At 41.5% G+C, this 70,000-nt stretch overlaps 1 protein-coding gene across 1 annotated transcript; it reads right to left on the bottom strand.

The window, feature by feature from the left end:
- Positions 1–44,726: 44,726 nt before the first annotated feature.
- nicn1 (nicolin 1) lies at positions 44,727–53,104 on the bottom strand. The gene is made up of 7 exons (XM_084062505.1): positions 52,974–53,104; positions 50,221–50,374; positions 49,620–49,799; positions 48,384–48,497; positions 47,964–48,032; positions 46,958–47,062; positions 44,727–44,967 (listed from the first exon to the last, which is right to left on the bottom strand). The coding sequence occupies exons 2-7, from the start codon at positions 50,365–50,367 to the stop codon at positions 44,926–44,928; spliced, it is 657 nt and encodes a 218-aa protein (XP_083918631.1). The 5' UTR covers positions 50,368–50,374; positions 52,974–53,104; the 3' UTR covers positions 44,727–44,925.
- Between the last annotated feature and the right edge of the window lie 16,896 nt (positions 53,105–70,000).

Genomic DNA, 70,000 nt, shown 5'->3' with positions numbered 1-70,000 from the left:
GAATAATTAGAACGAAGAATTGACTCCAGTAATGAAAGGGGTAGATACATATAGGTAGATAGAGAGATAGAGAGGCGGGAGGGAGATGGAACGAGAGAGAGAAAGAGCGGGTAAGAGAGAGATTTCCTCCAGCCCTCTGGCCTTTGATAAGTGAATTGTCTTTGACTCATTGACTGCACCCTGTGACACTCTTCGCCAACAACACTTCAGTACCAGATCATTACCTGGAGTGTCCTACAACATTAAATTAAGAGTATGAGCGGTTTTCACTACCGCTCATACTCTTTAATACATTACCCGACCGGAGGCCGATTCTATACAAATGCCTTCTAAATGAGTAGTTCTCAAACTTGTTTGTGCCAAGGAGTCAGGACCCCCAATATCATATGTATTTGGCCACGCGGACCCCCATCTGAAAATGTTTTGTGCCATGCAGGGACCCCCCCCCCCCCCTCCTCCCAGAAGAGACGATTTGTGTTAAAATAAATCTAAATTCTTCAAAATTTCAGTAAGAAAACACTTTAAAGATTTTTCCAAAAATATAAAAAAAATAGCAGATGTACTGTACAAGCTCCCAGCGCGGCACGAAGCGACGCGCTGTGAGCTTGTAAATCTGCTATTTTTGAGAACCACTGTTCTAAATCTGTTCTAATTTCCGGGTTTTAATGGGTTAAAGAACCCCCCCCCCCCTTTTTGTAAGTATTTTTGAAGCTTCCCAGTAGTTTCTTGCACTCTGCATCTCTCAAAAGTATAGTGTTTTATAACTAAATTGGGTATTTAGACACAGCCCTCACCGAATCCAGGGACAGAGGCCAAATGACAATCAGAGCCTGACTTATGTGAACAAATGTCCATAGTGTGGAGTCTGTGGAGTGTGGAAATTCGCAAAAATGGGCGTGTCCAAGGTATGACAACCTCCAAATAAGCGAGTTGTGGTCCAGTGAGAGATTTCTTTTCATACAGAAAATACGTTTTTATGACCTTATTGGAGGCTACAATTGTAAGTGTTTCATAAACTTTCAGTGCACATTACACAGTGAAGTGCAACAGAGCCATATGAATATTTGTTTTAACATTTAAAAGCAATTAATCCATTAACTACATGACTGCAGACTGCTTATTTTACGTAAGTGACAACAATCCTGTGTAAGACTACAGTTCGGAGCACAATGCTACTGTATCAAAGAGCTATGTTGCAGATCCAGTAGTCTCTGGTGCAAGATGAAATAAATAACAGTAAAGAGAAAAGACCGAGATGTACCTGATAATTGCAGTCAACCTTTTATCAGAGCTACAGCTGTGTGTCTCTTTACCACAGCACTACTTTAGCCAGCATGAGATAATTAACACCACTCACCTAATTCTGCGGAGGTTCAAAGAGTTTAACACACTTCCAAATGGTGTACATTGTTTAACCCTTGCATTGTGTTAGAAACCTCCTGACACTTTTGGTATTGGCGGGTCAAATTTGACCCTTGATTTAACTCATCCCAAAATACTAAATACTAAAAAAATTATACTTTTTTTTTTTTTTTTTTTTTCCTCCTCATAGCTGACTTGTTATGCATTCATATCCATGTAAACACTTTTTAAAATATTATTTTGGGTTAGGGTTAGGCTTTCTTTCAATATAGCATGTTTTCAATTATAAAAATGATAAAATCCACACATTACATCTGTACTCTATAGCCTACATGTTAGGTATAATAGGCTCAGTCTTGATACATTTCACATATACAGTACAACTGCTATAAATATGAATTTATTCCATAGAGTTGTCTGTTTCTATTCATCTTAAATGGTGTAAGTGTACGCCTAGTTCAAACCTACTTCAGAACAATGAGTGCTTCTGTTTGGATGATAGTCTGATAGTTGGCTCGCCACATTGCGGCAGTGACAATGTTTAACTTTTCTCAACTTTGCTGCTTTGCTCCAACTGCAGTGGACAAAGTTCCATAAACAATGCATTGAACCATGTCTCTTTTCTCAGAATGCACAAGTAAAATACAGCTGCTGGTATGAATTCAGCGCGAGTAAACTCACAACCTCGCTGTCAGCGCACCTGCCTTGTTTTGAAATGATGTAAAATGTAATGCATCTAAAACCATTCTTTATTCAGTTGAGAGTGAAAGAAAACAAGCACTTCCCCTCGCTCGACTCAGAGCATTCTGATGGGCCGCTCTCTTGGGGGGTGTCAGTACGCTTATTTGCTTTTTTATTTTATTTTTTCAAATTCCATGGTCTGCTGGAAGTTTTACAATGTCCTGTTCTCAAGTTTTAAAACTCCTTAGTGAGCTTTAAAACACAAATTCAATGTGACATATACCTGTATATTTGAGACTGATATATTATGGGAATCAGTAGGCTGTAAAAATAGACTAGGTGCATAGCTTTAGTGGTGCAGAGCAAACAGCCACTTCTGGGCCCCCTCTGAAACGAGCAGCAGCACATCTGGTGGAATTACAAGCATTGTCTCGAGTGGCCGCGATCAGTTCTAGTGGCCGTGTTTCAGAGAATCCAGGGGTTACGCTGTGTTTCAGACCCACAACAAACACCCACTCAGTATTCGCCCCTTCTCCATCTCACTCACTCACTCTCACACACACACACACACACACACACACACACACACACACACACACACACACACACACACCAGAGGAGAGCCTTAAATATGTGTTTGCTTGTGACCGCTGCGGTGACAATCCTTCTACATGTTAATTCCGCCCCTTCCCCCAGGAGTCCATTAAGGCACTGGAGGGCAGCAATGCAATTGGGGTTTCTGTGTGTGTGTGTGTGTGTGTGTGTGTGTGTGTGTGTGTGTGTGTGTGTGTGTGTGTGTGTGTGTGTGTGTGTGTGTGTGTGTGTGTGTGTGTGTGTGTGTGTGTGTGTGTGTGTGTGTGTGTGTGTGTGTGTGTGTGTGTGTGTGAGAGAGGGTTGAGGTCTCACACACAGAGAATGGAATTCTTATTCTAATGCTGTAATAACAAGAGGACAGAAGACACTCATCATCTGGAGAGGCTCTCTGCATCCTCTGTGGGATCTCTCTCTCTATCTCGCTCTCGCACACACACGCACGCACGCACGCACGCACGCATGCACGTACGCACGCACGCACGCACGCACGCACGCACAGGTGCCATACATATGCCAGTTTAATACACCAGGCTGACAATTACCAGACATAATCTGGTCCCCATTGTATGCACAGTAGCCACACCCACCCTATCAGTTTGTAATTAGGCAATACAGAGAGCTCATTCAGAATGAGTACCAGGCTATTACACAACGTGTCCCCTGGGTGTCTCTCTACAGATGTGCACAATTTATAATGCAAAAACATTACTGTATGCCAATAAGGTACATAGCCTTATGAAACATCCCATGAGGCAGGATGCACACCAGTGCAGATTTCAGTGTTTCCATGTTTGGACTGAATCTGTAGGAGTAATATTTTTTTTCGTTTCTTAAAAAAATTGCCTCCTGGTGGCGCAGGCAGATGCGAAAAATCAGGCCTGAGTCCTGATTTAACAAGTCACTTTTGAGGTTGTTAAAGCTACATGAAGTGTGTGTGTGTGTGTGTGTGTGTGTGTGTGTGTGTGTGTGTGTCTGTGTGTGTGTGTGTGTGTGTGTGTGTGTGTGTGTGTGTGTGTGTGTGTGTGTGTGTGTGTGTGTGTGTGTGTGTGTGTGTGTGTGTGTGTGTGTGTGTGTGTGTGTGTGTGTGTTGTGTCTTGAGCATAGATGAGTGTTTGTGTGCATGTCTGTGAAATGTGATGTAGTTGGACCTCTACAGTGACCATTACTGTGGAGAATCTGGCTACGTTTTGTGAACCAAACGACATGATGCAGTCAATAGACAGTATAGGACATAGCAATAACCTAATAGCAACGAGGCGGAGTTACATCCCAAATTACCAATGAGGTGCTTCTGCAATCAACAGCCAAAATTAATTGTGATTTGGTAGACACTGGTTTTATACAGAACATGAAAACAGGTAGACACCCACACACTCATGCACGCACACACACACGCACGCACGAAAAAGGCGTTTAAACATGAGTGCCCATGCACCAAACTAATTTGTAACCAATCGACAGTATAGTATATAATGTGTGTATAACCCAATGAACATATTCACACACACACGCACACACGCACACACACACACGCACACACACACACACACACACACACACACACACACACATTTTTGTCTCCGCCAGGCCGAAGGCATGGCGAGAGAGTATGTTTTACCCTCCGTCCGTCCGTCCGTCCGTCCGTGTGTCCGTCCTTCTGTCTGTGACCAGCTAATTTCCGCCACCGTTGGCCCGGTCGCTGTGAAACTGCTCACACACACTCCCTGGATGCCACAGCAGAACCTCTGACCCACATTTTTCAGATCAGCCTGTCATAGCGCCACCATGAGGCCGACTTTTGCAAAACACATTTTTTTGCTATTACTCCTACAGATTTTGTCCAAAAAACACGCAAATCGGTACACAGTATCTCTATAGTCATGTGATCAACACGGATCTGTCTGATTTTCCATATTCCATCCTGATTGGCTAAAATTGGCTTCCAAAGTTTGCAGGATTGGTTCATTTTGAACAAAATGCCTCAAATCATGAACGCAGTGTGCGATGAAATTTTCCACAGACATTCCCACTTGGCCCAGGAAGAAATGCCACCCTTTTCACATTGGCCTGTTATAGCGCCACCAGCAGGTCTAATTTAGCAAACCACATTTTTGGAACAAAATGCCTCAAATCATGAATGCAGTGTCTGATTGTCGTGCAAGGCCTAAGAAGAAATGCCACCCTTTTCACATTGGCCTATTATAGCGCCACCAGGAGGCCACAATAATCTACCTGACCTGGCGGAGACTTGTTTAATTTAGCAACCAAAGCACTTGGATTTTGCCATCTCAGGTATTACTGAAGAGCACAAACTAACTTTGAGAACGCTTATTGTGTATATCTATTGTCATTAAACGGAAATGTGTCTTTCAGATTTTTCATATTCCATCCTGATTGGCTAAAAATGGCTTCCAGCGTTTGCAGGAGTGTCCTGTTTTGAACAAAATGCCTCAAATCATGAACACAGCATGCAGTTTCCATGAGATTTTGCACGCACATTCCCACTAGGCCGAGGAAGAAATGCCATTTGAATTTTCAAATCAGCCTCATGGTGGCGCTAAAACAGGCCGATTCGTGTTTTTATCTATAAATGCACCGATCTGTGTAAAACTTTGTATGCGCACTCCCTAAAGGTCATTGGCCTGCATTTTTCCTTTTATAGCGCCACCAGGAGGCCGACTTATGTAAAACTATTTTTTTTATATGACTCCGATTTTATCCAAATTTCACGCAAATCGGTACACATGATCTCTAAAGTCATGTGATCAAGACGGATCTGTTTGATTTTTCTGATTACATCCTGATTGGCTGAGATTCACATCCAAAGTTTGCAGTAGTGGCTTGTTTTGAACAAAATGCCGCAAATCATGAACAAAGCGTCCGATTGAGGATAAACTTTGCATGCACATTCACACTATGTTGATGAACAAATGCCACCCTTTTAACATTGACCTGTTATAGTGCCACCAGCAGGTCTAATTTAGCAAAACATATTTTTGGAACAAAATGCCTCAAATCATTAATGCAGAGTACGATTGCCATGCAAGGCCTAAGAAGAAATGGCACCCTTTTCACATTTAGCGTCACCAGGAGGCCACAATAACCTACCTGACCTGGCGGAAAGCACTTTTTCTAGTTTGTTCTGTGTTTTGTTTTTGGCCTAAAACTATTTCCCAGACATCATGATAAGTGATGTCCAGCGTTGTCAAATCAATCATCTTCTCACTGAAGACTGAAGAAATCATTCAAAATGTGCTTTTCGTTGACTCATTTCAGGTATGTTGGAACACATCGACATGTTCTTGATCTTCTTCGGGCAAGAAATTAAACTTTTAAATGAAAAATGTGGCTCGTCATTGATTAAAATGTAGCAGCGTCATGTGATTAGTGTAAACGCCCGCCTGCCACCCCCCCCAAATTACCAGGTTCATGCCCGGATTTACAGAGGCCTATGTCTAAAAACATATTGAATGCAAATTATCTCTCTTACACACACCAACTAACAGCCACAAAATAACAGCCACAACACTACACTACCAACATAGTCGTAGATTCAACGTCGGCGTTTGATTCCACAACCTGAAAAAAAATACCTGGGAAAAAAGCAGCAGAGCAACATCTTTAACCACATCAGCACGCATACGACACAATCAGCATCCAACACCAACACCACAAGCAGCATCCAACAAACTGCAGCATGAAGCAGCTGCAGCATCCAGCAAAGGAAAAGGAAAAGAGGTTCCTACTTAGAGTCGTCTTCAGAGGAAACCCCCGGCTGGCCGAGGTCTTCGGTGGAGGCCGACGGCGGAGACCACCGAAGACACATACACACTGTCGTGGAATTCTGCATCAATGAAGACACATCATACACACTGTCGTGGAATTTTGCGTCAATCAGCAATCAATCCACGGTGGAGACCACCGAAGACCAGGGCCGTTGGCGCGGAGGAATCCCCCATGCAAACAAATCCATGGATAGAGAGAGATCCCATCTCTAAGGGCATCCTCGGGTTGAGCCTTTCAACGGCACAGTCTGTCTCCACTCTAAGAAAGAAAGAAAGAAAGAAAGAAAGAAAGAAAGAAAGAAAGAAAGAAAGAAGGACAAACAAACATTAATCAAAGTGAGCAAATCTATAAGCTCGGCACATGAGCTTGTAGATCTGCTATTTCTTGAAATATCATTGAAAAATCATTCTGAAATGTACAGGGAGCCAGTGAATTGAGGCAATATGTTTACTGTATACGTATACTGTATCCTGTCACAACTGTCACAATAATCGTATCGCAGAGATTTTAATTTATCGTGAAATTGTCCTCCGTCATACACTAGGATGAATAAGCTTTTGTTAGGATGCAAATTCAGGACCACTTAAACGCTCTATACTTGATAAAAACTGACCTGTAAAGAGCGCATTTGGTATGCTCTTTTTTCACCCTACACAAATTGATTCGCCAAAAATAGCAAATCTACAAGCTCACAACGCGCTGTGAGCTTGTAGATCGGCTATTTTTGCTGAACGTTCCCCCCAGAATAGGGATGCTGGGGGTTCAAGTGGACAACTTTGTTTTTTTACAACCAAGGTTTATGTTTTAGATTGTAATTAAAGTAAATAAAAGATGAGTGTTATTTTTTTTCCATTTACTGCTTTCTATAGTTTTAGCAATTTTCGCCATCTTTTTTACAGTGGGCGGGGGCATTCTGTCCAGTGGCTAAATATGCCTTTTTCTACACAATAACCCTGCGTTTTATTTATTATTATTTACAGTAGCTCTTCTAGCCCCCAATAATTCACATCTGGCCATCAAAGACCACAGGACCTTTTTTATTGTGTAAAAAAGGCATATTTAGCCACCGGACAGAATGCCCCCGCCCACTGTAAAAAATATCACAAAAATTGCTATAACTATAGAAAGCAGTAAATGAAAAAAAAAGAACACTCACCTTTTATTTGCTTTAATTACAAGCTAAAATATAAACCTTGGTTGTAAAAAAACAAAGTTGTCCTTTAACAAAAGTGGCATTAAGTCTTAAGCTTTTGATCGGGGGGCATCAACAAAGTATAGGCTACGCAACATCATTTGTATTTTCAATTGCTTCTAAAAGCAGATGAGATATTGACTAACAAAACGCCATTTAGATTCATCAAAATATTTTCAACATTGCATTTTTACATTTTCTTAAAGGTAGGGTAAGTGATATTTTTGGGTTGAAAAAGTGTTTTGTTAAAAGGCTAAAGCACTATATTCTGATAGTGTGTTTGTTCAGTAACAGGAGTCTCCCAGTCTCTCCAGCTCTTTAATAAACAGAACATACATTTTATTTCAGGTAGGTGACAAAGTTTCAGCCAATCAGGAGATAGTGCCCATTTATTTAATTTGTTTAGTGTTCCAGTTCCAATTGTGTCTGCTCATTTCTTTGTGTCATCACTTCCAATTTCACTTGTTTAATCTGTATCCTGTCTGAGTTCTCTATCCTGATTGGATAAAATTGGTATCTTGACCTGAAAATGCATTTTCTGTAGAGCTGGAGAGACATGGAGACTCCTGTTACTGAACAAACACTCTAAAGCAATGATTACTATCAGAATATAGAGCTATCTAACACTTATTTTAACCAAAGAAAATCACTTACCCCACCTGTAAACGTTTGTATTACTGTAAATTATGCCATACTACTGCCATAAAAGTAGAACAGCAGTTACACAATACAATGATAATGCCTAGATTGAGCATTGAGTAGTAGAACAATGGTTCCCAAACTGGGGGTCGGGACGCAAATTATTTTGGGGGTCCCCAGATGATTAGCTTATTGTGTAACATTATTTTCTCACTCAACAGTAAACAAACCAACATACAGTGTAAGTGAATACAGGATATTTGAACATTTTCTAAAGTTACAATTTAAGGACTTTTAAGACCTTTTTAATACCTCTAAAATGACAAATAAAAATAAAATAATAAACCATTACTGCGTCAGAAGTAGCCAACTATACTATAAAAAATGGTCAAACATTGGCTAAATTGTCAAATATTACAAGAAAGGCAAATTTTTTTTAAATAGCCGATCTACAAGCTCACAACACCTTGCAGTGCGAAGCGTTGTGAGCTTGTAGTTGGGGCCTTGTAGCATGTGTTGGGGCCCCGAACCTAAGCTTTTCTTGGAGCCTAATCTTTTAGACCCCAAACCCAAACTTTTAATATACATATATGTTTTAAACCGAACATTTTTAACTCAAATCTTTTGCTTCTGGGGGATCCTACAAATGTATTCTAAATCCTAACATTTTTTTTTTTAAACGTATCCTGCTATAATATCAGTGGTTCTCAAACTTTTCTCATGTCAAAGGACCCCCACAATGATATGTACTTGCCACCTGGCCATCAGCGCCCCATTATAACTTTCTGATTTTACTGTGTGTGCTGCTACTGTACCTCCAGCTGCTTGTCCAGCAGTAGTTGCATCACCAGCGTGCGGATGCGGCAGCACTTCGGCGGGCAGACTGAGGAGGGTGTGAACACGTTGAAGAACACCATGATCTGCACGTAGGTCAGCACGGGGTAGCGGGCGTGCCACGGCCTGTTGCTCGCCATCTAGAGAGAGCAGAGAGGGGGTTTTATGTGTTATTGCACCTTTATTTAACCCATTAAAACCGGGAACGCATCTGTGTAACCACTTAAACCATCAAATATTGTACTACAATTATTTGAAATCTTTAGTTACTTGTAACTTTGTAGATATACATCATTACATTATAAAACATGCATTAACCACTTTAGCCCCATTTTATACCTAGGCTATTTGAAAATAGCAGATCTACAAGCTCGCGACGCGTTGTGAGCTTGTAGATCTGCTATTTTCTAACATTTTAGTACTTTTATTTGTGGTACTTTAAGTACATTTTGATACCAAATACGTTTTTATTTTTACTTAAGTACATTTGGAATTCCAGACTTTGAGTACTTTTTCCACTATTATGTGTCAATTTTGGGGTCCTAGACATGAAAAAGTTTCAGAACCACTGAGCTAAGCCATTGGTTCTCATAGTGGGGTCCGTTGACCACCAGGGGTCCTTGAGGGAGTTCTAGGGGGTCCCCAGCTACATGATGGATAGTTAGGAACCAAATGGGACCCTTATGGGTCTGCAACTCTGAGGGTGTACAAATGGAACCGGGTCCATTTGGTTCCATTTTGTACACTCTCAAATTAACATTGATTTTACAATATAAATTACGGACCCAGAGATAGAAATTTCATTAAATGGGCGTCCGTAGCCTAAATGCATGTCAAACTAGGGGGGTCCTTGAAATTAAAATGGTTGAGAATCACTGCTAGAGCTGTAAACAATCTTCTCTTATGGGCAGGCGAGCTCGCTGTCTCTCCTTATGGGGGTCCTGGCATATCTTTTCAAATGTGTCCGCGGGCTAATAAGTGTCAATTTGGGGGTCCTTGACATGGGAAAGGTTGACACTAAGCTAACACACACCTGCAGTAAAACTCACCTGTTTGATGGATGGAGAGATAATTGGGAGGCATGCGTTAATCCGACAGACCTTTTCTCCGACTATGTGGCATCCGCGTGCGGTTAGGGTTAGGGTGCGGGTTTGGTTCTTTCCACAATCTGCTCACATAGTGTGTTTTAGCAGCTTTTTTTTCACCAGCCACTGACACTCGACGTCTATGTCGAGTAAAGTTATATTATGAGTTGTTTATTCCACTACAAGAGTCTTTTATGACTTCCAAACAAGCAGCGCTTGTTAACAAACCGTCGTCGTGTTTGCTGGTATGTGTGTGTGTGTGTGGGGGGGGGGGGGGGGGGGAGGAGAGCGCTAGCGCGGCAATTGGAGTACTCAAATCAGAGTGGAGAACAGCAACGTCACGCTCTGATGTCACCGCAAACCCGTGTTGCCATGTCTGCTTATAAATGAGCATTTTATCTATTTATTTTTGGACGGCGAGCCCCTGGCGTGGCCGTCCTGATGGACGCAGTTGAGGCATCTGAAGTATGTGGGAGTTAACCTCTCCAGGTATATAAAGAGGGGAGGTGGCTTAGGCGAAAAAGGGGCGTAACGGGGCGTGCTTTGGTCAGGGACTCTCTGTTTGCTAAAAAAGGCTCTGGAACGCGTCGTCATTGCTTCGTTGCCACCGATTGGTTGCTGCAACTTGGCTTCATGCAGGGAGACGCCCCCTCTCACGCCCCCTCTCAGGTCTGAACATGCCCCCTCTCAGATCTGAACATTCTTGGCATTCCTGCACCGCGGCCATTGCTCCCTGGCTTGATCCTGTGTCCATTTAACAGCATTGAAATGTCACCTTATAACTTCCCATCCATTACAGAATGTACCTAAAACATTTAAGTGTCCAATAAATATAAGGTACTTACGATAAACCCCAAAAAATTATCAAACATAAAGTCGGACCTTTATTTCGCATAGTATTTAGCATAGTTTTAGCTGATCTTGTGCGCACATTTTGTTCATAAAAGCAGCAGGTCCGTGAAGTGTCCACGCAGCCTAAAGCCCCGCCCACCCCTCTACACACTGAGCTTTTCATGCCGTCACACTCTGCAGAGAGGTAGACAGACTATGGAGGCATCAGAATGTTGTATTAAATTATAGAATGCACCAAAACATTAATAAGTGTCGAGTTGAATCTATTTACGCAACAATGAAGCCCCGATTTCATTTTTGGTTACAACCACATACGGAGATTTTGAAAACATGACCAATGTCAAAAAACTCCCATATCTGCTGGGCGAAGTACAACAATGTGCAAACACAGCAGCAAGATTCGTGAGTTGGTGTGATAAGAGAAGGATATCAAACGGAACACAACCACCCTAAAGACTAAGCATTGTGTATATTCCAAACACAGCAGCAAGATTCGTGAGTTGGTGTGATAAGAGAAGGATATCAAACGGAACACAACCACCCTAAAGACTAAGCATTGTGTATATTCCTGCACAGTGATCTTAGTACATAGAAATTGATCTATTGAAGATTCTGGTTGTATTGTTGTATTGTGCTTTCTGCTTTGGGCAGCAGCGTGGTTCTGAAAAATGTTTTCATAGTACCCTTTTGCGTAGTAAAAGCAGACATGAGGTGATGCTCTGTAGATACATTATCTGTTCCCTTTTTATGTACATATTAACCTGTACATGTTTTCAAATAAAATACATAGTCTTTCAACATAAAATGATTACATGCAAATAGAACCGCATTGTTTCACATGGCTAAAATGCATAGGCCATTCTATCATTATGCAGTGTGCTTTCATTCAATGCAAATATAACCGAATCCTGATGATGGCTCAGGTCACCAGTTGCCTCACATGTTAATGATCACATTACAATATGGATGGGCAGCGATCATTTTACTCCTCTTTGAGCCTGATGAGTTTCCTTTTTTTATACACATAGTAACCTGTAAATGTACCTTGTTTTTAAAAACACACATCTAAATGTGACGTTGACTTACAGTGGTTACTTTGTAGATTTTCATTACAAAACATACAGTAACCACTTCAGCCCATACATTTCGGCCATTTGAAAATAGCCGATCTACAAGCATTGTGAGCTTGTAGATCTGCTATTTTCAAATGATTATACATTTGGAAGTTTGTTTTTGCAGTTGCCTTTTAACATTGTTGATGTAATTCATTCATTTATTTTAAACATTGCCACACATAATTAATCTAAATAAAACAGATACATGTTTGTTAGCTAGTTGTACTAATTTAGTCATTGGTCATGGCAGCGTTAGGAGAACTCCTAAACGCGATAGATCAGAGCTTGTAAATTGGCTTTAGGATATGGAATGTGGGCAATGAAAACAGTCATAATACGAATCAAATGTACATGGAGCAAAACATATGACAAACATAACAATGTCATCTAATGACTCAAACCAACGACGCAGTACCCCCACGCAACTGCTGTATAGCGTGTAGCCATGCTATAAGAGCTGAGCTAATTTGTACATTTCAGTGTGAGCCCCGCACTCTTATGAAATCATGGTCAATATTGCTAAATTTATGCCCAATGTTGAACTGAAGTGAAGGTCTGGGGCGCAGGTCGTGGGTAGTGGGCCACGAGATGTGGTTCCTGTAGATCACTGGGCCGATTTGCAGACTGGAGTTGAAGGCTGTATACAGCTCGAGCATGGTAAATAACCTTCGTGTGAGTGAATCACTCTGTCTTAGCACAATTACAATTACATACAAGCTGACATTCTTCAATGTAAATGTACAATATTTGAGCGCCATCTTGTTCACACATTACAACAACAATAAGGCATCAATGAAGTCAATAATATGCTATTCAATCTGTCGCATCATACACATGGACATAGTTAATGCATCTGTATGCTTAAACATGTAGGCTACATTTGTTGTTTTATAGCAATAGTAAATACATTCATTTCTTGTCCTATGTATTCCTTTTTACGTTACTGTATATGTGTTGTTTAACTTGTTTAGCATAGCATAAGCATAGGACAACCACAACGTTCAGGTCAGCTGCTTGTAACATCGCATCTGGGGTACTAGAGTCAACGTCATTGTCAAGACAACATAGAGAGTGTGTGAATGGCCCCTGCTGGACTGGCTGCTTTCCCAGTTAGCAGTACAATAGTTAGCAGTACTCTATAAAACGTCACACAGGTTTATACACCTTTAGCTAAGAATTGCATTGCAAACTGAGGTGATTCAAATAGAAATTAAATGGCATGGTGTGGGCTGACTGCTTTCCCAGTTAGCAGTACTCTATAGTTAGAAGTACTCTATAACATCACTATATCACACAGGTTTATACATCTTTAGCTATGAATTGCATTGCAAACTGACGTGATTCAAATATAAATGAAATGGCATGGTGGAAAGAAGTGATCGAATGTTTTACTTAAGTAAAAGTATCAATACTGCGATGTAGAAGTACTGTATTATGAGGAAGGATCCGGAATTAATGTGCTTCAGTAAAACTATTAGTATTAAAATGTGCTTACAGTACCCAAAGTACAATTTTTTTTGCAAATAGCAGACGTGCAGCTCACAACGCAAATCTAAACTACGACAAACGAAGCGTTATTCTCTGCCAGGCCTTGAAATACCAGTACACACATTAGCTTAGCTTTGGGTCTCCACATTAGATGTAGATGAACTGCATAATACACAGAAACACTCGAAAAGAAAATAACGTCAATCATACGACAACATACATAGATATATAAGCAACATATACGAATACAATGAAAGAGTTTATCCCATTGAGTAATAACCATTATTCATGCATATTCATCATACCAAGCATCTACGCTAACTGTTGCGTTGTCTGTCGTTGACGAAAACAACTATGTACGCACGCGCAAGATCAAATGTGACGTAAAGTGTTCTGGCTTGAGGACCACAGCAATCGATCACAGACTCACCAAATGACACTAGTCAATCCAAGACCTATACATGACTATATCGTGTAAACGTATATTGTAACATTGTGTTAAACGGACTGACAATAAGGAACTGACAAAAACATATTCATGGCCAAATGAATGTCGCAGTTACAACTACACCGGAACTAAACCGGAAGTCGTCACACAGACGCATGCGCAGTCCACATCGTTACTGCTGTATATATTGTCAAACTACAAACTTATCCCTCTGAAAATTACACAGTAAACATATAAATCACTCAGTCACTTAGGCAACACGTTCCTCATACAGATGCACACGCTAATCCGCCTAAATACAGAAAGTAAATAAAATAAAACTCGCAAACCGGAAGTGACGTCGCATTAACCATAAATCACACAGTCCTGCGCTCAATACGAACACCCACTGGGTGGCGCTAGAAGCCCTACATAAGCAGGTAATAGTCATACAACAATTGTAATAATGACAATAATACTTTTACTTACAGATCTAGTATTTATATGTTGTGGACTGGTGTTGATACTACTCCCTATTGTCTTGAGGTGATACTGACCACTGGCCATTAGTTTCAAAGTAATTCACACATTAACTACTTAACAATAGAGCCGTTATTTCATTCGACGCCCCTGCATAATAAGCAGAGGTGGACAGAGTGGAGTCTTTCCCAGTACTTGAGTAAGAGTACAGATACTTCCTGCTTAAATTTACTCCACTACAAGTAAAAGTAGCTCAGTCAAAATGTTACTCAAGTAAGAGTAAAAAAGTACTTGCTTTTAAATATACTTAAGTAATCAAGAGTAAATACTTTTAAAAATACTTAAGTACACGTAAAAGTACATTACTTATTTTTCACACCAATGAATTGCTGTATTTTTTATATGGCTTTTTTTTTAATCACAAGTCAAATTAGTGCAGGTTTGATTCAAAACGAGTAAACTAAATGGATATCTTTATAGCCTATAGTGGTGCAGCACAAAATAACCACTAAAACACTAAAAACATGTATATATAATATATATGAGTCCTAATACAATAAAAACGTTTCCCCTTTGAGACTGTATTCATGCCATACTGTCTGAATGGGGAAACGTGGATGAAAGACATACAATTTAGGCATACTGACTATAGCAACATTGGATGCCTTTCATTCTTTTCTAGGCGAAAAACAAACCATGTCACTCTGCCTTTCATGAATATTCAAGGAAAAAGGCACCATATGTCACTGCTATAAGCTAACTAAAAGGGACCTGAAGTGTTATGTTTGCATCGACAACTAGTGTTGTCCCTATCTACAAATTACACACACACAAATTACACACAAATTACACACACACACACACACACACACACACACACACACACAATTTTTGTACTTTTACTTTTGGTACTTAAAGTACATTTTGATACCAATACTTTTGTACTTTTCATGAATTTATAATACCAGACTTTTACTAGTAACAGAGTACTTCTACCATGTAGTACTGATACTTTTACTCAAGTAAAACATGTGAGTACATTTTCCACCACTGAAGTATGCTAAAATACAGTGGTGGAATTGGAAAGTAACTAAATACATTTACTGTACAAGTACAATTTTCAGGTTGTTGTACTTTACTTGAGTATTTCCCACTTCCAATAATACTACTCCACTACAACTACTTGAAAGCTTTCTTACTAGTTACTTTTCAGATAGAAATTATGATATTATGAAACATGTATCTAATTTCCATTTTATACATAGGCTATTTGAAAATAACTGTGAGCTTGTTAATCTGATAATTGCAGAAATTGTAGTAGGCCTGTACTTTTGATACTTTAAAGGACTACTTTGTTTTTTTCACAACAAGGGTTATTTTATTAGTTTGTAATGATAATAATTAAAATATGAGTGTTAAAAAAAAATCACACCCTGTGTGAAGGAAGCGGTGCCTTTGGGGCGGGCCTTAACTCATTTCAGTTCGTCCCTATTGGTGGTCTGAGTCCACTTACCAAATTTGTACTTGGTAGCATGCTGCAAACTGGAATGATGGCTGTTTAAAGCCCAGCCAATGGGCAGACAGAGGGGGCGGGGTTTAAGTAATGACAGTTAGTCCCTATTGCTGGCTTTAGTCCATGTACAAAATTTGTACTCCATAGCATGCTGCAAACTTAAGTTATGGCTGTTTGAAGGCCAGCCAATGGGAAGACAGAGGGGGCGGGGCTTCAGCAATTCATGCTGGTCCCTATTGGTGGTCTAAGTCCACATACCAAATGTGGACTTGGTGGCATGCTGCACACTGGAGTTATAGCTGTTTAAAATCCCGTGCTCATCCCGTGCTCATACGGGCGCTGGGGGTCCCTGGACCCCTCTTTGATAACTTCATCAATTCATGCTGGTCCCTATTGGTGGTCTAAGTCCACATACCAAATGTGGACTTGGTGGCATGCTGCAAACTGGAGTTATAGCTGTTTAAAATCCCGTGCTCATCCCGTGCTCATACGGGCGCCGGGGGTCCCTGGACCCCTCTTTGATAACGTCATCAATTCATGCTCGTCCCTATTGGTGGTCTAAGTCCACATACCAAATTTGGACTTGGTGGCATGCTGCAAACTGAAGTTATAGCTGTTTGCTTCTTTGCCGTGCTCATCCCGTGCTCATAACATACAGACGGACGCGCAAACGGACAAAGTCAAGCTTAGAGCGGTTGGCACCGCTAAAAATCATGTATTGCTTTCTATCGTTATTTAGTGATTTTTACCTGGGGGAGGGCAGGGGCATTCGGTCCATTGGTAAATAGTCATTAACGCAGCCTCCTGCTGGCCTCATGGTGGCGCTGTAACAGGCAGATTCATGTTTTGGCCTATATAGTTCAAGAGTTATAGGCCAAAACGTGAACTTAAAAGTTACTTTTCACAGTAACGCATTACTTTTTGGTGTAAGTAACTACTAAAGTAACCGCAGACCTCCTTTTTTTTTTTTTTTTTTTTTATTTCATGCTTTTGTACCCCCAAACACTTTTTTCTTTTTTTTTGGGGGGGGGGGGGGGCGCTGCGCCGTCCACCATGACATCTATGTCATTCTTTCTTGTTTAAATTGTAGTCACTTCATTGGGCTTGCTTTCTAAAGTTTTTTAAACCAGTGGTTCCCACATTTCTTTCATGTCAAGGACCCCCAGATTAATATGTATTTGTCGCAGACCCACATCTGAAAATATGTGGTGCCAGGGACCCCCATACAAGATTTGTGTTGATAAAATGTTTTTTTTTTTTAAACTGAATATTTTACTTTTTTTCCAAATATTTTTTGAAAATAGCAGATCTACAAGCTCACAACGTGTCATGATGTGACACGTTGTGAGCTTGTTGATCTGCTATTTTCAAACAGCCGATGTAAAAGTGGAAAATAATTAGCCTAGTTGCTTCTTTTGGGCTTGTTTTTATCGAGACAGCCGCTTGTTTCTTTTGCAAAATCTGGCAACTGATAACCTGCATTACACCAAGGTATATAAAAAGAAGGTACGAACATCTACGTCATGAGAGTCAATGAGAGCCAATGAGAGCCAGGTGGACCAGCTTAGAACTTGTACTTTGGGCTTATTTTTGCTTGTAAAATTTGGTTGTGTGGGTTGTGGTTTCTTGGGCTTAGTTGCTCATTTGGGCTTGCTTCACAATTTTAAATTTAAATTATTTTAACCAGTGGTTCTCAAATATTTTCATGTCATGGACCCCAAAATTAATATGTATTTGTCCCCTAACCCCCATCTGAAAATGTTTTGTGCCAGGGAGCCCCGTACTAGATTTGTGTTGTTAGAATGTTTCAAAAAGGATTTACATTTTTTATTATATTCTATACTATATTTAATAACTACCCTTTTTTGCGGTTTTCAAATATGTGTTTACACAGAATCAAATGTTTTATGGTCATGATTCACCAGGAGTCTAGATGGCTTGGTTCCAGGCTTAAAATAATGTACTGTATATAAATACATATTTTTCGGAAACCTCTATGGGCTGAATGAATGGGCTTTCTATATGTGGAACCACAAAATGGGGCCTCTCAATGACCACAGCTAATCAAATCAAATCAAATCAAACTTTATTTATATAGCACATTTAAAAACGACTGTCGCCGACCAAAGTGCTGTACAGGTCAACAAAACAAGAACAACAAGTACACAATACAGTTCAAAGTACAATTACATCATGAGCAATTACAACAAATCCAAGTTAAAGCTTAATTTTGGTTAAAAGCCAGGTCAAAAAACTAAGTCTTGAGTAAGGACTTAAAAACCCCAATGGAATGGGCGGATCTAATAACAAGGGGTAGATCGTTTAAATCACATGTCGAGGGTGGTTTACTCAACAGATTCCGAAAAGCATTTCCACTTTGACCCATAGGGGACGCCACAAATTTGCAAAATGTAACCGTTTGACACAAAAACATGATTTTTGGAGGGATCAGTTCCCTCAAAAAGAAAAGCAAGTGATCACAGGAGTGACATGACGATGTCATCGGCCCGCTACATTTGTGGGAGGGGCCTGTTTCTTTAGTGGGACGGGCCTATTTCCTAAAATCAAAACGGCACGCGTCGTCACGAACGCGGGATCCGATCGGCACCGAATTCGAATCGTGCGGCCTCCGACGGTATTCCTCCAGGCGTATTCCTCGAGTCCCGGCGGCCGCGACCGGCGTCGGCGCAACCACACTTTGCAATTGCCCTGAATTGCGACGCGTCTAGTTGTGTTCACTCTTGTGTTTCAGGTATTAAACAGGTGTGCAGTTACGTTGACATTTTAATAAACCTGAATGAAAGAAGGAAACGAATGTACTTGGCAACACGGCCCGTTCTAGACCACACAAAACCCACCGTGGTGTGGCTGGATGTGGCGCTCAACGCCATTTTAGACGTGGTAAGTGAACGTTGTGTTTTCAAGGCATTAATTCTTCCCAATTGACACGGGACAATGAAGACAGAACAAAGTGATGGCAGAGAGAGTAAATGCCACACGTATCACCTGGTACAGCCTGATGCAGATGCAGTTATGTGACTGTTGAATTGATAATAATAATAATACCTGACATTATTTTAGGGCTTTTCTAAGTAGCCCACTCAAAGTCCCTTTAATTAACAAATTAAGCCATAACCCCTCTGATGATATTTTATGTTACTACTACAAATTTGGTCCAAACATCATGCAAATCGGTACACATTATTTCCATAGTCAAGTGATCAACAAGGTTGCGTCCGATTTTTCAAATTCCATCCTGCTTGGCGAATTCCGAACATTGCTGGCCCTCAATAACCTTCCTGACCTGGCGGAGACCTGTGCTGCGAGGAGCACTTTTTCTAGTTGGCCATGTGCTGCTGCTTCTGTAAGTGAGAGGAGTACTGACAGGCTGTTTGCCCTACTACAAATGTGTTGTCATTGCTGCTGAATGACAATCACTGTCTTGGTGTTGAGAGAAACTTTGTAGTGCTTTTTTTCCAGTCTAGTTCTAATAAAAGCTCCATCAGCCTTATTGACTATTAAGAGGCTTTCTGACACCCTTCAACAAGGGGGATTTGTGATTCTGTACTGCATAAACCAACTGTTCTGAAATGTGTTTTTCTGCCATGGCTCTTCAGGTGTGATATGTCTGTGTGTCCGGTACTTAGTACTTAGTTTGCAGGACTAGTACCGGGTACTAGTCCTGCAAACCGTTAAACCAAACACTGCCAGTAGGCCAGAGAAGCACCCCCACTATTATTTTCCCCAACTTTAAACACATTTTACTTCAATATTAAATACAATACAATATTTTAATATTTTGATGGAAGTCATTTGGAGTCATACATCATGGATATGACATAGATAGACAACCTTTGTCTCAGATGGCTCCTTTCACAGGCTGATCACATGAAATCCATGTCATTCCCATGTGGAAACCAAGATGCATTTTCTGTTGTTGTCAGCACTGAGTCTCAGTGAAGTACAAGTACATGTATTAGGCTGGTGTGAGCAGGTACCAAGCTCATCTATGCACTGATCTAAACCATTGCTCTCCCTGCCTGGATCTGGGTCTAAAATGTTAGAAATAGATCAAATGGTCTTGAAATAACTGGAGCTTTTCACCAGTGAATGAATTATTGCAGTTACATAGCTGCAAACATAGCTGAATGGGTAGAGAGAGAAACAGAAGGTGTATTTGTGCGTGTGTGTGCGTGTGCGTGCGTGTGCGCGTGCGTGGAGGTGGCCTGAATATCATTCATAATTACATCACTGCGGCCAAGCCACCCTCTCATTCTTCTTTCTAACCTCTTCCAACTGACCAATTAGACCCAATCACATTCACTGGCTAACACCCACCAACCATCAGAGGAATCCATGCACTGTCAGCTACAGCTCCACACTGGGATATTTCAAAGCTCACGATTATTTCAAAAACGAAATTGAATCCAATCGATTACTATTCTCACTTAATCCGGTTATGCAATACCCGTCCCGTTGTACCCAGACCCATAGAGAGACAGAGTTATGACACGCTTTGATCTTGCCGCAAAGCGGGCTATAGTTCCAAACATTGGTACTATCTCATTGAGATGGAACGAGCATTTCCGCATTCCATTCTTGCAATGGGAGTCAACGCTGGTGTCGTCACTCTCATATTGGATCATGCTGGTTGTATCCTTTGTTTCTATATAGTACACATGGGCACACACGGACGTGGACACGCACGCAGAGAGTTTGTGTATTTATATTCCGATTCTGAAAGGAAGTTAGACTACATTGACTGGAAATTATTTGGGGGATATAGCTTTATAGTTAAACGTGTAGGCCTACATTTTATATCCTTGCTACTTTAAGTATTTTGCATTATCTAACGTGATAAAATATTCCAGGAGAACTGAACTGAAGAATTCAGTTTGTGTGTGCGTGTGTGTGTGTGCGTGTGTGTGTGCAAAATGCTTCTGTATTTTAGATGCAGAATGCTTCTGGATGAGAATGTATTAAATCCATTTAATTATCTCTCCCTAATGACTTTTCAGAACAGACATTACAAAAGAATCCAACAAAAATGAATGGTAATTACAAGTCATTTCACCTAAATGGCTCAATTAAAGTAGCCATATCAAATCATTGCTGTTCATCACATCATGCAGATGACATTTGTTTTACTCCAAACATTACTGCTTTATGAGACAGTGCTGTGGAGATCAATTTTAGGTTTTGAATTTAGTAACAATTTAGTAAGCTTGGCCTTTGGCTCTGTACTTGCCTGGTCAGCTCCTTTTCCCCTCTACACCAAACCTCTTCACTGAAACGCTGTGAAGCGTTGTGAGCCTGTAGATCTGCTATTTTCGGCAAGTGACTGTTCCCCCCAGAATAGGGATAGGGTTCAAGAGGTTAATGTAAAACAAATGGGGAAAAAAAGTTCCTCTCTCTCTCTCTCTCTCTCTCTCTCTCTCTCTCTCTTTCTCTCTCTCTCTCTCTCTTTCTCTCTCTCTCTTGCTCTCTCTCTCTCTGGATCACTGACATGGACTTAAGTCACTCTCTCAGTGTGTAGACTGTGGTTTTAACATTCAGGCCAAATACATGGTGCCTCATTAAGATATGTTTGATGTGACATAGCTGGCTCAGGATAGCCCAGGACAGCTGATGTTGCTGGATTTCAAAGACATGTGTGTGTGCACACACACGTGCACGTGCACACACACACACACACACACACACACACACACACACACACACACACACACACACACACACACACACACACACACACACACACACACACACACACACACAGAGGAACAAGCACACTCGCGCATACTGTACACACAAGACACAGAAGGGGTCTCTGATTAAATCTGGTCAGTGGATGCGATGCTATCAGAAAAAGCAATCATGCTTGCCTTAGCACTGATAAGAGCTCTCTCACGTTGCTTGCTGCATTTCAATATGCTGGAGATATGCAGCACTAGCCCGCTCCTCAAAAAAAAAAAGTAATTGAAAGCAATTTGTTTAATGTTTGTTGGATGTATGTTTATTCTGCATATCATGTGATTTCACAACAGCTATGAGGCCAATGTTACAGTTTGTTTAGTAAGGAAGTACTGTATATTCTAAAGTAATATTTCTGCTTTACTTGACAGTACAGAGACAGGACAATGGCAGTTCTAGACGCAGACATGTGGCACTGTGATAGGCAATATATCAATATCATATTGATATTGTGATAAGACACTAGATCACATGGCACAAGTGATGCTTTTTTCCTGGTTTTAATTGCCCTATTTAAAAAAAAACGTTATAAACTAAAACATTGCATAGCTGATCTACAACCTTACAACATATTACAATCTGACTCGTTGAGAGATATTGAATTTTTGTCCATATCACCCAACCCTACCTACTTTCAATTAGATTTAATTTAAAATAACAATAATAATAACTGGGGACGGGCACATACAACTACAGTACTAGCAACGATACAGGCAGTGAATTATTCCTCAAAGCTTCCTCAACAATGTAATGTAAAGAAATTTGATCAAAATAAATAAATAATATTAATACTACACACACTGGGACAATAGGACCATGATTTATCCATCTGATCTCTACATGCAGGCATGGAATGTGAAGCTGTCATGCAGAGATCAAAGAAGTGGAGCAGTGAAGCAGTGGAGAAACTGCAAGGCTTCCTTGACACTACACAGTAAATCCCTGTATTATAGTAATGTAACTCTAAAGGTCTCTATACACACTGGGAGCGTGACTAATAAACGATACAAAAATGTGTCGGTGAATATTTCACATCATATTATTCATAGTTGATACCTCAAACAGGTTGTTGTTTTTATTCACAGTGAAAAATCGACCTCGTTCCAAATCGAATTTGCATCTCTTTATAGCCATGTAGCTGTGTTCTGTGTGGATGTTTTCAAACAACACTTTGAAAAGTATATTTTGGGGTGAATTAATTGCATGGAAAGAAGAAGAAAGAGAACAAAAACCTCTCCCTAGACTTTAAAACCCAAATGGGCCAATATGTTAGCACTCACAAACTCTCAAATGTTGCTTGCTGCATTACAATATGGTTGAGATATGCAGTACTACCCTGCTCCTCAAAATTAGAAAGTAGTTTGCTGATTGAGGATGTACACGATATACACATATGCCTCTCATGCACATATGGGGTCAATTTAGTTCAAATAACTGTGACAAATTAACTTTGTACTGACTAGGTGCACTTTCAAGACTGCTCGCTCACTCACTCACGCACGCACGCACGGGCGCGCGCGCGCGCGCGCGCACACACACACACACACACACACACACACACACACACACACACACACACACACACACACACACACACAGTCACTTTTGATGAATGATGTATGCTAGTAGAATTTAAAATAGGTACCTGCCCAATGCATGTGTGGTTTTTAGCAAGATGGATACACCCCTCTGCTTCTAAATTCTAAAGTGGTTGTTGTCAGTCAGTGATAATCCAAGGCCACTGTCCGACATGCGCAGCTCACGTTTAGTTGTATTTTTTATCATTTTAATGCATGCATCATCACTTCTGATCGACAAAAACTATGATTTTGACGTAGGGCCTGCAGGAAGTCCAGCTTTTTGGCCAGACTTAGGCCTATAACTCACCTATAACACTTTTCTAGTTTGGAACGTGATTCATTTATTCTTTACTTTGACACTGATTCTATAATTAAATGAATTAAATAGATTTAATAACCAACAATTACTGTTGACTGCATCTTATGAATATGTTAGAACAAAGCTTTAGTTTTTTTTCCAAGAGGTCCAAGAGCGACAGGCAGGGGAACAAGCAAGGGCTTTTCAGACATGGAGTGCCATAACGCCTGCATTCTGTCTTGGATCAGCGGGGTGATCACTGATTAAATATCAGGCGATCTGCAGCTGCTTCAGCTGTGTAAATCATTGTCCTGCACGTCATGTGGGCGGCGTGTACATAAAACATGCATGAATGCGACAGTTATTGGTACGTTGTTGGTAGGATACTTAAGGTAAACAATAGCCAGCAGTTAAAGGCACTTCACACCCCATCAGATGAGCAACCCAACCCCCCTCTCACTCTCTCCAACCATTGACAATCCGTTGGACCCAGCCAGGGCAATGGAGTTCATTTCTTCTCTTTGCTGTCTGTGCTTGCATTCATGGGAATAATTACAACTGAACATAGACAGCTACAACAACAAAACACTGCTGAAAAGTGAGTTTCAGAATCGTTTTTGAGTGAAAGATCAAACGTGGCTTTCAGAAGCCATAATCAAGCATTGTGCTGACACACAGCCACAAATGAAAGCACCATAGATGGCAGGGAAGCACCAAAAATGGCAGGAAAGCACCATAGGAAGCACCATAAATGGCAGGGAAGCACCATAGATGGCAGGAAAGCACCATAGGAAGCACCATAGATGGCAGGGAAGCACCATAGGAACCCCCCCCCTCCCCCCATCCCCGAGCAAATTAAACCCTGTTTGGTGCTGACAGTAATCATAACTCTCTGCAGTGATGGAAGGAACATGAGGAAATGTTTGCTAAAAAATTGAAAAAGTTGGCACAAAAGTATTTGTGTGCGCCTGCCATTAGTTCCCCATCGTAAATAGTATTGCTTTAGTACCAGTGGGAATATAGTTGCATGCCACCAGGCATCTTTCAGGCCAGAAGCCGCTAATAGGTTTGTGTTTTGTTTTTGGCACAAAACCTCCAGTTGATACTGACTGGTTGTCACAAACACACAGTACACCATGCACTAAATAATTGTTGAAAAGATACATGTCCCCACATCCCCTCTCATGCCATATTTCCTCATTTATGTAGAGTGGCTTCTGGCAGGACACACGCACGCACGCGCGCGCGCGCGCGCACACACACACACACACACACACACACACACACACACACACACACACACACACACACACACACACACACACACACACACACACACACACACACACACACACACACACACACACACACACACACACACACACACTACTCCTGTGTTGTGTTGTGACTGTTATTGTTCTGCAGAGTGGTTTGTCACAGTGACAGCCTGGACCTCTGCCTCTGTGGTACACACACTAGGCCTATGCTATTTATTTTTTCATTTTATTCCGTACAGTTTTTTAAATGACCTGTTGTCACAAACATTGTGCACAAAAATAACACTTTATCCATGGTGTTATGAAATGTCTTCCTCAGGGTTTCTTGTTGAATGCACTTTTTTGTTGTTGCTTTGATCTATGTTTTTGTCAACAGTGTTTGTTGAGCTCTATTAGAATTAGGCTACATTTGCTGTGCCCCACTTTCTTTTTAGAGTCTATATCCTTTGAAGGCTGCATTTGGCCAGCCCACGTATGTGTCAATAGATACACACAGACATCTGGGTATTTCTCTGCATTTGAGACAGCAATACCACTCTTGGGTAAAGGCAGAATGGTGTAGTTCAGTTCTCAATGAGACAAAAAAAAAAGTAAAGTACCATATTTTCAGTGACTGACAAGTGGCTGTAGTCATTTTTTGTGTGTTTAAAGAAAGTTTTTCATCCCTTTGATGTGTTGTTTTTAACATGAAATATCTGTCATCTCAATACACAACCCACAATATCCTTTATTGAAATTGGCTAATGGGTGGGCCGGCCAGTGTGCCACCCTATCTCTATGACTCAGACATAACCCTACATAGAGTTCACTATGAGTCAGACATAATCATGTATAGAGTTCACTATGAGTCAGACATAACCATATAGAGTTCAATATGAGTCAGACATAACCATATTATGAGTCAGACATAACCATAATAGAGTTCCCACTGCAGCTACACCCGCATACTACCCAGTTATGAGCTGAACACTACTGCTTTATGGGGTGAGTGTACTGGATGTGTGGCACATGCTAATTGTGTGAGGATCCAAGTATAAAATAGTTTAGAGTTGTCTCATTTTGTTCTTTTACCAGCCAAATAACTATTTGGCTGTCAAGTATTGGTAACTCCTCCGACAGGCTGTGAAAATAGAAACATGTTTGTGCGACCAGAAATGTATTGGAGGAGAAATTTAAGAGATTTACGAACGCAATCATATTGGTGGAATTCTTCCTTGACCTACTGGAAGTGTCCATGTAAAAGTAAAACATGTAACAATACAATTGGGCAGTTAAAATAGCAGCAGAAATAAATAACACACGTAACAAAGTATGCATTAGTGCCAGTGCAACAGCAGTAGGGCACGACTGCAGTTCTGTGTCACAAATCACATTTATACAACAGGTAGTTCCGACCAAGCAATCTGATTGGTTGAAATAGCTATCTAGCCGTGCTTCAAACCAGCATGATAGCACGGGCCTAATCACATTAATAAATCACTCCCACTGCAGTAGATCAGTTATTTTGGCCATGTGACACGGTCGTACGACGGAGCATATAGCCTACTGGAATTCATTCCACTGCGCAAGCATTGATAGCTCAGCTGTGTTGATGAGATGGTTCCTCAAAGCGCTGCTACAGGGACTATTTAATGTGTCAGTCAAAAACTCTTCTCTTTACAGGGAAACGGATAACAAAAAAAAATTATTATGAATTGCCCCACAATATGAATACATTTGGATGTGTTTTGTTTGTAACTGTTGTATAATCACAATATTACAATTGTGTATATTGCGATTAATATTGCTTAAATCGACAACACACTGAAATCAGAACAAGCTGCTTGAAGTAGCCTGATAGTAGCCTGGTGGAACCATACCACCAGAAATCCGGTGGTATGGTTTTTGATAAAGTACATCAATATTGTTTGCCTGGCCGTGGTTGCAGTCTAGCAGCATGAACAGATTGTTGCTGTGGTGGTAAGTGTCCTTGATGATGCACTCAGCCTTGGCAACACACCGCTTTTCGTAGATTCCCTGAAGGGAGAGAAGCTCACCTCTGACCATGTGTTGGGTCGTCCGCATCACCCTCTGTAGTGCATTCCGGTCCAAAGCACTATTATTGAGGTTTATATTTTTTTGCAGGATGAGGCCCCCCTATAAGTCATAACGAAAACTCATTAGTTTCACCATAGAATCTGATAGCATTTACAGCAGGCCCCTGCAAAACATTTTTATCATATTAAACTCCAAAGCTTTAAGGGTGAGAGAGAAACCTGTAACCCTCTGACATAAATGGATGACTAATGACTGTGACAGAAGTAGATTTTGATTGCCTCTCTTTGTTCTTTCATTGCAAGATGCAAGAGTAATTAGTGTCTCTCAGACAGTCAATCATGGCTTTTGAAATTGGATTCTTGCCCATAACCCCCCCCTCACTGTCACGATGACACACTGATATGTGTAATTTTGCCATTACTGAGTCTTAACTCTTTCACTGCCAGGAATTAATTAATTACTTAGTCCGTTTCCGGTCCCCCTGCCAGCGAAAACGGTGATTTTACTGTACTTCATGGAATATTCTCCATGACCTCTGTCCTCACGGAGACCGGCTCATTACACGCACGGGGGTGTCGTATAGCGTAGGGGGATAAAAAAGTGGCCGGTCGTGGGCGTTCGGGTGGTGCAGTGGTAAAGTCACTGCCCACCACCACGGAGGTTGTGGGTTCGAATCCACTGTGGTGCATTTGGCTTTGTCGAGCGTCTACACAAACACAATTGGCCCGTGTTCGGGGGAGGGAAGCCAGGCAGGGAGGGTGATATCGGTCATTGCACGTACTCCTACGGGCTGGGGCGGCGCCTGTCAGCGGGGAGTGTTGGGCGGGAGGAGTAGGATGAAGGCTCTACGTTCTCCTGGTGGGGGCTTCTCATTGGCAGGGTAGAGTCAGTAGGATACGACAGCAGTGACAACACAGAAATGTGTGTGGGGAGGAATTAATTGGCATAACCACTAAATTGGGGAGAAAAAGGGGTAAAAAATAATTGGCTACTCTAAAATTTGAAAAAATAAATACATAAAAATAATTGGCCGGTCGCTATCCTTCATTCCAGAGCTATGGCCGTTTGAGAAAAACAACAGAAAGACGGAAAAAACATGAAAGCTGCCTAGATTTTTTTTTTGTGAATTCTGGCTGTACTTCTTCAGTGTGACCTCAACTTCTGGAGGGCCACACTGATTGCTATACTTCATGTGTCATTCCCCTGCTCACTGACCAACTTTCCTGTCTCTATCTTACTATCAATAACGAAATAAAGAAGAAATGTTGAAAATAAATAAAAACAGAAAAAGAAAAAAGACAGAACAGTTGCATAACGGTGTGATGATCCGGGAGAAAATTCAAATAAAAGCACCACCAAAACACAATGCATGCACATCATTTTGTGTTGCTGCTAGGGATGCACAAATAGTCAGCTGTTGCACCTTGCCCTCATCTGCTTACCATCACAAAGGGTTAAAACTAGAACGCTGTACAACCCATCTCCCCTTCCATCTGGCTAGAGGACATGGACAACCGTTTAACAAAGCTATAACAAATAAGCTCACAGTAGTTGTGTAAATTACATACACTGATGACTGTAATTATTCTGCAAGTTCACCCAGGCTTTTTTTCTCTCTTTCACACTCTCTTATTCCCTTTCTCCCTACAAACATTCCGCACATTCTTTGCATTATTCATATCATGTTAGTATCAGTTGCCAGTGGAAATCTAGTCTAGCTGCTAGACTATAGTAAGGAGATATGCTAGACTCTAGCATTTCTCCTCATTTTCTCAGTCCTTACCTAACACCATAATCAAGTTTTTTTTAATGATGTTATAGTGGCTTTTCTTTCTTTCTCTTTCTAACCCCTCCGCTCCCACCCCCTCTCCCCCCTCCTTCCAAGCCAGCATGCAACCACAATCAGTAAAGATTTGTGTATTTGATGCTGGTCAGAAATCAACGAGTGGTGCTGATGAGTATCGCCGCCCGTTGTCAGAGATCAACAAGTACATTTGTCACACAGCTGCGGTAATGTCCAATTTATACGTGGTTGCATACAACAAAAAAATTGTTGACCTACAGTACAAGCTCACAATGCGTTGTAGATCAACTATTCAGTGTGTGACACCGTTGCACAACTATGTATAATTCAAACATATAACTACTAAAGGCAGAATGTAAATCCATTCACAGACACAACCATGAAATCCTATAATGAGGGAGGAAATATAATACTGCAACACCTGCTTGTCCCATAGACTGTATATGGAGAGTCATCAGCATGAGTCTATACCCGCTGTTGAAGCCAGTTTTAAGTTTTCTTTATTTTATTCATTTATTGTCTCCGCCAGGCCGAAAGGCATGGCCAAGACCATGTTTTGCACCCTGTCCTTCCGTCCGTGTGTCTATCTGTCCGTCCGTCCGTCCATCTGTCTGTGAGCAGCTAATCCCCGCCACCGTTGGCCTGGTCGCTGCGAAACTGTGCACACACACTCCCTGGATGCCAAAGCCAAACCTCTGCCCAATTGTTTTCAGATTGGCCTGTTCTAGCCACCAGGAGGTTGATTTGTGCAAAAAAAAAATTTAATATAACTCCTACAGATTTTGTCCAAACATCACACAAATCGGTACACAGTATCTCTATAGTCATGTGATCAACACAGATCTGTCCAGTTCAATATTGTGTAGCCAGTGCCCTCGTCTCGCTGGCACGACCAGGGGAGCAACTGCCAAAACGCTACGAATATCCACACAAGGCCAGCATGGTCTTCTCTGGAGCCGAATACTGTACCCCAGCCTGGTGCAGAAGCCTACGTGTCAAAAAGGCTGATGTCGCCATCAACAGCGCCCTCTCGATCATAGCTGGTTGCCTGAAGCCCACATGTGTTCCACCTGCTCGCGGGAATCGCCCCTTCCGCCCATCCGATAGGAGGCTGCTATCCTCGCTCTGGCAAGGAAAGCCCAGAAACATGACTTGCACATCCTGCATGACACTAATGACAGCGGAGCCTCCAAACAGACTCAAGTCCCTTCGTACCTGCAATAAGGCGGCACAAGATATGGAGCTGGAACCACAAAAATCCATTGCTACATACTGTATGGGACCCAGGGGATGGCGTCAAAGGTGAAGACCTACAGTAGCATGCCGACAATGGACCTTGCTGAACCGCATACGCAGTGGGGCCGGCCGCTTCAATCATCCATGAAGAAGTGCGGCTTTGCAAACAGCGCAGCATACGACTAGAACAATGAATACGAGTGATACAGAGACTTGCAATACCCAGCGTATAGGCCCATAAAGATAAGGTATGGACTCCAGAGGGTCCACCTAAAGTGAACTGGAGGCATGTGACCAGCATTTCCGTTTTCAATCATAAAACACACCAACACAAATTTTGTTTGGATGAGATGCCATTTCTCACTTCTGATGGAAAGCAATTTCCAACTTTTTTCAAGTCTGGATCATAATTCATTACCAGCATTTAACCAAACAGACTTTATTTATCATAACTATTAGTGTTTCCTTTTAATCATATTCTCCAGTGGTCTCAATAATTCCTTAAAGTCTATATTGAGTTTTTTTTTTTAAATAAGCCCTAGAATTATCATTCCTGACTGCTGTTTTTCTTCATTAACTGTTTGTTAACATACTGTACCATACTACCATTCATCTTGGGGCTATTTGCATCATTCCCCTTTTATGAAATGGGCAAATACATAGCATTGGAAAGCTATATCAATCAACACTGACACAAATCACACACCCTGAGAACAAAAGCAATTGCTTCTGCACTAATTATGAAATGAAACTATTTACACCATGTGCTTGGCCCTGGAGAAAGAGGCATAATAATGTTCATCATTTTAATTATGCCTTATTTTGCATCAGTGGCATGTTACATTAGTCATTGTAATTAATACTGAATGCCAGGAACAAAAGGAAGGGTAACACAAATATGTGGACAAAATAGTATTTCTTATGTGGAGAGCTTGTGGGGATCATTTGTCAGTTATCTTTAAAACATTTTTTAAATAATGCTAATAGCCGGCAAAAAATAATACATCATATTAAAGCATTTTAGTGTGTGGGCACATCACTATCATTGATTCTGTAACATAGCAATGCTCGTTGTAACTTGTTTTTAATTCAACCTGTAACCCGTAGCTGGTAACATTAAATTTAATATGTAAAAAAAAAAAAAAAAAAACATTCATATTTTAAGCACAATATGAAGACATGCCTGAGTCGAGTATTCACATTTAAGAAGGAACTGTCACCAAATTGTTTACCAGCCAGATTCCTCATTGGTTCACATCGTGTGAGTGAAGAAAGAGCAACATAAACCCTTCTTCTTCAAAGCATAAACACAACTTCTTCTTCACAGCATAACCGTACCCATACCCTCGCTGTCAGGTGTTAGAGGAGAGGGCTGACTCTGCTTTGGCACCCTCATCTGAATAAATGATTCATGGCAGTATGGGGTAGGGTCAGCGAAACCAGCATTCATCACAGTGGAGGAGCGGAAAGCTTCGTAATGTCATAACGACTGCACAAGTTGGCACTGGGAGGGTATAAACCATACCTGCCAACACTCCTGAATTTAGCAGGAGACTCCTGTATGTTTACCCTTTCTCCTTCTGTGTTACACATCCCGCTAATATGCAGCCATGGGCCATAATGGTAATACTAAGTCAGCCTCCCAACCCGAAAATCTCCTTATTTTTCACTGTCTAATGTTGGCAGCGATGGAACAGACTAGAGCGTGCATTATTCTGTCTGTTTGGTCTGTATGTCACAGTACGATTGGAGAACCAGTCAGATTGAAAAAGGTGCACTCGGTTTCACAGACGGAGGCGCGCCGCCTGAAGGTGACTTGAGCCACAGAGGCACCGCCAAGGGAGCTAAAGCGTGCCAGTCGCCGTGCCGAGCGTTGCGACGTCACCTTCAGTCAACTCAGTGCAGTCCAAGTTATGTATCGATAGGGACTCGTAAATCATCGTCCCTCCTAGTCTCGGTACCTCTGAGACGTCATTCATTTTTTTTAACGGGGGAGGCCCGCCCCGAGCGCGGGAGGTGAACTCGAACACAACAAGCACTCCTTTTTCAATCTGACTGGTTCTTCAATCGTACTGTAATCATCGTAATGTATACAGGCATGGAGGAGAGGTTCCTTTATGTCCATGACGAGGGGCAGAGACAGTCAGGTGAGGGATACATTGCATGAGAGAGCTAGGGAATCATTTTTCTATTTCTATAATTTTTATCCCTCGATTGTGTAACCCTTTTTTCACCCGGTGCCAATTTGCTGATCCTGGGCACTCCACTCCCCCCACCAGCCTAGGGAGGCCAGGGCCGAACTCATGCCTCCTTCAATGCATGAGAGCCAACTGACCTTCTTGTCACCTGACAGGGGGGAGTTTCCCTGGTTGGACATAGCGCGTGGAAGGAACACGTTATTCCAACAAGTTCCCTTCCCCTCCATCAGGCGCCCCGGCTGACCAGGGGGAGGCAGTATAGTGACCAGGATTACGACATGTTTTTGTGAGGGTATTAACTACCCGCTAGGAGACATGGGGAGAACATGCAAACTCCACACAGAGTAGGCCCTTTCGCCAACCCCACCTTGGGTATGGGCGCTGATGACGCGGAGGAGAAGACACACCCCCAGCGCCCACAGCGTCCCCGGCGGGAATCGAACCCAGGACCTTCTAGCTGTGAGGCGACAGCGCTACCGACTGCGCCAAAGCCGTGCCCATGAGTAGAAAAAAAAGGATAATATGCAAAGAATAACTTCCCCCAAGTGTTACCTTTTGAAGAGTGAAAAGTTCCATAAAACAAACTGCCAAATAAGCTATAGTCCATTGCAAGGCAATATATTTAACCAATCGAATAACCCCTTGCTGCAAGGATGTAGTTTAACACAAGTTCCAAGACCAAGGCTTACTGTATGAAACATTACCATTTGCATTCAGAACTCTGTGGTTACCAAGTCGAAGATGAAGCAGATCATTACATTATAGAGTACACTCGGTATATAGGATTAAAACCTATCCGCTGAACCATTGTTCATATTCATACCGCTGACTACTTCTTAACTCTCTGCAGTCAATCGCCTAGAGATGCAGGCACTTGACATCAATAAGACATAAAGTGCAGCAAGCAGAGGAATGGGTTGTCACCATCACATTATTCAGGTGGGACTCATGATTGACCATAAAAATGGTCATCTAGGCAAAATATACAATTGCCTTTCCACGTGGCCACGCTTCATGTTCCTCTCTACAGGAATCCCTGGTCCAAATAAATAGAAGGCTGCAACAGTGTGAGGGGGGAGAATAGAAATTTTGGATTTCTCTTTTTCTTTTTGCAGCACCCAAAGTTATGCTCGACTTGTCATCCCCATTGGCCCCTATACATCCATTAATTCTTGTTACTGCCCAGAATGTTACCTGATACCAACCACTGGCTTGTGGGTTAAAATAATTGCTATATCATTCTATATCATGTGTTTGTGTGTCTGCTGTTAAGGTAGGTTGAGGCGAAGGGAACAGGATAAGGCTTCATACAGGCTTGGAGTCCAGCATTTATTTATAGTGCAAGAAGAACTGCGTCAAGAATTTTGGGGACAATTAAAAGAAGAAAATAAAATAAAATAATCAATTTAAGGTGTAGATTTGTAGAATTGTTTTGTGGAATATATAGCAATAAGTTGTGTTGCACAAGCAGCACACTGTTGCTCTGTGACCCCTATTTCCTGAATTATGGCTTTTATATGACACTTTAATTACGTTCCTGTAGGGTTCGACCTGGAAGATGAGGGGAGCAGTGTGTAAATGTAGCCATAGTATCACGGAAAGGGGTATGAGATAAAGGGAGAGGAGGGGAGAGAAGACTGGATATGTCTTGGGTTGATGGCTTCATCAGCCTGGGTTGGAGATTTGTGTGCTCTATTAGAGAGAAAAGCAAACCAATCCATCACACCACCATAGGTATGTACGGTATCGCTCCCCCCATGGTGTAACCCTCTTTCTGTCCATTTGTCTAGCTTCTCTCACTTACACTGTATACATGTTGTCCCTCTGTCTCTGAGTTGCTCTCTCTCTCTCTCTCTCTCTCTCTCTCTCTCTCTCTCTCTCTCTCTCTCTCTCTCTCTCTCTCTCTCTCGATTTACCTGTGACTCAATAGATCTCTACTGGAAGCTCTTCAGGTTGGGAAAAATGCATGTGAACTGAGTTAAGTATCTTGTTTACAATCACATAATTGCTCCTTTCTCAAGAAGTGGGTATGGATGCTCAAACGGCATTCCGATTTTTATTTATATATTCACCCATTTGACTGAAAACATTCTTATTTACGATGCCACAGTCAAGGCGTTATCAAAACTGGCTCCTATGCCTCCTCTACTAAGGACGGGACTAGTAAAAGCCCTTTGAGACTCCAGTGATTAAGACATATACAAACTAGATAAAGTGCTCCTCGGAGCACAGGTCTCCGCCAGGTCAGATACGTTATTGTGGCCTCCTGGTGGCGCTATAATAGGCCAATGTGAAAAGGGTGCCATTTATTCTTAGGTCGTTCACGGCAATCGGACACTGCATTCATGATTTGAAGCATTTTGTTCCAAAAATGTGTTTTGTTAAATTAGACCTGCTGGTGGCGCTATAACAGGCCAATGTGAAAAGGGTGGCATTTCTTCCTCGGCCTAGTGGGAATGTGCGTGTGAAATTTCACGGAAATCGCACGCTGCGTTCATGGTTTGAGGCAGTTTGTTCAAAACGGACCAATCCTGCAACCTTAACCAATAAATATGGGAAATCGGACAGATCAGGGTTGATCACATGACTATAGAGATACTGTGTACCGATTTGCATGACGTTTGGTTAAAAACTGTAGGAATAATGTGAAAAAAATGGGTTTTGCACAAATCGGCCTCCTGGTGGCGCTATAACAGGCCCATGTGAAAAATTTGAGGCAGAGGTTCTGAATTGGCATCCAGGGAGTGTGTGTGCACAGTTTCGCAGCGACCGGGCCAACGGTGCCGGAGATTTGGTGGTAACACACGGACACACGGACGGACACACGGACACGCGGACGGACACACGGACGGAGGGTAAAACATACTCTCTCGCCATGCCTTACGGCCTGGCGGAGACAATAAACTTCACTCTCTTATGTGTGTTATTTCAACATATCTCCTCTGTCACTGCACACCTATCTGGTATCTTGTTTGATAATGCATGGTAGAGCCTCTTTGTGCAAACACACTTCTTAGTTAATAGGCCCTCATTTTGGGGCTTGAGTTGGATTCTTATCAGATGGTGCAAAGTTATGATTTCAACCTACAGAACATCTGTATTTATTACACGGCTTGGTTGAATGCTCATTTTGATTGACGGTGGTCTGCTATTCCTCGACAGCAGACCAATGTTAGGAAAAAAAACTGTTGCTATGAATTGGGACAATACACCTGGATCATAGCCTATCAGTCCGCAGAGCTTGGTTTTGACATATCCAACATGGTGGCCATGTAAGCAAACACAATGTAATTGTATAGCTAAGCAGTACACTAACACTAATGAACACATTTGAGGCTATAGGGTTAGGCAATGCAAAATCTTGATTCATACTTTAGCAACACTTCCTGACAAATGTTTTGTGAGACAACTGTGTTATAATGAATAAAAATCAATCAAGTTGCTATATTTCGTGTCTAAATATTGATTGATTTATTGAGAAATAAATCCCTTCAGGGTGATTATGACCCTTCTGCCTCACCTCAGGGTGAGGCAGAAGGGTCGACATTATTCATTATCCCTTGCTTAACTTTCATTGTCACATAGTGCTGATAAGCAGAGGATTCAGTTTGAGCCTGGGCAGATAGCTGAATGGGAAGTGACAGCTAGCTGTCAAGTTACCAGCTATCATGTATTCACTAAGGTGTACCTCTGCAACTACTCCTGAATACTGATCATGATGTTGGTAATGTAGGAGTCTACATCTATTCCACTGTTGGATTTTGTTGACTTGTTTTCGGGCCATTCTCTCAGAATTTAGTCATTATGACAATTGTTTAATTCCCCATGTATAATACCTCGTCACAGCTGATTGATAGTTAGTCCCAGGGAGAGTACAGACAACTATGTGTTTCCTCAAACACGTGTGGGGTCAAGGCTTCTTCTTCTTACCTGAGAGTGAGGAGTTTCAACAGGACGTACAGTACATGTACAGAGGAACGCGCTATTCTAGGGTTTGACTAACTTCAAGCGTTGTTACTGGCTCCCGTTTAATTGTCTCCGCCAGGCCGAAAGGCATGGCGAGAGAGTATGTTTTCCACCCCGTCCGTCCGTCCGTGTGTGTGTCCGTGTGTGTGTGTGTCCGTGTGTCCGTCCGTCTGTGACCAGCTAATCTCCGGCACCGTTGTCTTGATCGTAGCGAAACTGTGCACACACACTCCCTGGATGCCAATTCAGAACCTTTGCCCCAAATTTTTCTCATGGGCCTTTCATAGCGCCACCAGGAGGCCGATTTGTGCAAAATATATTTTTTGACAGCACTCCTACAGATTTTGTCCAAAAATCACGCAAATCGGTATACAGTATCTCTGTAGTCATTCAACGAAACGGGTCTTTCAAATTTCTCATATTCCATCCTGATTGGCTAAAAATGTCTTCCAAAGTTTGCAGGAGTACTCCGTTTTGAACAAAATGCCTCAAATCATAAACACAGCATGCAATATCCGTGAAAATTTGCACACACATTCCCATTAGGCCGAGGAAGAACTACCATTTGAAAATTTTCAAATCAGCCTCATGGTGGCGCTATAACAGGCCGGTTCGTGTTTTTACCTATAATTGCACCGATCTGTGTAAAACTTTGTATGCACACTCCCTAGAGGTCAAGGAAAAACCTTTGCCCTGCATTTTTCACATCTTCCTTTTATAGCGCCACCAGCAGGCCGACTTATGTAAAACACATTATTTTATACTACTCCTTCCAATGTTATCCAAATTTCACGCAAATCGGTACACATGATCTCTATAGTCATGTGATCACGACGGATGTGTTTGATTTTTCATATGCCATACTGATTGGCTAAGATTAGCATCTAAAGTTTGCATTATTGGCTTGTTTTGAACAAAATTCCGCAAATCATGAACGCACCGTCCAATTGCGCTCAAACTTTGCACGCACATTCACACTATGTTGAGGAACAAATGCCACCCTTTTAACATTGGCCTGTTATAGCGCCACCAACAGGTCTAATTTAGCGAAACATGTTTTTAACAAAATGCCTCAAATCATGAATGCAGTCAGTGTCCGATCATCGTGCAAGGCCTAAGAAGAAATGGCAACCTTTTCACGTTGGCCTATTATAGCGCCACCAGGAGGCCACAATAGTCTACCTGACCTGGCGGAGACCTGTGCTCCGAGGAGCACTTTTTCTAGTTTTCAGTTTGTATTCCAGTGTGAGAACATTAGTGTCATGATCAGATTTCACAAAACCCAGAATGCCAGAAAGCCTTATACTGTATAAGTCAAGCCTAAATGTCCTAGTTTTAGGGGCAATTCCTTTGGTATTGTCCATTTCTTGAGGGCACAAAGGCCAAATGCCTGGGCAGCAAGGTTATCAAATAAAACAATACTAAGTCCACAGACTCCTTTTCGCTGTACTGTTCTCAGTGTGTCGTCCTTGACACAAATCAACAGTCAGCCAAACTCCGCTCAATAAAAGCAAAACCGAGATGAATCCTGACGTTCCTTGAACAGAGTTTGGCTGACTGTTGATTTGTGTCAAGGACGACACACTGAGAACAGTACAGTTCTCATTGTATCAAAGTCAAGAAACGTGGCTGTTCTAGCCAAGTGTCTAATTTTGGAGTTTACTTTACTTACTGTAGTAGTATACCGTAGCTGCCATGCTATCTTCAGCCTGTTCAGATTGATACTGTACATCGATTTCTGAAACACAACCTAAATAACTTGAGTGATGCATTTCCTTGAATTCTTGTGCCCTTTGGCCCTCGAAGTCCTCAAAGAAAAAAAACATTTTAAAATAGTGAAAATACGATAGCTGATCTACAGCGACGCTATTTTTTGTGTGTGTGTACAATGTTTTTCAAAATAAATAAATACCTAATAAAATAAGTCATACGACATAAGACGCTGTACAAAATAGGGAATATGTTCGATAATGTGAGTGATATAGTACAGCTGTAAAAACACACCTGCAAAGTCAGTATGGCCCCCTGGGGAAAAAAATGCTGCCCACCCCTGCTTTACACTGTACATTTAAGTTTGTATTCACATTCAGATACTGAGATCATCATTCATTCTGTGAAGGAACCCTGGAAATCAGCACTCAACAGCCAGGCCAAGTGGGGCTTACCCAGGCATGGGGCCAATTCAACATGTTCTGAGCGCAAGGAATCCTCTAGAAATAATGAAGACACACTGAGGCTAAGTAGGAACAACCATCCTGGTGAAGTGCAGAACAGTATAGCCTACTCGTCCTCTACTTTCGTTTGGCATGAATAGACTACTGGCATCCCTGTTTGCAGGTACAAGGCAGATGTAGTATGTTTACATCTGAATAATTCATATATGTTTTTTGGTGTTAAAGTTGTTGCATAAATAACTGTATAAAATGCGTGACTACTCTAAGCCTCAATTGATAAACATCAGACTAGCATAAAAAGGAGCCGTTGAGGTGGAGGTGGGTTTAGCGAGATCTTGCAGACAGGCATGCGTATGTTGTGGCAGAAATAGACAGGATAAAAAGCAGTAAAAAGCCATAAAAAGCAGATAGCTCCATAGCGTGAATAGCCAATGACAGAGTGTCAGCTGATGGGTGTGGATTTGACAGGAATTAGTTGAGCTGAGCATCAGCTAGGTGACGAGGAAGGCTTGACTATTGTGCCCTGCCAGAACTAATGCTATGTCTAGTCACAACACTAGAGGGAGCGACCATGATCTGGTACCACCAAATTTAGAACAAACTTCTGCTACTCTGTCACCAAAATGTGGAATGCCCTGACACCATCCATTAAAGGATGTGAAGCACTGGTTTCTTTCAAAATTGGCCAGAAAAAAAAACATCTATCAGGATACCACAAGGGGAGGTAAATGTAAATTCCCATCTAAAGGAGGTGTCATTCACTGCCAACGTTTTTCCTTTTTCTCCTTTGTACATATAGTGTTTGTATTTGTTGATGACATGTATTTTTGTGTTAATTATCATGCTATGTTGATGAATTGAATATATACTGTAGGTCCAAATTTTTTTGTATTATCCTTTTAGCCTTAATGTCTTACGTTTCTGACAAATAAAGAATTCCAGGGTCCCCACACATTTTTAGCAATGAATTTCCAAAACTTTTCCAAAACTTTTCCAGAATATTTAGCCCAATTTCCAGGCCTATATAACAATCATTAAGCGCAATAATGTGTCTCTTACTCCTATGTACAATGCCCAAAGATAGGCAGTGTAGCAAAAATAAAGCATAGAATATAGAATAGTACAATTTCATTCAACATTTCGTGCAAAATTAGGGCATAGCTCACTGGAAGACTCATTATGGCATTCGTATGACTTAAATAATATTGCCTTGCATTTGCCCCATTTATGAATTTAAAAGTAATGAAGGATGCAAGGGCGTTTTAAATTACACTTTTGTTGTTGGTTTTCCTATGTTTTTCCTATTAAGTTGCTCGCAATTGTTTGTTGGGACAGCAAACACACAACCTGCACAGGTTGGTGTCACGTGACAAACGAACAGCTCAAGCTAACTACTCATCACGCTGCAGCACGTTGTGAGCTTGTAGATCTGTTCTTCTTATCACGTGACACCAACCTGGCACCCTATGCAGTGCAACCTAACAATTGAGACATACATTAGGCTGCCATCACACAGCCCGTTCGGCGAAAAACTACTTATGTTACATATTTTGTGTAATGTTATACATGTTTATGAAAATGTTTTGTATTAACAAAATCAATAGCCAAAAACAATGCATAGCCAAATATTTTTCCAGGACCCTTGATCAATTCCAAACCTTTTCCAGTACTGGATTTTTTTCTTTTTTTTCCAAAATATTTCCAGGAATTTCATGACCGTGGGGACCCTGGAATTCATTCAATCAATCAATCAATCAATCAATCAATCAATCTATTTTTACTTATTTGCTAACACCGCCAAGGAGGCAAATATCTTTCAGAGGACACTAAACACAAATGCAACAGTACAGTTGGGTCTAAAAACGATAAAACATGTTTTAAAGGCACAACTAGGCTGACTAATTATGCCTTCTGTGACATTTGAAATCTGGGCAATCATAATTGTGCTATTTATTCTCATTCAATTTGAAGGTGCAAATTATTATCCCCACCAGGCCGGATGGCCAAAGGCAAGGGATTATGTTTTCACTCCTGTGAGTCTGAGAAAACAGCCAGCACACAATAAATGTCCTTTTCACTTTATTTACCTCTCCACGGACAGAGCAACGGACGTGTTTCAATCTAACAGGTCTTCCTCAGAGTTGTTCACGATGCTGATTTATTGTGTGCTGGCTGTTTTCTCAGTTTCATGGTATTGTTGAGCTGTGCACCTTGAGACTTTTGTTTAACCTGGAGTGTTGCAGGCATGTTGCAGGATCAACTCTCTAGTCAGTAAGAATACCTTGAGGATTCTCACAGGGGCCCTCATCCAAGGTTATTTCGGCTATGCATGCTTCTCATGGTATCACAACACCACTAAGGCCTTAAAAACAAGGCTCCAGACATCCCAAAACAAACTGGTAAGGCTACTTCTTGGCCTCAAACATACAACCCATCTAACCCCTGCTCATTTTGCTAGGGTTGGATGGCTCAGGGTTGAGTACAGCAACTTGCAATTGGCCTGGTCTACAAGATATACCACAACATTGGGATACCCATGTACCTGTCAAAATACTTCAAAAACGTAAATAAAGTCCATAATTATAACACCAGAGGCAGCTCCACTGATCATGGTCAACCCAGATTTGGCACAAACAAGGGAATGAACTCTTTCTCATGCTATACAACACAAATGTGGAATGCCCCCCCCCACCCCCTCATCCTCCTCCTCGAACTGTCTATTGTACATATTTCTTGTTTTCATACCAGTAACCTGTAAGCTGATTGTATGACGTTGTGCATAGTAGTGTATATTTGTCTGTTTTCTTAAATGTCATCATGATTTGAGTGCGTGGGGATCTCATTTTAAATAAGCCTTTGTGCTTTTATGAGCGATCCAGTTTAGAGGACCTTGTATTGTGAATTGTACTTCCATGTACTGTTTCCATGTCTTTTCTAAATAAAGTATTCAATCAATCAAATTCTGCTTTGCAGTGCTTACTCCCATGAGTCTGCCTGTCTATCTGTGGGCAAGACTTGAAACGCAAGAAGACCAGCGTCAGCGAAAACATTGACCACTTCCCCTACCTGCCATTGACTCTGAGGTCAACCATCAGCTGAGTTGTGTCAGTGGAGCCTACGCCAGAGAGACAGAGAACTAAAGGCCCAAACAAAACCTCTGGTCCACAGAGCCGTTGACCTCCCCTGTACGGAACCAAATCATGGATCACCAACAGCAAGCAAGTGGAGCAATACCACCAAAGCTCCTGATCACCTACAGTACATCTCCTGGTATGGGAACCGCCCTCGATCGCAGAGTGTTATACAGAGGGTGGTGCAGATGGACCAGCCCATCATCGGAGATGAGCTTCCCTCCCTTCAGGACATATACACCAAGCGGTGTGTAGCCAAGGCAAAACAAATTATTTAAAGGACAACTTCACCATTTTCAACCTCTCTTTGTATAATTGGTCCGCACTAATGCTCATGATAAAATGATGTTTTTTAAAATTATATTTTTCCTACTCGATTTGTGTCTCATAGGACGACTGTGGACAGTTCAATAACCCGTCTACCAGTGACATCATCGTTAGGCGTTTTTTTTCCATACAAGATTATTTTTTTTGGAAATGTATTTGTATTAACCTGTGAACAATGGCTTCCATTATATCATACTAACTTTCCAGGAATAGAAAGCCTGCCGTTTCTATTGGATTCCCCATCGATGATGTCACTGGTAGGCTGGTTTCTGAGTGTCCACAGCCCTCTTCTGAGACACAGAGTAGACAAAAATGCTCATATTATAATGAGCATTAGTGAGGACCAATTATACTGTATGAACATAGGTTGAAAATGGATAAAGTCGTCCTTTAAGGAGTCCACTAACCCACTCAGCCATTATCTGTTCACACTGCTACTGTGAGGCAGCAAATGCCGCACAGACTAAGGGACTTTCCACAGCCACACTATCAGGTTGCTGAACACGTGCTGAGCCTTGCCGTACATCTACATGTTCACCCATATACTTACACGCTGCACTTATAATCAAGTGCTGTTTTGCACCCGATTATGATGCACCAGTCTACCCTTATGTCGATTTTGTACAAATATCCTCACAATCATTTACAGTATGTGTATTTGATAATAAGCACTAGCGATAGACTGCAGAATACCGCATATTTGCACTTGCTGTATATTTGACTCTGTACATTAAATACCTCAGCAGCATTCCTATGGCTTAAAATAGTCCGAGTTTGAAAACTATGCAACTTACAGTAGCAATACTGTATGTCCCCAAGACAAATACTTTACTTACAAGACATTCTACTTGGCTATTGAGAATTACTCAGGTGTAGATTTTCTCAGAGGGATAAAACAGTATATAATGTATTTTGACCTCCTTTTCTAGCTCGACAACTGTAAGAGAACCTCTCGAGGTTCCACTGTGCCGTTCCACACTGTAGTATAAAATAAGCTTGAATAGGCTTGACCGATTTCAAGGAGGCACTATTGGGAGATCTGTTCCAAGGCCACTATCAGCGGCAGATTTCCCCGAACTACAAAGAGTGCATCCCCCCGGTTTTATTTGTCACATGCTGATGCAACTATGCAGTGAAATGTTGGTGTGGGAGCTTCTGCCAGACCTAACAAAAACAATGTATAATACAAACAAGGTAATAAAGGTTATATTACAAGGGTACTAAGTGGTACCCCAATAATAGTAGTATATTGATGGCAAAGTGAACAGTCATGTATTATCCAGCACAGGGAGGAACATTACTTATATAAGTGGGATGAAAACAACAGAATGCATTATACTGTAAAAAGTGGAATCATTTAACAAAGTGAGATAGTTTGTTCGTTCACTTGTCAGGTTGCTGAGTTCGGGAATGATCATCAGAAAAAAATAGCCTGCACACTCTCCAATGTTAGATGTATTGATGTTTCGAACCTCAGCTCTTCATCAGGTCAGGTCTATGTTTGACCTGACAAAAATAATAGGCTTGAAATATCAATACATCTAAGATTATTTATGAGTGTGCAGGTTCTATTCTTTCCTCTTTCTCAGACATGTAGACATGCATGCATGCATACAAATCTCTCGCTCTCATCTATGGTCTTTACCCACAAATGCATTTTGTGCCTTTCTTTACCACTCACAGACTTCCCTGTTCACTCTTTCACACACAGCTATACATACTCAGTACATTGCTGCCATCCAGTGGTGTCTTACAGTATAATGTAGCCTTTCCAGCCAAATCAAACCACATTCTGATACATTAACAATCATTAGCTGTAATTGCATTTCAGCACACATATTATATTTTATTGTCCTAGTAGCTTCAGTCAATATGCAGAGGGCAAAATTGATAAACTTTCTCAGTCCAAATGATAAATGTAGCATACTTAGTCCAATGCTCAGACCTAACACAATGCATTTTTGCTGTCATGTTGGATTACAGCAGGACCATTTACAAGTCACATCTCATTGTGTAGCTCAAGAAAGAACAGGTGACTTTGACATACAATTCAAAGTCCATTCAGTGGCCTAAAGTACATTTGTTATCCTAATATTTGAAAACTTATACAACTGTGCCAAAAAGGAGTACGTACTGTAACATTGTGATTGATTTCATGTTTTAATTATCTACGCAAACTATGTCACTGTTAGGAAGCCAGGAAGGGGTTGACAAAGCATGCATGGCTGGCTTAGACCATTACAAAGCTGGAGAACGATTAAACGGCTCCATAAAAGCACTTATTAATTTCCAGTGAAACATAATCTAATATGTCATTATTCCCACAGCCATATCCATCTGAAACACTGGCTGAGTTAATGATCATTAATGCCAAGCGGGGATTGTTAGTAACTAGCTTTGGGGGAACATTAAAACACAGTACACTCTAAAATAACAATGGCCAGGCCACTGTTCCAAACAGTACTTTTTAAGAGCCGTCTGTCTAAGAGTTACAGCATGTCTTTGATTATTACCGTAGGAATGAAATTCCTAAGGCCCTCAATGAATGTCTCTAGATGGAATGCTTAATGAGCGAATGTTACTAGGTGACAAAAATGTATTTAATATAGTTCTAACCCATAAACAGACTACTTGATAACTGTATTTAACTCTAGCAATTAAATAATAAAAAAGAGTGTGTCTGTAAAATCTTACCATTAACATTTTAGTTTAGTTGGTTCAGTGTAAATGATTAGTTAAATATTTATTTTTACATTTAAGGGTGCTCCGTATTTCATTCATATCTAGTTAATGTATCTGGCCACTACTGTGAAAGCAGGACTCCAAGTGTCTCTTGCTCATGGCTGTGTACATGCAAGACTAGGAACCAATTTCACACACAGCTAAAATCAAATTAACTTCACGCTTAAAAAACATAAAGAAGGCACCAAATCATGTTGTTGACTAATAATATGTTTTCTTTTTGGCAGCTATTGTCTTCGGCTCCCCACCCAGTTTATGTTGTCATTGCATAGCAGTGTTACTGTAGCTGGCACTGGTCCTCTGTGTGGTCAACGATGTAGAGTAGTATATTCTCCTATGTAGATCCACCCATGCTATGTGAAAGACAGCAAGTTGATATCATAGCAGCCGTCTACCTGTTGGAAAATATAGAAGAATCAAGTGTTGTTAGTCCCCCCTCCAGACCACACACACACACACACACACACACACACACACACACACACACACACACACACACACACACACACACACACACACACACACACACACACACACACACACACACACACACACACACACACGATGGCATTCATGTATTCCAAAAGTTACATTAAGACACATGATTTTGTCCCTTCCGGATATCCGTAAATAGGTTCTTCGACACCATTCACCATCCTAGCCTACAGTAAGAGCATTGCATTGGCCAAAGAACGATCATTCGGACCCATCTCTAGTTTGTTCAAACAATAACTTGAGAACGGATGGACAGATGTTCATGAAACTTAATGGGAATGATCAATAGGCTGCCCTGAAGACTCCGTTAGTCTGTCTGTCAGCAAAATCATATTAATCATGTACATCCCGGCTTATTTTCCGGAATTCTGGTGGGTATGATCAGTACACTGCCCTGAAGAGACCATTAACATTTGGGTTGAAAATGCCACAGGACAAGGTCATAATCAATGGCAAAGATACATTTACATAATCACTCATGTCTAAGGTGGAAATTACATATCTTGACAATTGCATAATGTTGGTGGAGCTACAGTATGACTACTGAGTGTGAATCTTTGTAGTGCTGATACTGTTTTTTTAAAGCGAACATTTGTAACTCAAGCTTTGCTTCTGGGGATTCTACATGTCTACTAAATCCTAACATTGTTTTTGGAAAAAAACTTAAGTTGCTTTAATATCTGTGGTTCTCAAACTTTTTTCATGTCAAGGACCCCCAAATTGATATGTGTTTGTCCACGGACCCCCCCCCCCCCCCCCTATATCAAAGTTTCAGGCACCCCCAGAAACAAAGATTTGAGTTAAAAATCACACCCTGTGTGAAGGAAGCGGTGCAAACTGGAATGATGGCTGTTTAAAGCCCAGCCAATGGGCAGACAGAGGGGGCGGGGCTTAAGTAATGACAGTTAGTCCCTATTGCTGGCTTTAGTCCATGTACAAAAATTGTACTCCATAGCATGCTGCGAACTTGAGTTATGGCTGTTTGAAGGCCAGCCAATGGGAAGACAGAGGGGGCGGGGCTTCAGCAATTCATGCTGGTCCCTATTGGTGGTCTAAGTCCACATACCAAATGTGGACTTGGTGGCATGCTGCAAACTGGAGTTATAGCTGTTTAAAATCCCGTGCTCATACGGGCGCGGGGGGTCCCTGGACCCCTCTTTGATAACTTCATCAATTCATGCTCGTGCCTATTGGTGGTCTAAGTCCACATACCAAATGTGGACTTGGTGGCATGCTGCAAACTGGAGTTATAGCGGTTTAGAATCCCGTGCTCATACGGGCGCGGGGGGTCCCTGGACCCCTCTTTGATAACTTCATTAATTCATGCTCGTGCCTATTGGTGGTCTAAGTCCACATACCAAATGTGGATTTGGTGGCATGCTGCAAACTGGAGTTATAGCTGTTTAAAATCCCATGCTCATCCCGTGCTCATACGGGCGCTGGGGGTCCCTGGACCCCTTTTTGATAACGTCATCAATTCATGCTCGTCCCTATTGGTGGTCTAAGTCCACATACCAAATTTGGACTTGGTGGCATGCTGCAAACTGAAGTTATAGCTGTTTGCTTCTTTGCCGTGCTCATCCCGTGCTGAAACCGCCGGACGGACGGACGGACGGACGGACATACAAAAGTCAAAAGTCAAGTGTAGAGCGGTTGGCACCGCTAAAAATGTACATATATATTCAAAGATTTGCACACATTTTCACGATTTCTTTTACAAAAATAGCAGATCTTCAAGCTCGTAGCGCGGCACTTGGTGCCGTGCTATGAGCTTATATATCTGCTATTTTTTAATAGCCAAAGAAATCTAAAGTGACACAGATGCATTCCCGGATTGAATGGGCTAATACGGTGCAGCAAGCAAGTGCTTTCTGTGTGTGTTTGACTCACATCAAATCTGCCGATGGAGGCCGTGGTTTGGTTGGTCTGCATGACCTCAGTCAGAGCCCACATCTGCTGAATGCTCGAGGACACCGTCTGGGGGTGTGGAAGACCCTGGCACGTGTGACAAAACAAACAATTACACAACATCCACACAGCAACCTAATTGGCTCTATGCACAGCAGCCATATTGGAAAGAAATTGGGCCTCTTCTTACTTCCTTCACATGTGTTACCAATGATACTAATGAAGGCTCTGTTCCATTCTGGTCAGGGTGCTGATATCGTGCATGTTGGCTCACTAGAAACACTCCATTTTGGTTCCCAAATGGCCCCTTATGGTGGGTGTGTAACTCTGAGAGTGTACAAATTTGTACACTCTCAGAGTTATGGTGGTCCTTGAAAATAAGACAACCACTATGCCACACTAAATGGAACAGAGCCTTAATTAGTATCATTGGTAACACCTGCGAAGGAAGTAAGGAAGGGGCCCAATTCATTCCCGATATGGCTGCTGTGCATAGAGCCTATTGCCAGAGAATAAACGTTACCATTGTACGTTTCATGCAAACCACTGACTGACCAACGATGCAAGGCAGGCGCAAGCGCTGTCAGCAGTGGGCCTGAGCCCCGAGAGGTGCCCCCGAGTGAGGCTTTAGCCGAGCGACTGGCCGCGCCAAGCCCACTGCTGCTGACTCAGCGCTGTTGGAGTTTCATACTGATAGGCACAGAATAGTAAATAGTGTTCAGTTATAATGTACTAAGACTTAGGATTGAGTCAACATGGTCAGCATCGGCAAATATTGACACGCAACGTTTTGGGGATTAAAAACGTCCTTGAGGAAGACCAAACCTGCATTTGCTGATTTTGCACAGTACAACTTTCTTTTCGGAGCATCAAGGTGTTGTGCAGACTTTTTACTTCTTTTCTCTCTCTCTCACACACACTCGCACGCACGCACACACACGCACACGCACACGCCTCACGCACACGCACACGCACCCCTTGTGCTTACCTCTAAATCTGTGTTTTGGTCAACAACAGTCAAGTCAGACAGCCAGTCACGAACCTCCCTCTCTGGATCCTGAAAGAGGAGCATTCTGTCACTACACTAAGTGTACCTCTCAGTTCATTGTATTATTTGTACTTACAGTACAAGCTGTACATCATGGTGTATTTTGACCACAATGAGTCTACAAATCAGTTCAGATAAGTGCAGCCTTATTAGTAACAAGTACTACTGTACGTGTATGTGTTTTTATGTTGTGGTCGGTAGAGTAAAACAGTGTATTACTACTTACAGTAGCTTACATTAATATGCTGCACATTAAAGTCTGTACATTGTAGGTCTCCTCCTGACAGAGAGAGGTACTAACTGCAACTGTAACACCCGGGTTAGATGAGAACAAGTTTACACGTTTAGATGACAACATACTGGCTCTACATAGGGATGTATTTTGAGCGCCTCCAGGTTGAAGGTGAGCCAGGCAGATGAAGGCTGTCTCAGGATCAGCCTCACAGATGCCACGTTATCCGGATCCACCTTCATCTGTACAAGGAAGGAATAAAATGAATGTGATGGTCCAGGTTCTATGACCTTCCAGGTCTTTTTAGCATGTACGAGAAAACACTTTTTTTCCTCTTACATGATAATTTCACAAGAAATCCAAAAGGATATTTCCTATCCACAATACAAGCAGGCATGCAAGGTTACTCTGGCATTAAATTGTGATGTTGGTTATTTCCTTTTCTCTGGATTAGTTACCGAGGAGGCCTATATACAGTGTACATAAATAATTCTTTCACAAGAAAAAAACGTCCCTAAAATAAACAATATCATAGTTATCGCACATCATCCTAAAATGATCTCAATCAGGACAAATCCCAACTCCCAGTTGGATAACCAGTCCAATAAACAGCACTTCCAACATGGCCACATTCTTTTAAGTTCAAACAGCAAAACCATAAACGGTTCATAAACAACAGTGTTAAACTATGTGTGGCTTGGAGCACAGTCAAAAGTCAAATAACCATGCACCATCTGGCTCGATTTGCAAGAGAATAAACAAGAAATAAACAAAATAGGGAATAAACAATGAGTTAGCGGGTAGCGCTGCTGTAAATCAACTCTACATAGCTTACTGGGGTGTCTTGTTATGACAGTTGGCTTGGCTACCCTCCAAGGCCAGCTGATGGAATGTAAACTGTGCTGATCCCTGGCAGTCTGTGTTGGCTTTATACTCAATGGGAATGCTGGCTTGTGGATTCTGAGGTAGATTGTGGCTGTGGCAGACACAGTAAGTGCCTAGTGATCCACTTGAAATGGAATTACAAAGGGAAATCCACACCGGGAGAGGATTTGTCATGCACTGTTGCTGTTTTAAGGCCCATTTATGTTCAACGTTAGATATGCGTACGGATATGGATGAAGCCTCTCCGTCCATACACAGGAGTATGGACGGAGAGGCTCACAATGTGTTGCAACCAGTGGTGGAAAAAGTACTCAAATGTTGAACTTAAGTAGAAGTATCAATACTGCAATGTGAGTGAGTGAGTGAGTGAGTGAGTGAGTGATAGAGAGAGAGAGAGAGAGAGAGAGAGAGAGAGAGAGAGAGAGAGAGAGAGAGAGAGAGAGAGAGAGAGAGAGAGAGAGAGAGAGGTCCCAACGTACCTGAGACCTGTGTATGGAGAAGTAGTCCTGTGACCCTCTCTCTGTGTGTGGGTTGTCCATCAGAGCCACGTCTCTCAGAGCAGTGCTCCATTTAGAAGGAGAATCCTGGCCTGGATTCCTCCTCAACAGACGCACAGTCACAAAGGCTGTGTAGTAGTTCTTAAAGGTAATCCTGTCAATCTGGAAAGAAAACATCAAGTATGGATTGTATACAACAGGTGTTATAATCACTAGAACATGTGTTTAAGCTTTGTGGGATAGTACAGTAGGATTTATTTATTTACTTACTTATTTACATATACACACTGTTTCCCTCACTCCTCATTACATAATTCACACATGCAGCTTATTTTAAAGGACCACAATGGAAACAATAACATCTTTATTATGTATTATCCTTCTGCTAATGGTAAGGCCAATGTATATGTAAATGCAACCAATATGTTTGTCATTGTTAATAAATATGTAAAAAACAAAACAACAACCAGAAAGAAAACCCCAACAAAAAACAAGTTTACTTACATTTCTATATTAACATTACATTTACAGTATAGGCTAGGCTTGTCTGAAAAAGTGTCTGACAATGTCAGACATAGCTTACATTGACAGTCTTTCCAAAGGGCAGTGTGACGTCCACCACGGAGACTCCAGAGCGAGACGTGTCTGTCTTTGCATCTCCAATCTGCAGGTTGACTGGAGATTTGATGGTACAGCTCACAGGCTGACTGCCATCACCATTGATGTTCATCTCGACTCTGCTGCACAATACAGGTACAGGCTTAGTTGGAGTATATTTCACAGGTATCATGTAAAGAAAAAACATAGATCGATAGATAGATAGATAGATTGAATGTTGCAGAGAACACGCTTGTTGCTACTGTTGCTATTTAATCCAGATTCACTTAAGTGTTTGCTTTGTTGGTTGCTTATAAAGACACAATAACAAGAACATGTTTTTAATTTGAATGCAAGTGACATGCACAGGTCTCAGGCAACCTAATCTCTCAAGAACAGATTCAGAGCTGAATCTGTCAGGAGCCCCGTTCAGAATATGTGCTTGTTAGCTTACAGTGGGCATGCCTACAGATAAGGCAGCAGGCCACGCTTTAACCAATCAAATGTAGTGGCCAGGATTTACATCTGTGTGCTCGCTTCCCACTGGAAACAAACCCAAACTCATTTAACAATAGTGTCCTCGGAGCCGACAAAGCCACGGAAAGTTAGTAACATTTTAACTTGCTCTTTCCTCATAGAAACAAGTGGGCTTATAACCAAAACGATCCATGTTCTTTGGGAGAAATGGTGTTAGTGTTCTGTGGAGAAATATTTTTAGTGGGAATGAAAACATAAGTGCACCACCGGAAGTGGAGGACTGAGGGCATGTCCAAACCCCGGTTTCCAGTCAGCATAGGTCTAGTTAATCCCCCCCCCAGAGTCAAATGCAAAAGTGAAAAACGCTGGGGTGCTGTTTTTCCTTTTTATTTGACGATGGGTTCCCAGATTGCAGGCAACCGACCTGTTATTGTTTGAATCATATGTATGTTTGTAATGCAACAGTTATAGTTATCATTATCTACCCCCAGTCATGTTTTCATTGAAGACAGTTTGATGTCATAGCTATTCTCTGATCAGGTTAAGGAGATGTAACATGGAGCATGCTGCTTCATCATGCTCTCAGATCTTCAGTTTGAGATTAATACGTTTGGAAACAGGATCTGGAGCAAAGGTGTCAGCCGTGGCATGCAAGTGTAAAGGGTAATAAATGTCCAGCTAAACCGGACTGTACAAGCGATTAACAGTAAACCTAGTGACTTTCAGTTCAATAAAGCTGTGCGCAGTGGTGGAAAAAGTACTCAAATTGTTTTACTTAAGTAAAGGTATCAATACGGCTATGTAGAAATACTCTGTTACAAGTAAAAGTCCAGAATTCAAAATTAAGTACAAGTACAAAAGTATTGATATAAAAATGTACTTAAAGTACCAAAAGTAGAAAGTACGCATTATGCAGAATGTCCCATTTCACAAGTTTTCAAATGTATAAAAACCTTTTGAAAATAGCAGATCTGCATTGTCGGCTATTTTCAAATGGCTAAAATGTATATAGGGTTGAAGTGGTTAATGTACTATGTTTTGTAATAATAATCAAAATCTACAAGTAACTAGTAGCCTAACAAAGGTTTTCAAATAATTGTAGAGAAGTAAAAGTACAATATTTGCCTCTGAGATGTAGTGGAGTAGAGTAACACATATTGACAATTGGAAATACTCCAGTAAAGTAAAAGTATTTTGTACTTAAGTACAGTACTTGAGTAAATGTAGTAAAAGCTACTTTCAACCACTGCTTTCAGTTCAATAAAGCTGTGCTAAGCCCCTCACTGCCATAGTAGCATGGCAGCACCATGGACAGCGAATGTCCAGAATGTCCCATTTCACAAGTTTTTAAATGTCTGAAATGTATGAAGATCTTTTGAAAATAGCAGATCTACAAGCTCACAGAGCGTTGCATCACAACGTGTTGTGAGCTTGTAGATCGGCTATTTTCAAATAGCCTGAGTTTAAATGGGGCTGAAGTGGTTAATGTATGTTTTCAAATAATAATTCAAATCTACAAAGTAACAATATTTGCCTCTGAGATGTGGTGAGTATAAGATAAAGCATTGACAATTGGAAATACTCCAGTAAAGTTAGCTGGAGTTACCTCAAAATTGTACTTAAGTAGAGCCTACAGTACTTGAGTAAATGTAGCCTACTTGGTTACTTTCCATCACTGGAATGGCAGCACCATGGACAGTGACTTTTCACAAATAAGCCCAAAGACAGTATCTGATAATAACTGTTACACCTAAATTAGACACCAGTGGAAATGTAACTCCACTGTAAGCCAGACACGATGAGTTCAATATGTTAAGTTGATTGTAGTTACAGTCAGTTCACATCTTATAATGCAACTGAAGGTAAACAGTGAGCAGTTTTATTCTTTCCTGGGATTTTGCTCTTGTCATTAATGTTGACGCAATGCACATGAATACAAAAACATATGTATTTGTATTAATGAAAGATGTATTATTAATTTTAATGTATTAAATTAAATTAAACTGTTTCCTGATTGCAGAAACAGTTTTAGTCATTTTAAAATCTGCTGATTCTGCAGTTTTTCAGAAATAGCAGCTATGTCACATAAGTAAAAGAACCAACACTGCAACGAAGAAATAGCAGATGGTGTTTATACCACATTTCTGGTAAAAAAAAAAAAAAAACAGGTGACCAGAAATGTGCTTTATTGATGGGATAACGATGCCATGCTAAGAAGCGTCCTCTCGCTAACATAGCCAGTCAGATCGTTATGTTCCTTACCAGGCGCTAGTAGTAACTATCAATGATGTACCGATGTCTTCATTTCTGCTCCATTGCTCGCCGATAAAGAAGGAAGAAGATCAAGGCAAGAAAATAGTTATCATAACAAATAGGCGCTGCGTGTCAGTTCCATAGATACCGTTCCTATGCTAAGGCTCTGCATCAGTGTTGCCAGATTGTGCGAGAGAAATAAGCCACCAGCTCTATGAAAACAAGCCCAAAAGAAGCGACTAACAGGCCAAACGAGCATTTTAAACCCTATATACATCAGCTATTTTCCAAATATGTATAAATATATTCATTTTTAACAACACAAATCTGGTACGGGGGTCCCTGGCACAAAATATGTTTTGATGGGTCTCTCTCTCTCTCTCTCTCTCTCTCTCTCTCTCTCACTCTCCAAAATTAGGAAACAAGCCAAAATAAGCAACTTTAGAAACAAGCCCAGAACACCGCAACCCGCAAAATTACCAATATTTACAAGCGACTTTACAGAAAAACAAGCCCAAAGTCGCTTATAATAAGCGGGCATGGCAACCCTGGCTACTTCCTGACAGAGCCATAAAGAGAGTTCTGACACTAGCGTCGACTCCCATTGTAAGAATGGAATGCAGAAGTGCTCTGTCTATCTCAATGAGATAGTTCCAATGTTTGGAACTATAGCCCGCTTTGCGGCAAGTTCAAAGCGTGTCGTTACTCTCTTTTCTACACTCTGCTTCCTGATTGCAGAGACGGTAACCCAGACGACCTAACTGTGTTAAAGGACCAGCAGCGCCAGTCGTACAGTGGTGGAAAAAGTATTGTTTTACTTCAGTAAAAGAACCAAAACTGCAACGTAGAAATAATCTGTTACAAGTAAAAGTCTGGAATTAAAAGATTACTCGAGTGAAAGTAAAGTATTAGCATCAAAATGTACTTAAAGGAAGGGTAAGTGATATTATTGTGTGTAGTGGTTGGACAACAAGGTGATGTGTAATTGACATCAGAGTGTAAAGAAGGGAAGTCAGAGGCTAATACAGATAAGGGAGTGTGAAGTAATGCCAAATTGGGTCGAGCGATTAGTACATGAAATGAAGACAACAAAATTGTGCCGATTTTTTTGTGTGTCAACAACTTAACAATCTTGAAAAACTGTAATAACGTTGCGTACCTGGTTGTAATTGCATAACACAGACACTAGAGGGTAGTCTTCCTCCATGGTTAACGAGTAAACAAGCTCTGGCTCCTGGAGGATGAGTGATGCATTTAAAACCAAGGATACCGTACCAGTGTGACATCATTCAGCAATTTCACCCCGTTCTGATTCATCAAGTTCCAATGAAACACACCAAATCATTTAAAAAAAAAAGCATCAGTGGTGAAAAGTAACTAAGTACGTTTACTCAAGTAGGCCTACTGTAGCTGTAGTAGAGTATTTCCAATTTTCAGTACTTTTACTTCTACAACACTTATTTTAAAACTTTAGTTACTAGTTACTTTGTAGATTTTGATTATTATTACAAAACATACATTTACCACTTCAGCCCCAAATAGCCATTTAAACGTTGGCTATTTGAAAATAGCCCATCTAGAAGCTCACAACGCGTAGCGATGTGACACAATGTACACGACACATGCTTCAAGAAGATTTAGGATAGGGCTGGGCTGTGTGCTACTTTTCAGTTACCAGCTGAAATCCGCTGCTGAATCAATCTGCCTTGTAAATTGTCATTTTGCCCGCAAGGCTTGTTTAGAAACATGTCATGTTGCTTATGAGGTCACAGCTGGTGGGCTTTAACGAGACAGTGGTGGCCAAGTACATGCACATTTCTGCCTATTAACAGTATACAGCCTGAGCCAACACAATGTGTAAACCATACTGCATGCAAATGGCCTAATGTTGAATTGACGAATTGAGAGGTAGCCCTATTGGCCTATCTATTTAGACAAACAAGTTTAGAACAAGCACCCCACACATTCACTCACCTATTCACTCGCTCACTCCCACAAATTCTAATATAGGCTACTGTATTATGTATTATTGGCACGTTACATGAATATGCCGATTTTGATTGATCTAAAGAAGATACGACACATCACAAAAAGTGTATCCTAGCAATATAATGTAGCAATTTATGTAATTATACAGTAATGTTACCAAAGCATTTGACTTTCCGTCCATATTGTCTCTTATGCCCCCCATGTCTGTTTTCCCCTTCTAAGGCCAGTCCACACCAATGATTCGCAACGCAACTAGTTTCAACTGATACCACTAACAGAATCCTTAAGGTGCACCGACCAGGTAATTTCAGACAGCTGCAACTGACAGCAAGTTGCAAGTCGTTGCATTGTGACTGGGCTTTCGCTTTGTTTTCCTCTCCCTCTTATTCTGTCTTTGCCTTGTTACCACATTGTTTCTACAAATATGTGCTACACGTTTCTCAATCTCAACCTCTATATCTCTCCCTCTGCCTTATTTTCTAGCACTGACGCTCACTCTCTATGACCCCCCCCACTCCCATTCCTCTCTCTCTCTCTCTCTCTCTCTCTCTCTCTCTCTCTCTCTCTCTCTCTCTCTCTCTCTCTCTGTCTCTCTCATTCTCTCCCTCCCTCCCTCTCTCTCTCTCTCTCTCTCTTTCTCTCTCTCTCTCTCTCTGTCTCTCTCGCACGTGCACGCGGTCGCTCGAGTCCCCTGGAGCTACCACACAATGGCGTACATTAATCTGTTCTGTTTATTGTGTTTGAAGCAAGCAGGAGAGAGTGTTGGGGGGGATCAGGGTTTGGAGGAGAGGAGAGAGAGGGGCTTTCCAAAGCTTCCCAACTATCAGTCACCGTTGGAAGCTTCCTCCTTGGGGCCTTCAACCAAAGCATTACCCTCCTCAATTTTTCTTGTCCTTTTTCCATCTCTCGCTTTCTCCCCAGATGGTCCATGCAAGCAAGCATGTGTAGCTACAAGGATGCCTTCAAGGAAACAGAGAGAGAGGGTGAGAGAAAGACAGGGAGGCCAAAAGAGAGAGGGAGGGGAAGACAGAGGGAGGGCAGGTGTGAGCGAGTGATAGAGGGGTGGATAAAGGGTTGTGGAGAAACAGAAAGCCCCCAAGACTCCTGGCATTGCAGTCATGTCCTTTAGGTTTTTATCTCTGAACTCCATACCCCTGGCTTAGATCCCTGTCTGTCTGTCTGTCTGTCTGTCTGTCTGTCTGTCTGTCTGTCTGTCTGTCTGTCTGTCTGTCTGTCTGTCTGTCTGTCTGTCTTTCTTGTTCGATGTCTGTAGGCTATTTCCCCCAGCATTTTGTTGTTAGATTTGTAATTCTGTCTTTGTTTCTGCCGCTCCCTCTTTCTTCTGTGCCATCTGTTTGGCTCCCTGTTGATAAGAACTTGCTTTGCCAGTCAGAAACCAACCGCCCCGGGAGAATCACACACACACATGCACACGCACACGCACACGCACACGCACACGCACACGCACACGCACACGCACACGCACACGCACACGCACACACACACACACACACACACACACACACACACACACACACACACACACTCTCTCTCTCTCTCTCGCTCTCTCTCTCTCTCTCTCTCGCTCTCTCTCTCTCTCTCTCTCTCTCTCTCTCTCTCTCTCTCTCTCTCTCGCTGTCTCTCTCTCTCTCTCTCTCTCTCTCTCTCCCTCTCTCTCTCTCTCTCTTGTCGGCTCTGTACAATCAACCGTGCAAATGAATTGCAAGCAATTATATTTAAAGATACTTTACACTGAATAAAATGCAAACATCTATTAAACTATCTTTAACTTCATCCTTTGATATTTGTTTTTGTCTCTCTTATGATACCTAGAAAATATTATATGTCTTTGACCCATAAAAGTATTTAAAAGTGGATCAGATATAACATAAGTATCTCTGTTGAAGTTTAGTATTAGATTTACTGTCAGCTTGTCAGAATGTTATATGTATTATGACATTATAACCTGTTTCAATCACACTGTGACCAACAGCCTACATGAAGTTAAGTAGGGCATAATGAATAGTGCCATATTCATTATTGACAAATGGTTCCCGACGTGAAGCTTATGGGTCTAGAATAACCCTGAAGGGCTTTATTACTATATAATGACGGCCTCACTGTTCATTATCCCACTTACTACGTGCCTGCTTATAATCAATAATTTGACACAAAATATTATGACAAAAATATATTATTGATTTTAAAAAGATTTAATTGCTTCTCGTAAATAATTTGATTCTACAATTGCCTCGGGTGTTGTGAATGAGCTGATTATTAAAGCAACAAAGTTTACCAGACTCCTTTTTGCGGATTGATATGATCCAGCTGCTCAATCTGTTGATCAGAACTAATTATATAATAATTGTTATTGTAACAACAAAATACACCAAAAACATAATTAAATTGCAAATGTTGTATGTCCTGACACAAAATCAAGATAGATAATTCTACAGAACAGTTAAACCTATTTAAGTTACATTGACACATTTTCTGACAGTTCCAAGCACCGTGTACGAATCAATCTCCCATTCAGTCCTCGATCTCTCTCTCTCTCTCTCTCTCTCTCTCTCTCTCTCTCTCTCTCTCGTGCACACACACACACACACACACACACACACACACACACACACACACACACACACACACACACACACACACACACACACACACACACACACACACACACACACACACACACACACACACACGCCTTTCTCTCTCCTTAAAAACTTCTGAAAGTTGACTTCCTGCATGTGGGAGCTACAGCAGTACAATTATTATTCCAGTGCAGTCCAATGTATATCCGTGTAGACTAGTCTACCGTGTATGTTTGAGCTGATGTTGCCTTGTAGCCATGGAGATTAAATAAATCTATCTACCTATATTTCTTTTTTTCTACACCCTACAGTATACCTACTTACCCATGCCTCTCTTTCTCACTCTCTTCTTTTCTCTGTGTAGTGTGTACCCTGTACTGCCTCATCCTTTCTTTAATCCTTTCTGCACCTGGTCTCAGTTTGTCCAAACCATGAAATATTGATATTATGTTGATATCTAAAAAATAATATCTATATCTAAATATAACAGATAATTGAAGAATGCACACCAACTGGTCTCAGTGTGGTTTGTCTAAACTTAAATGAGCAATTTTTACATTAAAACGGGAGCTTTGCCACGAGATCATGTTGAGGAGTTACCGGTGAAGCATAGGAGCATAAAATAAATAATAAATGTACAATACAACACAGAAACTAATAAAAAAACATTGTTAAGGCAAGCTCAGCCTCAGACTGAATACTGAACTTTATGAACACAATCTCTGAAAGCAGTGGTACAGTCTTATTCTTTTAAAGCACACTGTAAGCAGTGACTATACTGAAAAACAACAACAAAAACCCATAAAAGATAAATGATACTATTCTGAGAATCATTTAGCTTTTATAAGTACACATAGCCTGCTTCCTATTAAAAGATAGCTATCTGGGCGTCCGCTGGCCTAGCGGTCCAGGCGCATACCACATGCTGGTAATCCAGCTTGACAGCGTGTCGTGGGTTCGACTCCCGATCCCGACGACCTTTCCTGTGTGTCATCCCCTAGTCTCGCGTCACCAGACTACTATTCCACAATCTCTGAATGCTATAGAGTCTGGAACTCCACTTCCCGAAAGCTGTGTAACGGAAGTTGTTCAGACCGGAAAGACATTCGACCAATCACGACGCGGTGCCCGCGGACCTGTAGTCCTAGTGGAAACAGAACCGAGGCGGAAGCATAGTCATAGGAGCGGTAGATTCATGTTATTTGTGCGAGGATTGTTTATCACAGAAAACTGAGAAAGGTATCATGGAATTAACGCCGAAAAAACTGTGAAAGAAGACACTAGTAGACATATACAATGTTTATGAGATTCGTTGATTCCAGTCGGACTCCTTTGCGCCACTGCACAATGCTGAAACGGACGTGGGTAGGGGAGGGGCATCCGCTTTCCCCTTACACATGATCAGAGCTTCCGAGTCCCAGACTGGGTACAAACACACTTGTCCGTTTGCTGGCGGAAAACGGGTCGCTACGAAACGGAAGCTCTTGTTCCGGATCCGGCAATTTTGTTATGTATACAAATGTGTTGCGGAAACCGGATGTGCTTTTTCCGGACCGGATCGCGTCCGTTTTATCCGTTTTTTTTTAGCATGGGAGTGGATGGGACTTCCGGCCGTCCGTACGGTTGCAAACGGACAAAAACGGACAAGTGTGTTTGTACCCACTGTATGCTGGAAACATTTGTAAATTGTGGGAGGCAACAGTCTGGCCACGCGAGACTAGTCATCCCCCATCTCTCTCCCCATTTCCTGTCAGCTTACTATCCTATCAATAAAGGCAGAAAAAGCCCAAAAAATATCTTTAAAAAAAAAAAAAAAAGGATAGCTGTCTAAGAGGGTGTCTGTCTGTCTTTTACTTTTACTGTACAGTATAATGGAAGTTAAATGCACTTAGACTGTCCAAATCTCAGCACGGATGATGTCATCGGCTAGACTCACATCCATAGAGTCAATTCGGGATGAAACCGTGCCAAAATATGGAGTCATAAGTCACTGGCCACATGAGGTCCAAGATCCACATGCCAAGTCATTATTGGACCTCATCTTGCTTTTGGAACCTATATTGTCACTAAGAATCTCCATGTATTCAAGGCTTAACTGATACAACTTAACTGATAAAAGAACAAGAGCTATCGTATTTTATGTCCCCACTAGTATGGTCGGTTAGTCTTGCCATACGACGTCTGTTTGTTAGGGGGTGAGACAAAAAGTAATTTTTAGGCTTAAGTATACCTTTAATGGTCATTGGTCTTACAGAAGGCTACTCAAGGAATTTTGGTCTTCACAACTAAATGTACATAATATAAACCATTGTGATTGTGGGTATACTATACTGTACTTGGGGGCGGCATAGCTGAATGTTTAGAGAGCCCGCCTGGGGGGCAGGAGCCCCCAGTTGTCCCAGGTTTAATTCAAGGCCTGGCCAGCAATATGTCGAATATGACTGGTCGAAGTGTCCTTGAGCAAGACACTTAACTCTAACTGCTTCACGTCCCTCAGTGGGAAACGATCAGCTGGGTTGAGTTGAAACCGAATTTCCCCCACGGGAGCAAGTAGGTCAATATTATTATTACATGGATTTACATTTATGGTTGTTGGCTGTATCACTGAGACTGAATGGAGTTGGTACTTAACCCTTGCACATTTGTTCTTTTGTTTTTATGTTCACCTGTATCACTGCCTAGAGTAAATGGTCCCCCTGGGGCTAGTGGCCAAATCACCACAAATTGGTACTGTTAAGCATCTCTGTTCTTTAGAGTGTCCTCATTTCACGACAATCAATAACACCTTAAATCATAATGCTTTCACCACTGCATTGCTGCAGAGGGCTAGCTGTTTACAAATCACAGAGGTGTTAACGGATGGGCAGGGAGAAAGGGGAGTTTTGAGAGAGCCAGGGGACAGAGAGAGAGAACTCCATGATGAAAATAAGTGCATCAAAAGGAAAGGGGATGAAAATATTAATCTAAAGTGATCTTAGTGTTGTGTTGCCTCTTGGAGTCCAATTATTCTCAACACAAGTGAAGTTTGTCCATGGGGTTGGGTCATTTAACTTGTTTACAATCCAATTTTCACTTGTTTTGAGTATGTTCTCAGTTGAATACAAAATTAAATAGCTTGTTGAGATGGAATTGTGTTACATTGAAGGTAGGTAATGGAGTGGGAGATTGGGAAACAAGTCTTCTGGGTAACCCCTACTCATCACTTTAAATTGATGTTGAAATATTAAGTCTTGATTTATCATCCTGAAGTAAACTCACTTCAACAAGAGAGCAATGTTGCATGTGTATACAGTAGTAGCGTTAGCAAAAATGATTTAATGGGAATATGTGCACATACCCTTGCTTTTTAATTACAAGTCAATGCAATTACATGAAACACAAACATAGAAGCTTGAAAAATCATTTTACAATCTAAATAAATGCAGTTCTTTACTGTTAATTCCTTCTATGCAGTCAACCCAACACTAGTCGCATGTTGCTCAGAAGAAACTGACATTGGAAACAATGAAGAGAATCTTTGCCGTGTGCATAAAGTGAGACTGAGTGTCGACATAAAGCATGTAGTGCGTCTCGTCACCACGGGGGGGGGGGGGGGGGGGGGGGGTTGGGGGGGGCGTGGCCTAGTAGCTGCAGACATGCCCCTGGTGGGGGGCAATGTTAAGTCAACCTGTTTATAGTCCGCCGCTACCAAATGACACTTGTTGACGCCCTCTTCAGGATTTTTGGCATGCACTATAGGACCAGAGTCCATTTGTGTGTTTCCGACCGGCAGGGAACACAAATATTATTAGAACATATCAGCAAGAATAGAAGAGAAAAGTATTAAAACTATTAAATACTGTAGGTGCACTTGTCAAAAATAAACAAACCAGACACATCGACAGCTTTTGTTTACATAGCGTTGCTTGTTGCAGTACAAAGCCCTTGCTGCGCACCTGAACCCAATTATGAATGGCACACCTGAATGCAATCAAAGCTGAGTCAGAGTCCCGCAGAGAGAGCTTCATTCAGTGAGCAGACCTTCCCTGAGCGACACGCAACAGGACCAGAGCTATGCATTTCTCCACTTTTTCTGTTTTGTTTGTGTACGTGTGTGAACAGGGCCGAAATTGTATCACATTTGACTTGCAATTAGCTTGCGCTATTGCACCCTTCTCTTTTAATAAATAATTCGAATCAAACTCACAACAATAAAATATAAATGCACAATAAATTGCTGGGTGCGTAATTATTGTGAGTCCAATCTGAATTTGTTTGTTTGTCGACTACGCCACTTTTGTTATAGAGGAAAGTACCCTTTGAATACACTTTACTTCTTTCACAGGCTTCACAGGTTCGAGTTACTGGTAAGTTCAATACTTTGGTTTGAGAATACACACTTTAGAAATCCCTTGAGAAACTGGACACGGATACGATGGATCAAAGGTAAGTAAATCATTTATTGTCCCTAACAAATGGCATCTGCGCCGTAAAAACAATTCAAAAATAAACACTATACTAATAAAACCTAACTAAACAACAAAGCAAATAATTTACACAACAACTATAAAATTAATTATAAAGTTGTGCAAACTACGCAAGGCTTTTCAAAGGGTTTCACTCAACAGGGGGTTCTGTGCAACAAATACTTCATAAGTAAAGTGCGGTGCCAATAAAGTGCTTTGGGATACTCAACACGGTTCGTTTCAGGGGGTAATGCTGCATGTCCATATATGGGGGTAGAATGGAAGAGGGTTATAGGCCAGCCGTCTTTGTCTTCTTTTCTTCTTTCTCTCCGTCTGCAATTATAGAAATCTGGACCAGTTCACTGTGCATTTACAATATACAATTGCGTCGTCTCAGGCAGTGGTTATACTAGGATTCAACGTTGCGTTGTTCGAATACTCACTTTTCCTTGGAGTAGGCACACCTCGGCTTCCTTCTCCTAGGTGCTGGTGTGTCTCCCTGCACAACCTTCCCCTCTGGTGTCCTTCTCCTTCTGACTGCTTGCTCTCTCTTGGTGCTCTGCTTCTCTCATTCAACTGTCCCGCCTCCTCTTTTGTACCTGGAAAACCACACCTCCTCCCGTGGTGACGTACCGTCTCGGGACATTGGCCTTGGGCGTGACTGCCGCTCGGCCACTGAATGTCTCTCAATGAGTGAACCAAGGGACCGGGGGAAAACAATTGTAAAATAATACAGTGCAAATATAATGACACAAAAATAATAAGATGGTGGGGCTAAATGAGGAAAATAAATATACATTAGGCACCAATAAAACAATTACAAAAGTTTTTAAGAAACCCCTCATTTCACCCTTGTCACACGTGCATGTCTCATTTATTGAAAAACAAGCAGTCACATATATACATTGACAGAATTAGTGTTGGACAGCCCACCGAGGCGGTCTCGTATGGGCGTAGCTATTACACAGATAATACATTATGCCTATATGTGTAAGTGAGTGAAGTGCAAAAGTTCATCAGGTGAGATAAGCAAAGACATCGGCAGGGCCCCTTTGCCACATCCTGGATTGTCAGACAAATGTTCTGATGGGAGGATGTGCTGTGGCTTTCCAGAGACCCAAATTGAGCAACGTCGTCAGGTTTTCACCACAGGTGCAAATGGCCTCCCGCACGGGGCGCTATAGCCTCCCCGATTTACAGGAAGGCTGGTAGATGTATTCTGTAGATAACTGCCATTTCTGCAAACATGTAAACAGTTCTAGGCTAGCGTTTTACCAAGAAACGTTAGGGTGACAAGGGGACAGGAAATAAGGTTAAGAGGCACTGCACCTTGGCACTTCCATCCAGGACAGGTTGCACCCCTAACATAAAGAAAGCCAATTACTTTTTCATTATGTCAGTGATGTGAAACTGCATACGAGGAGTTAGGTTGAGAAAAGTTGGGTAGAGGAAAGAGCAGCACGCATACATTGTATAATAATCACAACAATGACGCAGGTGAGAGTTTATGGGGATCCTTTACCATAGACCATATTCACACGGCGGCCATTTTGCCATTAAGTCAATGAAATGCCACCCCAGTTGCCACAGCAACGCAATGTTAAATTCCAAAATGGCCGCCGTGTGAATATGGACTATTAACACTGTGTCAGAGGATCCTTTACAATTAACACAGGTAGAGGTTAAATGAGTCTGTTATACTGTTATACTGTGTCAGTGATTTGAAGTGCAGCTTAATTCCATAATGTGCCTGTAGTTTACTGATGCTTGTGTATATGAATCTATGTTGACTGTATATATTGTGTAAGATGCAAATTGGCGTTTATTTAATTTATGTTAAGTTAATGAGGTAACTGTGCCAGGTGTTGCAGATCTAGTTAATTAGTCTATAGTGACCTTGTATTTGACACACACACACACACACACACACACACACACACACACACACACACACACACACACACACACACACACACACACACTGCATTCCTTGTAACACCTTGTGCTTCATCAGTAAAGCCTCCTAAACGGATTCTCTGACCTGAGTCTATTATTTCATACGTGATTACTCAAACCACTGTTGCACCGAGGTCCCATCCTCACACCATGTTTGTTTCACTGAGTATTAGTTTCACACATACATTATGGATGTGAACACCTGGGTGAGCCCATCCCCCTCTATGGAACAGCTCCTGCCAATACGGTCCAGTGGCCGGCCAGCCCCCAATATCAAATTTTCGGTTCATGATTCCACAGGCTTTCTTTCTGAGAAAGACTGGCATCTGAGGTTAACCTAACACAAATCTTTCTTTTCATCACCACTGTTGCTGCTTGGTGATTTGTCCTTTGATAATATCACAGTTGGACAATCTTATCTTTTATGTGAGATAACTGTTCATCTTTAACAAATTGGGAGAGAGGGGGGGGGGGACAACAAAATGGAAAAGAAAATGATTTAATGTGAAAATCTATTTGCTGAAGATGAGGAGAAAAGGAAAAGGCATCGGGGAGGGTGGAGGAAAAAGAAAAGTGTTACCCTATAATGAGCCTACCATATCCACAAGGCCAGGCTCTTAGGCCAGCGATCAATAGCAGGGGAGATGGGCCTGACAAAACTGACTTACTAAGGTTAAGACAATCAGCATGTTTTTTCCATTATGAACATTGCTTATTCACCTGCAACATCCTGGCCCCAACACAAAAACACAAAACACATTCTTGCTCTTCAACAGAAGTATTCCAAAAAATATATGATTATGATCAAAATCTCTCATTCACCACTCAAGCCATATTGTACTACAAATAACGAAAATATTTCTGACCATTTCTGACGATATGACATGCCCAAAATGTAATGTGGTTAATAAGGTAGATCCACTGTAGCACATTAGCCGCATTGCAATAATGCTGTGGCCTGAAGCACTTCAGTGTAGCGTATTGAAATAATTTCCCATTAGTCTTGAAGTGGCAAAAATGCTTCTACTGCATTAAATAAGGATTGATTAGAACTTGATTTGGGCTAGAATTTTGAACTGACCATATAGTCCAAGAAAGCTCAGTCTGAACCTTACCATCGCCAGCCAGAGCCCAAATTGCCAATTCACTTCAAAATGCTACTCATGAGATGTCCTAGCTAGGCAAGACTACAACGAGTGAAGGGCGTTGTCATTTATTTCCCATTATGATAAAAAATAAAATCTATTAACCTGGAATGTTGCCTTCGGATATGCCAGCAGGTTTTAGTCTTCATAAACTTGGTTAGATTGAATAGTTTCCACTTGGTTTAGACCGTCTGTGGAACTGGTTAACATTATAACAGAAAATAGCTGGCTATCGCCCAAGTGGTTTGCTCCAGCTCCACACACTAGCTACAACCAATGCCAAATTCACTGCTCTTATATCGCAACAGCATTTTCCATTACACCAAAATTGAATCAGGAATCTGTACGCTAATCCAACTGTAGCAAACAAATTAAGCTAGCACATCAAATGTCGATTTCACTTGTTTTCCATTAGCATTGTCACAATAACGTGCTGATGCACATCAAATAGCGATATAACTCTTTAATGGAATGTGCCCAGCATTCTGACAGGTCTGGGCTCCAAGGTAAGAAATTTTGCCAAATGCAATCTGGCAGAGAGAAATATTTCACGTGCACGTACTGTACGCACGCACGCACGCACGTGCGCACACACACGCACACACACGCACACACACACCCCTTGGCAATAAGTCCCCCAAAACCATATTAGGCATGTAGGTGCTATGTCCCTATGTTTTTGTGAGCTGATGTATTTTTTATGAGACCGTAGCGCTTGGTGTTTCCTCTGTGGAACAATAAAATGTATCTTAAATAATCTTATAAAGGCTATTATCTCCCCTTCACTTCATCTCTCTTCCGTTGCCACTGCATGTGCTTGGACAAACTGAGACCAGGTGCAGAAAGGATTAAAGAAAGGATGAGGCAGTATAGGGTACAAAGAGAAGAAGAAGAGAGTGAGAAAGAGAAGCATGGGTAAGTGGTTTACTGGGTGTAGAAAAGAGGAAATAGGTAGATAGATTTATTCTCCATGGCTACAAGGCAACATCAGCTCAAACATACACGGTAGGCTAGTCTACACGGAAAAACATTGGACTGCACTGAAATAACAATTGTGCTGCATACTATAGCTGCCACATGCAGGAAGTCAACTTTCAGAAGTTTTTAAGGAGAGAGAAAGGCATGGGAAAGAGTGATACAGTGATACAGTGATACAGTGATACAGTGATACAGTGAGATACTGTTTTTGTAGAGGATCTCCTCTCTGGTCAGTAAGAATACATTGAGGACAGGAGCAGGAGTACTCATCCAATGTCACTTCGACTACACATGCACCTAATGGTACAATAGCACCACAAAGGCCTTTAAACAAGGCTCCAGACATCCCAAAATAAACTGGTCAGGCTACTACTTGGCCTTACATCTACAGTACAACTCATTTAACCTCTGCTCACTTTGCTACGGTGGGATGGCTCAGGGCAGAGGACCGAGTACAGCAACTTGCAGTGGGCCTGGTCTACAAGATACACTACACCACAAAGACACCCATACCTGTCACACTACTTCAAAAACGTCAATGAAGTCCACAATCACAACACCAGAGGGAGCTCCACAAATCACGTTCAAGCCAGATTTGTCTCTAACAAGGGATTAAATTCGTTCTACTGCTACAAACATGTGGAATGCCCTGCCAACAGTTATAAAACATGTGAATCCTTACCCTCCACACACACCTGTGTGTCTGCACACACACAATAGCCAATCTGTAAGCTCACAACGTGTTGTTAGCTTGTAGATCGGCTATATTTTCGCTATATGTTCGGGCAACTGCATATACACCTCTGTGAATTCCTTCAAAATAAGAGCATTGCATGTGATTGTTTTGTGATTGTTTTGAATGCAAAATGCACACACACACACACAGGCATACACATGCACGCAGGCTCACACTCATAAACCGTCTCTTTTCTTTTGTTTTGATACACAGTCTTCTCTACCTCATAAACACACTTTTGTGCCTCTGTGACTCATATCCTGCATCTTAACCTGCTCTCTCTCTCTCTCTCTCTCTCTCTCTCTCTCTCTCTCTCTCTCTCTCTCTCTCTCTCTCTCTCTCTCTCTCTCTCTTTGCTTGTAGGACACCAACTGGTTGACAATGTCAAAAAAGTTATTCGAACCATACAGCACAACAGATTGGATTTGATCTCTTTATCTCTCAAATTCAAATAAGCTTCATCTGTGTGTGTGTGTGTGTGTGTGTGTGTGTGTGTGTGTGTGTGTGTGTGTGTGTGTGTGTGTGTGTGTGCGTGTGTGTGTGTGTGTGTGTGTGTGTGTCAAACACAACTCGAGCACCGAACGACCGGACGACCCGATGACCCGAGGGTGTGCAGTAAACCAACATGTCCGTGTACATTATTGAACTCCATTCGCGTATGACCATGTACGTCATACATGGGCAACTGGCGGCCTGGGGGCCACATGCAGACCTCACCTTCACTTAATGCGGCCCGCAGGTTAATATCAGAATACTGATATATTATTTATTTCAGCTGTTACAATTCCTAACATGCAATCATGACCCGCTTTAATTACTTCAAGACGGGGTGCCGTGATTTTCAGTGACCCCCCCCCCCCCCCTAAAACATAATCATCAGGTATTATGGTTATACTAGGAGGAAGATTTTTTTCAAAAAAGTGTACAGAAATTGTTACATTTTTTTTTTTATGTGGACACGCCTCCAGTTCATTAAGTCTACCTGGTTCTCACCTTAGCACCTCCTCCACCACCTTAGCACCACCCACCTGTCCTAGTCCCTCCTCCCCCTCATGCCCACACCTGTTGTGTTATGATAATGAGGGGGAGGGTATGTTTTTACTATGTCACTAAAGCGCTGTTTCTCTATTGGCACGTTTGACCCTTAAGGTTTCAGCCTCCAGGAAGAAACTCCAAATAGTCAGAGAAGACATAAAACACCATAAAACCACCACCGGGGGGCTTAATGAAGTTCTATCAACCTCATAGACACATGAAAAACAGAAAAAATGCAAAAACATGGCACCAGCTCTTTCAGTCTATATCATTAGTTTAATAAAATGTTATGTCCAATGTATTTGTATTTAAGTTCATAAAGTTAACTTAAGCATAACTAAATGCATTTGAAATTAAATACAAATCTTGCTTTTCAGGATTCCAATTCAAAAATACCAAAAAAGAATTCAGGATTCCAATTCCAATTCCAAAGTATCAAAAATAGCAGATCTACAAGCTCAAAACACATCGCGTTTTGAGCTTGTAGATCTGCTATTTTGCTACTTTTGTGTGACATACTAGAATGACGAAGTACGGCATTAATTTACGAAAAACTTTAAAATATGGAGATAAGAGATTTCTGCCCGACACCAACAATATGCAATGTGGCCCCCTGGAGTGAGTGTGGAAATATAGTGGCCCTCTCCATCATCAAAGTTGCCCACCCCTAATGTACATCATCAACATGACGTCAGCAGTTTCTGACAACCTCAGGGATCCCTGTATCTTCATATTTAGTTTATTTTTTTATCGGTTATCGTGTGCAACAGGTACTCTGACAACAAGTATTGCATGCATGTGAATGCGTGCATATGAGACAGAAGAGACAGGGCAGGTGAGAGACGAGTGATAAAGACACATATTAGCTAAGCTGGCTCTTGTAAAGAAAGTGTAAAAGATATAGGGATATCACCATAAATAATCTAATGGACCATAGCCAACCTGGACAGAGTGACCCTAAATTCCTCTGGAAGCCAGTTGAGCTCTTTAAACTGGGTCCTTTCTGACCACAGGCCCAAACCTATTATGACAATGATTAATCTATTATGTTCTGTGCAGCTTGACTTGGAGGAGATTCATTAAACTCTCAAACCAGGAAGTAAAGTCAAAGTGACATAAAATGAAAGAGTTAACGAAAACTAACATTGTTACTATCCAGTAACCTACATAGAGGTTCCAGCTACAGATTGAGTCAATGCCAAGACCCTGTACCCAGTACGATGTTGGCCATATTTCTACCGTTGATACTTCTCTGTAGAACACGACCACGTATACTTAAATGTTGTAAACTAGTTAAAACAAGGGATACAAAATCTATTGTCATGAAACCTTTGTTGCGCTGAATGAAAGTGTTATGCTGAATGATACGAAATGTACATTAACATTTTTAACAGCCAGTTTCTTGGCCACCTATTTACTTTTCAAATTCATTTTGATGGCCTCTGGACAACAAATTTGCAGGTCTTGTCTTTGACCCTTATATACAGTAACATCACCCAACTCCTCATGAAATAAGGCCTTTAACTAGAAGAGCCAATTTAATTTTCATCAATATTATCAACATATTCCAATTGGTATAGTGTTCAAGTCAGTCCTTTTTCAGAAACATTGCTAACATATTGCATTGTTTTTAGACAAAGACCATGGTAAGGGGGAGAGCAGGCTTTCTTAGATAATGCTTCTTTCATTTTAGTGACAATATTGCATGTAACCTTGAGATGAATCCTTGCTTGTAGGCAGTCCAAATGTATCCGTGGGAGCATGAGCCTCTATCTCCTAATGGACCTCTAGTTCATTCCTAATTTGGATAATAAGACATTGATTGCAGATTGACATACTGGCACAACACGGATTGTCAACCCTATCCTTAACGGTATCCACCATCATTGTTGTTGTTTCCAGGTTTCCAGGACATGCACCGATGCACAAATTGTTTTGAAAAATTTTGAAAAATATCCATGTAACCAAGGTCTCTGACTGTCTGTCTGTCTGTCTGTCTGCCTGTCTGTCTGCCTGTCTGTCAGTTTGTTGCCACCCCCACCCCTTTCTCCTGTCTAAAAAGGCAAATGAATCCACCCTAAGCTTGTGTGTAAATGTAAATGTGGACACTTGCAAAGGTCACTGATTACATCAGTGTCTAGTCGGATCTGGA

Source organism: Gymnoscopelus microlampas (assembly GCF_963454915.1).
Source record: "Gymnoscopelus microlampas genome assembly, chromosome: 7".
NCBI classification, from domain to species: Eukaryota; Metazoa; Chordata; class Actinopteri; order Myctophiformes; family Myctophidae; genus Gymnoscopelus; species Gymnoscopelus microlampas.
This window is presented reverse-complemented; position numbering and strand designations above follow the sequence as displayed.

What these genes read in the sequence shown, in the direction of transcription:
- nicn1 (XM_084062505.1), bottom strand. Translation starts at nt 50,367, where the DNA reads ATGAACATCAATGGTGATGGCAGTCAGCCTGTGAGCTGTACCATCAAA. An exon ending in CCTTTGGAAAGACTGTCAAT is followed by an intron (nt 49,800 to 50,220) that starts GTAAGCTATGTC and finishes TTTTCTTTCCAG; the next exon opens with ATTGACAGGATTACCTTTAA. An exon ending in ACCAAAACACAGATTTAGAG is followed by an intron (nt 47,063 to 47,963) that starts GTAAGCACAAGG and finishes CACACGTGCCAG; the next exon opens with GGTCTTCCACACCCCCAGAC.